Source organism: Rissa tridactyla, chromosome 12 (assembly GCF_028500815.1).
Source record: "Rissa tridactyla isolate bRisTri1 chromosome 12, bRisTri1.patW.cur.20221130, whole genome shotgun sequence".
Classification (NCBI taxonomy): domain Eukaryota; kingdom Metazoa; phylum Chordata; class Aves; order Charadriiformes; family Laridae; genus Rissa; species Rissa tridactyla.
Genome location: NC_071477.1, coordinates 4,541,945 through 4,611,125, shown reverse-complemented (window position 1 = coordinate 4,611,125; position 69,181 = coordinate 4,541,945). Strand labels below are relative to the sequence as shown.

The window sequence follows — 69,181 nt, the reverse complement described above, 5'->3', positions numbered from 1 at the left end:
TATCTCCAGCGATGACATCTTTGTTTGCTAGTAGCCGGGCAGGACTCAGATCGCTTCCCCTGGCCCCTGATGTGGGGTTTTGCTGTAGAACAGTTTCTCCATCACCAGGGGAGGTTTGCGGTCCTGCCAGCCGCGTGTGGGGGGTTGCTCTTGGAAGGGCACAGCCCTGAAAGCGCTGCGGAGATGTGTGTCTGCACAGAAGGGATTTCTCCTTCTCTGCTCCAAGCCAGGGTTACATCCTTCCCCACTGCCACCCCAAGGACTCGAGAGACTTTACCCAAAGGTACACATCCTCCAGCAACGTCTCAGGGGCTGGACAGTGAAATCAATAACAAAAATGATGCTCGGCTCCGGTACGGAGCTTTACATCTTCAAAGCCCTTTACTGGCATAAACTCATTAACGGCGAGGAATCGAATTCCTAGTCGCACAGGTCCCAAGGATGCAGATCTTGGGGGCAATGGAGCGGAACGTATTGTAATAAGAAATAGCTGCTGTCGGTGGCCCTGCGCGCAGGAGGGCCCCGAGGAGCCGGCGAGAGCAGATGGAGAAGGGAGGGCTGCGATGGAAACAGTGCCCAGGGCAGGCTGGCAGCATCCTGGCAGCAGAGCTGCTCCCCCTCCTTGCGGCAGCAGGTCAGGGTTTGCTCCCGCGCTCCCCACGGCCCCCCTGGGTCCCCCAGTGCAGCAGAGAAGAGTCCAGCATCCCCTCCACAGCTCTGGTTCCCTTTAGGAGAATCCCACCCCCGCCAAGATCTGCATCGCCGCTGGAGCATCCCCATCTGCTCCGGCCCCGGCTGCCCACCATGGGAGATTTGTTTAACACAGGCCAGAGCCTCCCATGGGTCTCTCACCCTGTTCCCCACCTTCCCAGGGTGGGACCCTCCTGGAATGCCCACTCTCCCAGGACTGGCCACTCGGCACATCCCGCCCGGACAAGGGATGCTCAGGGATGGACTCCAGCCAGGGTGTCCCCCCGGGACTCGGGGTGTGCTCCCACCCATGGCCCTGGCCTTGTGCCCACGGTTGGGTGGGGAACCACTGCTCCTATTTCTGGTTTTCTCCCTGGGAGGTGCACCAGGAGGGAGGACAGGAACACCCTGACCTGGTCCCCAAGGTCCCCGAGGTCCTGTCTCTGGGATGGGTTGAACACACCCGCGCCCAGGGGATGGCTCTGCTGGGAACGGGGAGGGGAGGGATGTCCCGCACCTCTCCCATTCCCCATCCCTCCTCCCTGCAGTTGGTACCCTCCCTGTCCCCATCCCTGTCCCTGTCACAGTCCCAGTCCCTGGCTGGAGCCACCGCTGCCCCCACCAAGCCCCTGCAGCAGCGAGGCCCCAGGAGGCTCCTTGGCGTGCAGGGGCATGGAGGGATGCGGGGGCATGGAGGGATGCGGGGGCCGTGCTCATCCGGGGTTACCTTGGAAACGGCGCCTGAGCCACGCGTCCCTGTCACCACCGAGGGACCGAGCCACTGCTGTGGTGAGGCCAAACCCTGCTCACTGGGTCGAGGTGACAGCAGGGGTGCCAGGAAGCATGTCCCCCCCAATCCTGCTCAACGGCCCATGCTGGGCAGGGGGAGAAGTGGCTGCAAAGGGGGCTGTATCCTCTCCCTGGGCAGGGGGGAGAAAAGCCCCAGCGAGGGTGGCCGGCAGCTCTCCTCTGCAGCCGGATCCCTCCCTGCAGGACAGGTGCATCCCGCAAAGATGCTGCTTTAAATAAATAACGAGCTGCCAGCATCTCCCGGCTCTGCTGGCAGCGCCACGCTGGGAGCCCTCCCCGACAGCCCCCATCTTCTGAAACAAACTGGGAATGGGGACAGCAGCTGCTGGGAGCTTGGCCCCGGGGTGGGGGGGAGCCAGAGGAAAGGGGCTGGGGGAGTCCTGGGGGTCCCTGTCAGGGTCAGCACTGGCCGACGGTGTCTGCCAACCCCCTTTTCAAAGCCTCCTGTGATGGAGCATCACAACCTCGCACTGAAAATGTGATTTAAATGCTGAAGGTCAGCTGGGGGAGAAGCCGTCTGTGGATGCAGGCAGGGTGTGGGGATGCGGGCAGGGTGTGGGGATGCAGGCAGGACACAGGCAGGGTGTGGGGATGCGGGCAGGGTGAAGGGATGCAGGCAGGACACAGGCAGGGTGTGGGGATGCAGGCAAGGTGTGGGGATGCAGGCAGGACACAGGCAGGGTGTGGGGATGCGGGCAGGGTGAAGGGATGCAGGCAGGACACAGGCAGGGTGAAGGGATGCAGGCAGGGTGAAGGGATGTGGGCAGGACGCGGGCAGGGCATGGGGATGTGACCCAGCCATTTTCCCTGATGGAAGATGCTTCGTTGCAAACCGTTTTGCATGGCAGAGCGCTCCAGAAGCCAGCGCAGGCTGGGGGAGGCAGGCGGGAGCGCAGCAGCCAGAGCCTGCAGGCAGGGTTCAGGCAGAGGCCAGGCAACCCAAGCGAGGGAGGAGAGGAGCCGGCCAGCGAGCCAAGGAGCCTCAAAGAGCAGCCACAGGCTTCAATTAGCCAAGGAGCCATGGCAGGATCCTGCCTTAAATAGAGCCCCCGCGCCCGGCCGGCGGGCAGGCAGGGAACCAAGCCCATGGGTAGCGTGAGCTGGCACCCCATGGCTGCCTGCACCCGGCACCCAGCACCCAGCATCGCTTGCCTGGCCACAGTTGAGGTGTCAAGGGGACGCTGGGGATGGAGGGGCTGGGGGATGCGGGTGGGCCGGGGGGGGGCTGGTGTGGCCAGGGTGGCGGCTACCGGAGGGGCAGTGAGGCCGGACTCGGCTCCAAAAGCAGCTGAGAGGAAGGAAGAAGCAGCTAAAATAAGCAGGTGGGTGGACAGGGAGGAAATAATAGTGAGGCTGATAAGAAATGGGCTGGGAAAGGGGGAAAAGAAGCAAAATGTCCCCAGGAAATAGGGACCGGCCCCCAGGAAGCAGAGGGAGGTCGTGGGGGGCAGCGGCACAGAGAGGGCATCCCAAGCAAGGAGGGATTGGGAGGAATCAGGGTGAACCGGGGGTTCTGTGCTCCCGGGGGGCAGGGGGGCAGGCAGGGAAGGGCAGGATGCTCTGCCCGGCAGCGTGGGAAACACTGACCAGGAGCGGGGTCAGTCCTGGCCCCCCCCTCACTTTAGGCAGGGGGACAGTGGGAGGTGGGTGCAGGCAGAGGCACTGTGAGCATCCTCGGAGGGCGGGTGGAAGGCCCTGGGTGAGCCCCCCAGGAACGAAATCCTGGGAAGAGGCGGGCAGCACAGAGCTCCGGGGGGTTTATGTGCGGGCAGCTGCCCGCTCTGCTTTGGGAATGGCTTTGCTCGGTTGTGGAGGGGGGACAAGGACCGAAACCAACTGCCCAGCACTCAAGGAGCAGTTTGGGCTGGACCCGAGGGAGATGGGGCAGGGGGTGACGGGATGCGAAATGCTCTCTCAGGCAGGGCCCTTCCCTGCCCTCCCCTGCCTGCCGGCTGCCAGCATCCCGTGGTCTCCGGCAGCATCCCACCTCCCCTCTGTATAATGCAGCAAGGGGGAATGGGTGCCAGGGAGGGTGTGAGGACGTGGGGCTGGGGTCAGGGCAAACCCAGGAGCTTGTGCAGAGGCATCACGGTGCTGGAGGGGGGGTGTCCAGGGGGTCCGGAGCCCTGCCATGGGGAGCAGGAGGAGGCAGCTTGGCCGGAGCGCAGGATGCGCAGGGCCGGCTGTGGCTGCTGCCCTGGGAGTTTCCACATTAACCGCACACTGTTTGCATCTGAGCATTTTCCCCTCGCCAGGGCTGCCGCTGCCGGGGGTTATTTCCTGCCCTTTACGCTCTCCCCCCACCGCCCCGGCCTGCCCGAGCCCGGCTGCTTCCTCTCGTCCGCCCCGGGGGCTTTCCATGCTGCCAGAAAATAAATCTCATGCTATTTTTAACAGAGGGGAAAACGCCAAGGTCTCCTCCAGCCTGGGCTGCCGCGGCGCTGAGTGCGGACGGGCACCCCCGGGGAGATGAAGGAGGGAGAGGAATGTGCGGGGAAGGATGTGGGCAGGCAGGGCAGGCAGGGCAGGCAGGGCAGCCCGAGCCCCGCTTTCATCTCCCTGCCTTCGGGCAGGATTTTGGGGAAGGCGGAGAGGAGGGCGCTGGGAGGGGGGAGGCGGCTGGGTGCTGGGGGGACCCTCTTCCCCACCGCCATGGCCCTTTGCAGCAGACAGCAACGGGCCACCTTTGTCCCTCCCGCCACCGTCCCCCAGCCCAGCGCCCTTTATTAATGTCCCCCATCACCTCCCCCCCATGCAGGCAGGCAGGGAGGAGGCAATGCGGGTGGGTCGCCCCACATCTGCCCCCACTGCCCCAGCGCTGGAAGAGGATGGGGTGACCCGGAGATAACACCCACGACCCTCCTGGAACAGGGACCCACGCGGGGGGGTGGCCACGGTGCCCACCCTGCACCAGGGCAGTGCCAGTGCCCCGGGGAGCTGGGGCCGGTGTTGGAGGGTGCCCTGGGGACAGGGGCTGGGACAGTTGCTGTTTTTAACCCCTCTAAGTGCCTTAGGGAGGCTGCGAGCAGGATCAGCTGGCTAATGCCCGGCGGGGGCAGAGAGGGGCCGGGGAGCGGATGGAGCCGACAATAACCAGGGGGCACAGAGAGGCCCCCCTCGACCTCGCCGCTCCCTGAGGGTGGCTGTCCCCGCTCGAGACTGGGATGCCACCGTCCCCTGCCAGCCATCCCCGCTCTCACCCCATAAGTATCTTTCTGGCTGTAGCACCGTGAGCCGGGCAACTCACAATTTCCCGTGACTCCAGGAGCTGGGGATTTATTCTTTGCGAGGCTCCCGCTAAATTCTTTTCTCCCGCAGGACCCCCGCCTGCCCCCACACCCCCCAGCCCTCCTGTCTGAGCAGGAGGAGGTCCCTGCTCTCCTTCTCCTGCCGGGCCGAGATGTTGCACAAAGCCCACGGCCAGCGGAAATGCGGGAAGAAAAGCAGGGAGAGAAAGAGGAGCCGTTTCCAAGCGCCGGCTGGGAGGAGAGCAGAAAACAGGAGGTGGAGGTGAAAATGTCAAACCCAGCTCCTGCTCTCCCTCCCGGGGCTGGCTGTGCCAGGGACATGGCACTCTCTGGTGGCTTTTGGTCCTCGCCCCTCGACACCGAGACCACCTTTGCCTCTGGTCACCAGCGTGGTGGTGATGCCGGTGGCCGCCTCCTTGCCACTGCTGGTGGCTTTGGTTTGGTACGTACCATGGCATGGCCATTGCTGCCGGCATCCAGGGCTCAGCCTGTGCCGGAGCTTTCTTGGAAAACCTGAGCTCCGTGTTCCCGGCCCCGGTGCCTCCGGCCACCGTTGATGCCGCTTTCCTGCGGCGCAGGGAGGAGCAGCGCGGTGCAGCCGGGGCAGCCGGTGGGAAGTGCGGTTCGACACCCATCGGTTCTCTGTGCCAGGAGGAACAGGGACATGTCCTGCCAGTGTCCACCCCATCCCGTGGGCATCCCCCGGGGCAGCTGGTAGATGCCTGGGGGTCAAAGCCCCATGTGGCTCCCTGCTGGGGCTGCTCGGGGATCTCCTGCCTGAGCAAAGGGAAGGGGGAATTGTTTTGCTCCAGCCCTGCCTGAGCTCCCAGGAGAGGGACGGGAGTTTGCAGGGTGCAACGCAGGGCAGAAACCCCCCGGGGCTGGCCGGGATGGGGGGAGCCCGGCCGTGTGCCAGCATCACCCCAGGCTGGGGGTTTCCAGCACCGGGAGCGGGGCAGCCCCCCTGCCGTGGGACACCCGCAAATCTCCAGGCTGGACTTCACCCACGCCTGCCCCCGGCTGGACCCAATCCTGCCCGTGGGGGAAAACCCTGCTCTGTGCCCTGGGACAGCCCAGAGCATCCCTGGGGACTTGCCCTGGGAAAGGGGATAACCGGGGTTTGGGAACCATCCCTGCCTCTAGTTCTGCCTGGCCTCTTTGGGATCACTGGGAGTGGGGCTGATCCTGCCGCAGGGGCCTGATCCTGCCGCAGGGACGGTGCTGAGGGGCTCTGCCCGCGGCCAGATGGCTCCGAGGAGCCCTAAGCTGCCCATAATGCCCCTAATTGTCCCCCAGCGCGGGAGCAGGCAGCCCAGCCCAGCTGGTGCCTGTGTCCCCCCGCAGCAATGGCTTTGGGACCTCTGGCTATTTTTAATCCCAGGAAGCTATTTTTGAGGAGAGAGGCTATTTTCCCTGCCCGCGGCTAATCCTGTCTTGCTTTTCATCCTTACCCAGCTATTTACTGGGGCTGGGCGATGGGCTGCTCCCTGCTTGGGGTGGTCTGCATCCAGGAGGATTCGGAGCAGGAGGAATTGGGTGGGAAGCGCTGGCTGGGATGGGGTGGTCCCTGCACCCTCTGCTCCGCTCTGCCGGGTCCCCGCGCCTGGCCTGGCACTGGGGAATGGCACCGCAGTGCTACGGAGTGGAACGCACCCCATTTGGGGACAAAAGCTGACTGTCATCCTGTCCCCCCCAGCCCACCCCGCGGGAGCTGGGAAGGCCATCAAAGGATGGGGATGCCAGAGGTGACGGGGCCGCATGTCCCCTGGGTGTTGCGGGGACCGCGGGGTCCTGGGAGCGCCAGCGAACTGGGACTGAACTGGGAGCAGGTGTTGGGCACGTCCCGGAGGAGATGGAAGGGTGGGGGTGCAGGGGGCTGGGATCAGGGTGCAGGGGGCCAGGGGGGCCACAGCCCGGGGGGGGAGCGGGGGGCACATCTGGAGGCGGAGGGGTGGCAGGAAGCATCGTGCTGGCTCGCCCCCCCCCCGTGCTTGGCCGCCTTGGGGTCCCGGGGGGGGGCCTCGCCGCTGCCAGATGTTGTGCAGCTGTCTCCGGCACTTCCTCTCCCCCCGTGTCCTCCGGGAAGCTCTCCCCTGCGCTTCCTCGGAGGGGAGAGCGGGGGGAGACACCCCCCCGGCCCCCCGCTCCTCCAGCCCCGGCTTCCTGAGCTGGGGGGTCTGTCTCCTCCCATGTTCGGCTCTTTTGCTGCTGGCTCATCCCCCCCTATCTCCTCTCCCACCTCTCCCCGGCCCCTTGCTCCCTTTCTTCTCCTGCCAGCTGCCCCCCAGCTCCCGGCCTTGGGGGTGGGGGGTCTCGCCCCTCTGAGCCTTCCCATCCCTGGCCGCATCCTGCGCTCCAGCCCTCTGCCATGGCGCCGAGCTCGCCCTGCTCCCTGGGGCAGAGAAGGGCAGGGAGGCGGATGCGGTGGGCATCATTTATTGCTTTTCTTCCCTTTTCTCTCCAAGCATTTTGCATTTTCCCACAGCACAGGGGCTGGGATGGCCGGATCCTGTCCAGTACCCAACCAGCCCTGGCACAAGGGCAGAAAAGCCGGGAGAGCCGCAGCGAGCATGGCCATGGGCTGCCGGGGAGCGTGGGCTGCGGGAGCTGGGGGAGATGCTCGTTGCCGACGGCTCACACCGACTGTGGGATGCAGATAGGATTCGGGGATTAGAGCAGCTTAAGGAGCAGGGTTTTTCCAAGCAGCAGATGGTGCTGGATGGATCCCAGGGTGAGGTTAGAAGGGTGGGAAGCAGGTCCCCGAGCAGCCCTGGGCAGGGCAGGGGAAAATCACGCAGGAGCCAGGAGGAGGATGACTTTTGCCCAGCCCATTTCCAGACGGGAGCATGGGGTGGGGGGGCTGGAGGGCCAGATCCTTCCCCCAGCTCCCAAGTGTCCTGGGTGCCAGTGAGGATGTCCCACGCTGATGCCCAGAGCTGGTCAGAGCCGCAGTGGCAGCAGCGCAGCTCTTGCACCCTGTGCCCCCTGGGAAGCATCCCTTGTGCCCCAGCCGGGCTGCAGAGCTCAAGGTCCCAGGAGTGGGATGTGGATCCACCACCCATTTGCTCTTTCAGCTGCACATGTCCCTTGTCCCCCTGAGTGCACGTGTCCCCAGGAGCCTGCACACTCCCAGGCACGCACGTCATTCTGTGAGTGCATGGGAAGCCTGGGGATGAGAGTTTTCCCCCCATGTCCCCCCACGTTCCCCTGGGGGGGCTTGGCCATGGGGATGGGTCTCATGGGCAGCAGGGTGCTGTCGTGGGGCTGGAGCGGGGTGATCCCTCCTGCCCCACAGTGCTGGCAGCTCCCCGGGCTCTGCTGTGACTGCAGAGATGAGCAACTTCACCCCAAACCCTGCTGGGGGAATTCCCGGTGACGAGGGTGGAAACGAGTGGCGTAAGCTGGTTCAAGAGGCGACGAAGTGGGGACCGGACAGAAACCCCACAGCCGGGGAGGCAGCGCTGGTGGCTGGCGCGGTGTGCTCAGCCAGCCCCTGGAGCTGCTTCAGAGCTGAGAGCAGCCAAACAAGCCAGGGCAACGGAGCAGAAATTAAGGGACCCATTTCCAGGTGGAGGGGTGCAATGATGGGCTCTGAAACTGGCCCCAGAGGAAGAGGGAGGAGGCTGCTCAGCCACGGAGAGGAGTCTGTTCTGCCCTGGACAGGATGGGTCCCACGGTTCCTGAGGGCGTTAGGGGTGGGAGTGGGGTGGGGGTCTGGCTGTGGGTGGGGAAACCCAGCTACTGGCCAGGGAATCTCTGACACTTTCTGGGGAACGGGGCTTTCTGCTCAAGGCGGAGACCCCCAGGGGATGCCAGGATCCCAGCCCACCCCTGGCCACTCCGGCCCGTGTGTCTGCACCAAGCCATCCACGCTGGCGGGGAGATGGCAACTTGGGGGATGTGGGGCTGGTCCAGGCAATGAGGCGGATGTCTCTGGGCATCCCGCATCCCGCAGGGGATGCACCGGATCCTCCCCACAGGCCCCACGTGTGACGTCTGTCCTCCGGCCCCAGCAGTTGCGCCCACGTCCCCTTGGTTCAGCCCCGCTCGAGAGTCCCCGACCCTTCCCCAGCAGTGGTGGCGGCATCTCGGAAAGAGGAAGCGTCACCCCTGGCGTCCCCCCACCACAGCCCGGGGGTTATTTCGGGTTTGGAGAAAAGCGGAAGGCAGCACCGGGCGGGCGGCTGCTGTGGTGGCGGGCGGGCAATGCCCCGCAGCACGCAGGGGACTGCGGCGGATGGGGAAAGAGGAACATCAACACCGCCCCACACCCTCCGCTCCCGCCTGGGGGACAGGGAAAGAGGATCCACCTCATCTGAGGTGTAAAAGGGATTTTTTTTGGTGTGCACAAGGGGGTTGGGCAGCCCCCGGGGTGGTGCCTGGGGAGCGATGCTTGCAGAATCCACCCTGATGCTCCCAACTGCCACCTTCGTATCCTGAGTCCACAGCAGCAGAGGAGCGGGGGGGGGCTGGTGAACACTCCATTTTTTAATGCTGCTTTTTGCTCTTAAGAGTGTGTTTTGCCACCAGTGCCCAGGCAAACGCCATCCTGTGCAGTCACCCGGCGTGGGGCACACTGAGCGGGTGATGCCTCTCCAAGGGAGGGATCGGTCCATAACCACGACCGGGGTCTGGCTCTGCCGGGGAGCCATGGATGGATGGATGGATAGATGGACAGGCAGATGGACACAGGGATGGATGGGTGGGTGGATGGATGGATGGATGGATGGATGGATGGATGGATGGATGGACAGGTAGATGGACACAGGGATGTGTGGGTGGGTGGATGGATGGATGGATGGATGGATGGATGGATGGATGGATGGACATAGGGAGGGAGGGAGGGAGGGAGGGAGGGATGGATGCATGGAGGGATGGATGGACGGACGGACATAGGGATGGATGGATGGACGGACAGACAGATGGACGGACACAGGGAGGGACAGATGGATGGAGAGACACATGGGTACACAAATGGGTGGGTGGATGGATGGATGGACAGACAGATGGATGGACAAACTGATGGATGGACAGATGGACAGCATGGTCATGCTGCACCCACACTCCACTGGAGGCCATCCAGCCGTGCCCCCTTCCCGCTGCACCCCAAGGCAATGCTGTGCCCCCCGTGTCAGCCCAGGCACTGGTGCTCTGGCAGGGCCGAGTGGTGGGACATCCTAGGGGGCTCGGTGGGGACAGGGGGCACTGCTGCAGGGGAATAGGCAAGGCCGAGGGCTGGCTGTGGGCCATCACCGATGCGTCTGGGCACAGAGATAGCCCCACCGGCCACCCCTTCTGCATGGGGGATGCTCCGTTAGCGCCTGGGAATTGCACTTGGCCAAGCAAAACGTGATAGGGCTCTATCAGCCAGCGCAGACTCGCTCCTGATGGGGCTGATAGCCACTGGCTTAACGAGCACGAGCCAGGACTGCTCTGCTGGGCCCTTTCCAGGCGCAGGGAGGAGTGACGGGAGAGCAGAGCCCAGCTGGCTTTGCAGCGGGCAGGGAAATCTAGGTCAGGGCTTGCTTTAAAAGGGGGCACAGAGCCCAGATCGCGTCGGCTTCCAAGCGAAGCCATGGAGCAGCGGCGCCTGCCGGAGCCCGGCACAAACATGGGGAACCGGCAGCCGGGAAATGTCTGTGCTCACCCGGAGCATCCCCGTCCTGGGACCTGCGGTGGCCAAGGACGCCCACGGGTGCCGCTTCCCGTCAGTATGGCCATTCACACAATTCCTCGTTTTGCTGGGAAACAGCTGTGATTTGCAGCTTGGGCTGGGAACCAAAGCGCTGCCCGGGCACATGCGCTTTCCAGCGATGCCCGGGCACAGGGAGATGCCACTCGCCTCCCAAACGAGACGTCCCCCCGCCCGTCGAAGCTGGCCCCTTCCCTCCCCTCCGCCTCCGCATGGCTGGAAGGGGATCAGCGAAGGGAACCGGCCCCAGGCCTGACATTTCAGCTCTTGCCAGCAAATGGCAAAAAAAAAAAAGCCCCAACCAAGCGAAAAGCCCAGCAGCAACAAAAGGGGAACTCGGGGGGAATGTGGAGGGCGTGAAGCTGCAGCTGTCGGGGTGAGCGAACGCTTCTGCAGACGATGCAGACATTCTGCCCCCAAATTACCGCCCAGCCCCAGTGGAGCTGCAGCAGCTTCAAAAAAAAAAAAGCAATGATCCTCCAAAAAAGAGGATTTTTTTTTCCCCTCCCCACATGCAGCATTGCTCTCTGCTTCCCATCACCCTTCAAGGGCTTGGGATGAGGAATAATTAAGTTGGCAGCATGATCCATTTAATTAAAAGCCAGTGCTTGAAGGTAGAGTGAAATTAGCTGCTGGAGTGGTGGATCTTTGGAGGGCGATTCTCTGTGTCCCCACAAGGCACAGTCTGATCCTTGGCTGTTTGGCGAGGCTGGACTTGCCAGTGGGGTTTCACGGCTGGCAGAGCTGGCAGAGGCCACCGCAGCTCCCTGCGAACCGCAGCCCTCCTGGCTCCTCCCGCTGCAGCCACCTCTCAGGGCCAGATTTTCAGGAAACTGGGCTCTGGTGAGCCTGGAAAAATCCAGATTTTTCATATGGGCTCAGCATTCGGCCACTCCCTGGGTTTCCACTGCTTCAAAATAAGACCTGTGCTGAGGCTTCAAACTTCGCAATAACCCCCCCCCCCCCCCGCCAAAACCCCTACAATGAAAAGCTGAGCTGTTAAAATGCTCCCCGTCCTTCCGAGGACAAGCAGACATGCAGGGCAAGTGGCACTGACGGGCCATGCCCCAGAAAAGGCATTTCCAGGAGCGCTGGGGCTGCCAACTGCAAACCCTCTGCTTGGGCGGGTTGTTGGAAAGGACTCCGAGAAATTCATGCCCGTTTCCCCACGTATTTTCCCTTCCCTTTTCACGCCTCATCCTGGGCAACGCAAAGAGACCGTGTGGAAAAGGCACCGAAAATGAGAATGGTTGGAAAGGAGACTCCAGCCGAGGGGGGCTTTCAGTGAGGCGGGTCGTCCAACGGGTGGAAGCGGAGCTGCCCAAGGCTTCCCCGCGCCCTGGGGCCCTTCTCAAAGCCGAAGCAGACATGGAGGCTGCGCCGCCGGGGCAGTTTGGGCTCCCGCTGCCCCTCCAGCCCCTGCAGAAGGACCGAGCGGGCTGGTGGCCGGGGGCCGAGGAAGAGGAAGGGAGAAACCCTCCTCTCCCGCCATCGCTTCCCTCTGCGGCGGCTGCAGGTGGCACCTCCTGGAAACCCGCGTTCGTGAGGCACATCTGGAGGTGGGACACGGCTCCCAGATGTGCCGGTGGAGGGAAGGGGGCTGTTTGGGGGCCCACCCGGGAGCCCCAAACCCTGCGGGGGCTGGTGGGTGGGGAGGGCAGGCAGCGGGGTTCATTACCGCGGCCAATTAGCAGGGTTAATTAACGAGCAGGGCGGGAGAAGGCGGCCGCAGGGTCCCCCGGGCCGGGTGACAGGCCCCGGGCGGCCCGTGCCGCTGCTGCCCCCTTTCCTCCGTCCGGCGGCACCGCACCGCCGCCACCGCCCAGCACCATGACGTCACCCCCGGCACCGTGACGTCACCCCGCCCTTTCCCGGCGGGGAAGGGAACGTGGCGCCGTCGCCGTGGCGACGCGGCGGGTGACGCGCTCTCCCCGCGACCCTCCCCGGAAGCGGGCGGGGCGGCGCGGCGCTGATTGCGTCACCGGGGGGGTGGTGGCGGCGGCGGCGGCGGCGGCGGCTTCTTCTCCTTCTTCTTCGGCGGCGGCTGGACGGGTCCGGGGTGCCGCCATGGAGAGTGCCAGCCAGGGTAGGGGCGGCGGAGGGAGGCAGCGCTTCAGCCCCCGGGGACGGGCTTTCGCCTCCGGTCGCCTTGTGGTGGGGGCGCCCGGGGACGGGACGGGCCCTGACGGGGGGAGACGGGCCCTGAAAAGGGCGGCCCGGAATGGGGGAGACGGGCCTTGACGGCCGCCGCCGTGAGGGGAGAGGCGGCCCCGAGGGAGACGGGGGGCCGCCGTCCGTAAGGGAAGAGGCGGCCCTTCGGGGGGGCTGCCGTGAGGGGGGAGCCGGCCCCCGGGGAGACGGGATGGGGGGCGGCTGCTATGAGGGGAAGGGCGGCCCCCGGGGAGTAGAGAGCTGGCCCGGCAGACGCCGAGCCTGTGGGCCTCTCTGGGCGCTGCTGGCTCCAGGGCCCCGCGGAGGACGCTGGCGACTCGTCCCAGGGTCCCCCTCCCCAGCCCCCGGGGCTTGTCCCCACCTCTCCAGGGCTTGTCCCGTCCCGTCCCCCACCCCGCCCCGCCGGCTGGCATGGGCCCTGCGGGTATTCAGCAGCTGGTGCTGGGCAGAGGAGCTATTTTTGACAAGCAGAGCAGTGCTTGTGTCGCTTATGAGAGATGCTCATGGAGGAAACCCCGCTGGAGGTTTCTCTTCCTCTCTCTGTGAAGCCCCCGTCTTCATCTTTCCCATCAGACTGCCCGGGTTTGCATAAATTGCTTCGCTTGCTGGCTGCTCATTCTGTCTGCCCTCTGCTCCTTGTCTGTGACAGATATCAACCTTAACTCTCCCAACAAAGGTCTGCTATCGGATGCCATGACAGATGTTCCTGTGGATAGCGCGGCTTCGGCCAGGACCGCTGCACCCGAGGGACTGACTCTCGCTGAAGAGGAGGAGTTGAGATCTGAGCTGGCTAAGGTAATGGGGCACTGGTGTTTGTCAGGGGACGCAGTTGTGCTCCACTGCGGAAGAACAAAGCTGCCGGAGGAGGACTTGGGGTTTTTTTTGTTGTTGTTTTTTTTTTTTTTAATTTTGCAGTGATGTTACCTTTGGATCTCTTGCCTAATTGTTAAAATGCACAAAGCTGGCAGATACTTCAAACACTGTGGCTGGTATGTTGCCTGCTCTTTCCCAGAACAACTTAATTTAGAGCTGTAAGGAAATAAGTGGCTTTTGATGCTGTGAGCTTAATCTAAGCTTTTAGCTTCATTTGAAGCAAGAAAACACTTTAAACAAATGGTAAGCAAAAGAAATTTGTTTTTCCTTAGGAAGCTGAAACAATGGAGCACTTCACATACTTTCTTTTTCTACCTTTTTCTCTTAAATATTTATTACACTTTATAGCCAACTATTTTTGATGCCTACATGCTTTTGAAGAGCTGAGGGTTTGTAATGTAATATCCTCAATTTTGGGCGCCTTTGGGGGTTTAAAGCTCAGTTTATAATTTCTATCTGAAATGTCGCTGAAAATAATTGCAGCTGTTCTTCTTAGTCCTTTCTTTTATTCTTTGACTTGCAAGTTCTAGCAAGGGAGGATTTTGCTACTCTGGGTGGTCAGGCACATCTTGGTGAGCTGTGGTTAAAGTAGAAATGAACCCTCTCTGCATGGAAATAACTTGAGAGTACTTTGGAAACGTTGTAAGAAAGATTTCTGAGGAAAAACTCTTTGCTTTAATGACATCAGAGTAAAAGAATCATGAGATAGAAAGCTTAGTTAATAAGGTTTGGCAACTGATTTCTATCTACCATTGAAATTACAAAGCTGGAAATGAGCTCTGTTAATCCTGGTGCCATTAAGTCGCCAGTACAGTGACTTGTATGGATATTTTCCCAATTGAAGTCTGAGCTATAGGCCTCCCATTCCAGCACCCTTCATGTTCAGTTGAATGGTTCTGCATGTACCTGATGTTCCTAACAATTCTTTAAATTCATGTTAATGAAGTCTTGCTAATTTTGAGGGAGGTAGAAAGTTGGCTTAGTTTTCAGAATCTCATTGAGCTGTGATTTAGGCCAAACCTCTACCTCTCTCTAAGGTTGAAGAAGAAATTGGTACTCTCAGGCAAGTTCTGGCTGCTAAAGAGAGGCACTGTGGAGAGCTGAAGAGGAAGCTAGGTTTGACTCCCTTGGATGGGTTGAAGCAAAACCTGTCTAAAAGCTGGCACGATGTCCAAGTCTCCACTGCGTAAGTGTTACTTGTGTTGCATGTTTCAGATTTAAATATGACTCTATATTAATTATTTCCCAGCAGCATATTCCAGGACTCTTCCAAGTGGCTGCAGGCTTTTGCTCTGATGGGTTTGTAGAGTAAAAGGCAGTCAAAACCATTCATTTTGTTGCTATCGTGTGTCAATGTCTTTATGTCGGCATAAACAGAAGTTTCATGTCTGTGATCTGGATAAATTGTAGCTGGATGCTCTTTCCCATGATGTTGGAGATCTAGATCACCACTTAACAGTTCAGTTTGTCCATTTCTACCTGTTCTTTGAGATGCAGGCAACTGCTACCTTGTTCTGAAGTCAGGCTCAAAGAGAAGTGCAAGACGTTTCAAAGCTCTGCTGCATAGTGCTAGTTTAGAAGCTATTTCCAGAGTCGTATAGGCTGAATTAAAAAGCCTGCACTTCCTAGGAAAAAATTCTGTAATGCTAGTGCGCATTACGCATAGTCATTTCTGTGTAAAGATCTGAAATTAGACTGACTGTTCCTGAATAGGCATTAAGGGCATGATCACTGCAGGGCTTGACAGTGCCAAAAGGAGACTCAAAGAGGTGAGTTTGACCCTGCAGTTGTGCCCAGATGTAAGGGACTCTCGGTGCCCATAGAGAGATCGTTCAGTCGAAAAAGTCTCATGTAACTTCACTGGGACTTGGAGTTACTGACAGTGTTACTGCAGAGCAGATTGTTGAGCTGTTCACTTCACTGTTTAGTCTTTTCCTTATCTTTCCCTCCTACACCCCTGCCTGATTTCTGTTATTCCTTTGTAACTGAAATCTGTGTCATTGTCTTCTAAGAAATGAATATTGAAGTTATATTCATTAACACTTTCTGTTTCTAGTTATGTGAAAACATCTGAGAAACTTGGAGAGTGGAATGACAAAGTGACACAGTCTGACTTGTGAGTGCCTCGGGCTCCTCAGCAACACCTCCTTGCTCCTTGCTGCGTTCCCCGATTTGTGCTGCTACTTGTTCTCACAGGCATCAGGGGTTGACTGGGAGCTGGAGGCATGGTGAAGCAGGACTGTTATTAGCAGCATGCCTGGCTTCCAGCTATAAGCATTCCTCAGTTGCAGAGGAGATGAGTAAAAGTTCCTGCTATCATCTCTCTTGTAGTCTTGCTATTGCAGAATAGAAATTCCAATCAGTTACCAGACCACATCTTAAAAAAATTATGCAAAAAATTAACCACAGTTTCCCTTTAGCTGGTTATTGGTAGGTTAATCAGTTATCGGGTGTCTTATTAGTGAAACTCGTATCTTTACTGTGAAACTATTTCTCTTCTTGTGAGCAGATGTGGTAGGAATCAGTTTGATTATTGCCTTTCTGTACAGCCACAGGGGAGGTGCCTGAAGGCATTTACTTGTAGCTGAAAATAGGGGCTGTGCAAATGCAAATATATATATTAGCTTTTGGAAGTTGCCATGTAGCGGCTCTTCTGCATTGATGTATGTGACCCTTTTTGATTATATCAATGCTAAAAGCCATGAATTTTAGTCTTTGCAGTATATATGAGCAGGTGAGAAATGCAGACAAAGAACATCTATCTGCTTTTGTTTCTAGAATACATTCTTTGATGATATTAGACCTCCATTCATATTAGAGACACGAATCACTTTGATTCCTGCTGCATAGCTGAACGTAAGGGAGACATTGAATGTTTTCTGCACTGAAGATTCTTTCCCTTCTATGCCTTGTATTGAAGGAGATGATTATTTAGCTAAGAGGAGAATGTGGGCTGGAAATGTCTCGTCAGTAGGCAAGATGGCACTGATCTAATTGGGGAGAGTTATACTTCTGGGTGGTGTGGACTGCCTGTGAAACGTCACCTCCTCTGAGCGCTTCGGTGTGTTGTCTGAGCTGGCAGCAGATGCTTTCTGTGATTCTTGTATTTGTTCTGTACCTGCAGTGTTAATTCTCATAACCCCTAAGGTACTGTTTTCTATGTAGCAAAACATGATTTCTAAAGATTAGAAAATGAAACTAAGTTTAATGGTTTATCCAGGTCATGCTATATTGGTAAAATATAGCTTTGGGTGTGGCAGTCAGATTTATTTTTTTTTTTGGCCTTGAGTTCATTTCACTACTCTGTGTTCTTAGTATATAGCCACCACACAGCATGTAGGAAGGTAACAGAAGATGCAAAGTCTGTGAATTCTTGACACCTAAACTGCAGGCTTTGTTTCTTTGTGCTCAGGGTTTGAATGTGCTTAAATGAGGAAGAACCCAGGGCTTTAGGTGTCTTCCCCCGCTCAAACAACAGCTCTCTTCCTTCTGGCTGTAACAGAGAAGGGTGGAAGCTATTGTCAGAGAAATAAAACCTATGGTATTGTAACGAGATGCTAATAATGTGGGAAGTGTCAAAAGAAGCATCTGTAGTAAGTCTCGGCACTGTATCTAACCTCCATTGTGTTTGTAGATATCTTTCAGCCAGCAGCACACTGGAGGACTGGAATGAAAAATTAACTCAATCAGAAGCGTGAGTGTCTTAACCTTCAGCGTTAGCAAATGCTTTCATGAGAGTCTGCTGTCACTAACGATCTGTGCCCCTTCTCACAGTTCCTCTGCTTTGACTAGGCCTATTTAAACATTTCTTTTTTCTAGCTATCACTTTTTTAGCCCAATAAACGCCTTTTCTGGGAGAGGGAGCTTTTCCTTATGTCAGTACTTGAATGCTGTCATTTTAGTCCACGTGATAGTCTGCCTGCTCTCAGAGGAGAACTGGCTGAAGCCACTGGGTAGCTGAGATCTTTGCACCACATGTTATATCTTCAGCTGACAAGCTGTGGAATAACCAGACTGACCTCTTCTTACCCTCAACATGCTCTGTAGGAAGCAGGAGCTTTGGTTTTTGCTGTGGTACCTCATGAGAGCAAATAGAGCTGTAGTGTCCAAAGCAATTGTTCTGGCACTTTGGGGCCCAAATGGACTTGAATGGGTTAAACCTCACAGCTGTTATACTCCAGTTGTTGGCTGTGAAGGTCCCTCAGCCACGTTTTTATTAAATGCCTAGCATTAAATTCTCATCTGGACTAAATTATGGAAGCATATTATGGAAGTTAGCCTTTGTCCTTCTCACTACGTCTTTCCCACAGTATATCGGGGAATCCTTTGCAGTGATGCAGTGGGAGCAGGCAGGTAGTGTTGTTTCCTGAACTGATTTAAACTATGGTGAGGTAGGAGTATGAAATCCAGTCCTTTGAGCTGGCTTGTTATTGGCAGCGTGTCTGTGAACAGAAGGTTTTCTTCGTGAGGTGGGTGAAAGATGAGCAGAGATAAAAAGTAGGAGTATCAGAAGAAACTTTCAAGTGTGCAGGTCTACTTTCAATGTTCTGTGTATGTTTTCTAGATTAAGAAGGTGTAAACTGTCACTGTTTCACTTGCTAAGTAGAATGACCTTGGTTTTTGTGCTTGGTGACAGTGTGACTGACTCCAGCAGTGTTTAATCAGAGTTCCTCCCTGGGTGTGCCTGCTAGAATAGAAAACGTCTCGTTATGTCTGTTTCCTTGTACATAGTAAGTGCCAGAAATGTGGCGGAAGCGTGCTTTTGTAGAGCACTTAAAGCCTGAATAGCTGTGGCACGCTAGTTTTCCTGCTTGCTTTGGCACTAGACAGAGTGACAATTCTTGCTAGCAAGGTAGATGCTGATTAAAATGGGGAAGTGAGGGGGATTGAAAGGTATGATCCCAGCAACGTTTCAGAAAACAAACAGAAAACAGAAACTCCGTCTAAAGCTCAGTAAATGTGAAGAGTCAAGTTCAAGAAATCCAAGGATGAGGTTTTATTCATATATTTTGGGGGTTTTATGCAAACGCATCCTCTTTCCTGTTTCAGAGTTTCTCTGCATTGTAACTAATGAGCATCCTGACTGAACTGGGAATGGGCTGAACTCCTGACCTTATTGTGCTTTGGTGTGCTGCTGAATTTCCTGGTAGTTGCCAATCCTGGCCACAGACTTGCCCTCTGCAAGCAGTACATAGACAGGACAGAAATCATCCCAATCTGTTCCCAGCTTGTTTCATTGTAACCAGGATGCAAGATGGCTTCGATGGTTTGTGTACTTAACCAGACCACACAAATGGCAATTGCTGGATAAGAGCAAGTGAGGGGAAGCTGGTATTAATGGATAAAGGAGGATTTGAGGGTGCAGGTCTGGCTTCTCCCCGTCAGGGTTTATAGGAGAGGGGTGCATCCTCTGGTTTGAGTACCAGAGGATGAACGCCATAGGGCATAGGTCACTTCTGCAGCTTCTGCTGCTGCCAGCTGCCTGTTAGTAGAGCAAGGTATTAATCAGAGCTCATATTTATTTATTTACTCCCAGATTTGGATTGTTCTATTGTGCTTTGTACTGCTGCTAAGGGAAAAAAGTGAGTGATTGTGAATTTAAAGCCATGGTAAACCTGGCTGTGTCTCTTGCAAGGAGAATAGTTGCGCTTCTAGGTCAGGGCTGGGCGTAGTTAAGTTGCATTAAAGTCTTGTATAACCTGATCCCTGGTTGTCACAGATGCAGCTCCACATGTGTGTCTGACAGCAGTTCTGGGTTAAAGAGCTTCTCATCTTGGCTGCACTCTCCTGGCTCTGCCTCCTGCGTTGCAGTGGTGGAGGTGTGTACGTGTGTGCGGGAGCTGTGGATGCAGGATTAGACTGCTGGCGATCTGATCTGGCTGCTGCTGTCTTTTCTTCTTCCAAGTTTATATTTCAGCCGCATCGTTTCCTTGGTCTAGATCACTGTGTCAGCACAAACAGTTGTGCTGGCATTGCGAAGGAGCACATTTAGTCAGAAGGAGCAGCGCGTGAATGCTAGATCTTCAGTTTTCTTACGAATACAGCTGGCAAGTGTGGAAAAAGCAGTTGGAAAATCTCTGGCCTTTATCTGCTGAAGTTTGCAGTGTGTGCATGAAGTGATGGTGTCCTTTGAGTCTGTAAACCATTCCTCTCACTGCTTCTCTGGTGCTCAGTGCTGATTTCTGAGAGTTGAATGCCAAGCAGATGTAGAAGTTAGCACAACATACTTCAGTGAGCATGAGGTCTTTGATGTTTCTGTTAGGCAGCTGTAAATCAAACCCCATGATAGGACTCAGTCAGCTGGGGAGGAGCCTGACTGCTGAAGGGGTTTGAGATCCTCCTCTTCCAAAGCAACTTTGGCCCTAGGGTTCCACAGCTATTGCGATAGGAAGGCACATGTAAGAGCAAGCGGTGTTGGTGCTGACCAGTTCACTCCTGACTTGTCCTTAAATGACTGCTTCTTGCAAAAGATTGTGCTGTGGAGAAACAGTGTTGAGACCTCGCTGTTGGGCCACACTCAGGTTATTCTGGGGTCACTGAATTCAAGAGAAATTGGTCTGAAAAATGTGTTTGTTATAGGAATTTTCTTTCAGGAGCAGGAAGAGGGAAGGTAAAGCTGATGCAGTTTTGCCCTCTTCTGCATAAGTCTTGTATACATTCTTGATTCAGAAATACTTGATACTTGGCTGTGGTCTTAAACAAAAAAAAAAAACCACAACAACCAAAAAACCAACATGTTGTAATTGGTATTGCTTGAATCCAGTTCAGGTGCTGCGGTGCTGTCTCCTGCACTTCTGTCTGGAGAGAATGAGATATAAATAAGTCAGCTGTCATCGTGGTGCTTCTAGGCTTGGGAGCTCAGGCATGAGAAAGGAGGTTAGGCTGTTTATAATGCCCTTCTAAATATCCTAGTCAGGCAAAAAAATAATCTCAAGCTGAAATATTTGGAATAAGAAAACTTCCCTTAAATTGTTGGACTTGTTTTCCAGCCTAAGTCTTTTCTTTTTTTAATAATTTGAAGAATGCCATAAATCTAGATGTTAATCACCAACTGTGGAATAGCTTAGAGAGGATCAGTTAATGAAAGTGGCTCAAAGAATCTTTGTTCCTGAGACTAGTCTCATGTGAAGGAAACAACGGTTCTCAAGTGTCTGTCTTCTCCAGCTCTGGTACAAACTGAAATGTAATCAGCTGACAAATACGAGCTGTCAGACTTCTTATGTATTGTGGTTAATGGTAACTGATAGGAAACTTCTCTACCAATTTATTTCTAAACAGCAAGTTGTAGAGATAATGCAGATTCCTCTATTTCTTTCCTATCCGGTGATGTTACTCTTGCCTCTTTCCTCTGTAACCTAACACTACAACAAATGCTATAACTTCTTCAAGGCTACAAGGCTATTGTAGAATAGGTTCATAGACTTATTTTTTTTCAAGGAGACCAAAAGATAGTTGTAGAGCAAATAGGATCCGATGCTATGGTGTTTCCACATGGGAATTTGGGGCTGGTCATTCTTTTTCTTCCCCCCACCCCCCCATGTTTGTCAGATTTAAGAACATATGGTCAAAATGGTGAAGTGAGTGTATAGAAAGGTTTATCCTACACTTGCTGCCACCTTAAAACTTCCAGTCTTTGAATATGTGCAAGACTGGAAGGGCCTCTTTCAGTGGAGTCAGTGCAGCTCACTAACCTAGCTTCTTTCCTTTAATATGGAAGGGGAGGGTGTGCTTCTTGCTTTCAGGTGCTACCCATTAGTTCAATTTATGATGTTCTTTTTCTATTTAGTTATAAGAAGACCCAAGAAACCCTTTCCCAGGCAGGACAGAAGACTTCAGCAGCCCTTTCCAATGTAGGTTCTGTTATCAGCAGGAAACTTGGTGACATGAGGTAAGATTTCTGTTTTGCGCTCTGGTGCTTTGATCTTGTTTTCAAACAGTAATGAGACTTTAGACAATAACTAGGCTTTTTTCCATTTTTCTGCTTAGTTGGAAGTACATTGCTATTGATGGTCTACCTTCTCCTGTTTAGCCTTGTACATCGCAGTTTAGGACAGATTGAACACTTATTAAAGACTTCATGGGATAAAATCTGTTCTAAGGCATTTAAGTTTGATTTGGGTTAGGAGAACTGACAGAACGTTTTTAGCAGCCTTCCCCTTTTAACTATCCAACAGTTTCACTGCAGCTTTTACATCATACGTAAGAAACTAGTATTAAAGCTTACCTTTTCCATTCATTATTGGATTGTGGAAGTGTGTTTTCTCAGCGTTACTGTTTAGGATTAGAAAGGGGTCATCACTCCTGTGCTCTGTTATGCTTTAAAATGGGGCAAAGTCTGGATAATGCATTTCATGCAGTTTCCAGTCCTGTGTGTCAAATTTCCTTGGAGAAGGGCGGTATGCCTTCCAGGCACAGTTATGTCATGTTGATTGGAAGATACTAATTGATTCAGAAGATCGTGACAACATAAAAAAGTTCTTGTGGTTGGTGGTTATCTCGATTGCTTAAGCAGATGACCGCTGAAGGGGTTGCAAATTTAAACCTCTCTGAATTGGAAAGTAGAGGGCTGGTTCCCTCGGTTGCAGACTGAGGTTCTTGCTTTGAGTTTCTCAGCTGTGCAAAGTTCAAGGTTAGAATTGGTGATTTACCTCATCTTCAGAAATTTAAGCTAAAGATTGCTTCCCCATTATTGGCAACGTTCAAGTTTTCCATGCAGAATACCGTGTCCATGTTTGTTTGTTTTTTTTCTTGGGAATGAGAATGAGAGCTATTTCTGAATTTGCAGCCTGTCTAGGCTACTGGGGAAGTATTCTTAGAGTTTGTGTTTAACATGTTGTACCAGATCTTGGATTGAATGGGTAGCTGTCATTCTTTGTAGGGAATTTCCTATTCCACTGTGGCTGGGACTATCCAAGTGGTAAGAACTTGTTGGCCTCTGATCACATAGTACTGATTTATTCTAGTGCTGTCCTCAGAGTTATTTACTGTGTTCCTGGAGGGTAATTTTTGGTGAGTGTTTTCAGTAGCTCACTTCTCTGAATTTGGCAGAGGACTAGCTGGCTTCCTACCCTTTGCAGTATTCAAGTTTTAACTTTTCTTTCCTGGAAACTGCCTAGTCCGCTGGAAGAAGAGATTTGCATGTAATCACAGTACATTACAGATATTGGCACAAGATGTGGTGGTAACATGTTATGCTAAACTGAAAAGTGAAGTAAATTTGGGGCCAAACTTCTGTAGTCTGGTCAGGCTGTTGTGGCAAAGGATGGGAACTGTGCTTTTGGGACCAAACGGGTAACTTGTGAACCAGTGTTGCCACTGGAAGAAGCCGTTTTGGCAGGCTTTGTCCTGCCTGTTGTCTTTTGGTTGGGAGAATGCTGTTCACCATGCAGCTGCAGAAATGTTTGTGCCATCCCAGGAGCAGGTAATGGAAAGAAAGGATGCATGGCTGAAAGAGTGTGCTCGTTACTCCTGGTGACAGAGCTGCTCTGACATAGTCGTAGTGAAAACTGGCTGTGGATGCTGGCCTGGATGACTACAAACAAGTCAGACCTTTGCAGCAGTGGTATTGCTCAGCATTCATCACCAATTTAAACATCTGCATTCTGTTTTATAGCTAATACCTTGGGTGATGTATTATGAAATAGAGGCAGCTTCTGTCTTATCACTCGGGAATCCCTGCCAAAGTTATTTCAGCAGGATTTGCTTTCTTTATGTGGCCCTGTGGGGGAACACAGTAATGATTTTTTGTTAAGACTTTCAGTTTTTCTGTCTGCATATAAACAGACTTCTGTCTCCTGTACTGCATTCAAGTCTTGATATTTACGATTCTGAATAAGGTTTAACTCTGAGCATAAGTTTCTGCAGGAGTTGTCCCACTTCCTACCCTTGCCAGGTGAAACTGTGACTGGTGTTCTGATATGTGAGCAGAGCTGAGGAGGAGTGAAGTCTGTTGTATTGTTGTGATCACGTCTCTGAACAAGTGGGGGTGATCTTTTTTTCCCAGAGAATCCATACAGACCTCATAGCCTACACTGCAACCTCTGTTACTGTACTTTCTTTTTTCCTCTTACACTACAAATTCACTTGTAAAGCAGGTTTATTTTCCATCACTGGAAGTGTTGAGATAACAGAAGGGATTTCCTTGTTTAGTCAGCCTTCACCGGTTGATAAATGCAAGGAAGGCACGATGAATGGGGCAAACACCTCCAATACATGGAGGGCGTAGTCATAATTCCATTAAAAATGCTTGGACCAAAGTGCTATGAAATACAAGTAATGTGTCCCTGGGTTAAGTCTTTAGGGTTGCTGTTTTCTGGTCAAAATAACTTTAAATGTTATAGCTGTGAATTGTAAGGAGACGTTGTGAAGATAATGCGGTAACTGCACGCCAGTTGCATTAATGCTGCTGCTGTATTAGCTTGCCTTGAGGGGAGAAAATGTAGCTTAATTAGTGGGTGGGACTCTTCCAAATTCTGGCCAGTTCAGCTTTTTCTGTTGTCTCCACTTACAGTTAAAAAGTAAATTGGCTTTTAGACGTTCTGTTCCTGCGTTTTACTGACCCTAGTAAACTGCTAAATTGGAAGTGTTTTCTTTTTGTTGATAACAGCTTGCTTTGTCATTTTATGTCCCACAATACACTTCACGTTGCCTGAAGTTTGCTGCTGTACATAATACTACAAGCAAATTCATTGTGAAATGTTAGCCTGAGCCCCAAAGGTGCCTGCAAATTCCTGAATTTACATAAACTTTAAATCCTTGTGAAAGGAGGAAAAGGGTTACTGCTGTGTCGGGGCCAAGATACTGAACAAATGATCCAGTGCTTGTGGTATTGCATACAGAGTAGCATGATGCATGGATGGATGTTATCTGTGTTCTCCTTTAAGCAAGAGTAAGTAGAAAGTTAACTTATTTTGCATGCAAAGACAGCATTTCAAGGAGTCTACCTACCCTGCCAAAGAGCTGACTTGGATGCATGGGGAAATAAAACCATAAAGCCTAACGTCTTCGCTCTGGCTGTAAAGAACAGCCCGTGTACCCCTTTCCAAGGTACTTAAGATCCAACTTGCCATGACTGCTTCCTGCTGCAGAGACAAAAATTATATTTAAGTGGAATAAAACACTGCTTCTGGTAAAAGAAGCTCCTTTAGAGCCTCCTAGTAATCTTACTACTAGAAGTAGGAAATCTCGGTCTGTTATTTCAGACTACCGAGATGCTACTGCATTGCAAAATCACTTGTGGAAATCTGGTAACCTGTGGGCGGGTAGTTTGCCTTGAAACCTAAAAACGGGCAAGAAGGTTGTGGGGTAAACATGATACCTCTTATCCAGATGCTTTTATCTTTATTATGCGGAGATGTGTTTGTTCTCTGAGCTGTAACTTTTGAGATCTGCAGGCTTGGCAAGATAGTGTGCAGGTATCTGTTGCAGGTTCCTGTTACAGAAATTCTCAACCAGAGTCCTAGCAATGCTGTCCTTGTGTGAGAGCTCATGGGGGGGGAAATGGGGAAAGGAGGTATCTTTACCAAATTATTTAGCGCTTGATAAAACCCTCAGGTTAGGAAAACGTGCCCTTAAAAAATAAAAAAATCACATGAAAGTAATGGATAGGGGTAGGTAAAATGTTCGGGGGGGGGTTGCTGTTGTTGCACACCCACTCCTTTCCCTCCCGAGCACCCTGGCTCTTAAGTTGCTGTAGGTGCTGTTATTGTTCTCTGAAAAATGTCTCAGCTTGGCTTGAGTTAATGAAAAGCATTTGGTTTCTGCTTGCTTCCACAATTTATTTTGAGAGGCTTCCTCCTGGGTAGTTGACTTGGCTGCCCTATGATCCTATGACCGTGTCCTTGCTTAGCTGCCCTGCATTTAGTGTTGAGATCTGAACAAGTGTCTGATTGTTGCTTCCCTTTCTCCCTGCTGCCTGCGGCTCCTCCCAGGGCTCACCCCTTCTCGCATTCCTTTAGGTAAGATATTCTTCAAGGCTGCTAAAAGAGCAGATGTTTCTATGCCAGGCCCTTGCAGATGTTAAAGGGGAAGCTGATTATTTAAGCCTTGCCTACACTTTTGACACAGATTGAGAAACCTGTCACAAACCAATGCCCTATAATTGACTTTTGTATCACAGTTGCAGTTTGCAGTTAAATATTTGTGCTTACTGTCCTATGTCTAGAAAAACTAAGTTCTGGGCTGCAGCTGTTAAATAAGGGAAGAAAGGGCTGGCTCTTGCCGCTTTGGTTGTCCACAGCAGGCTGTGTGTGTACAGTGAGTGCTTAAGAACCAGGGGTACGCTGCTTTTGCACAGTGTCTGTCTAAAATTGTCATTTAACTCTTTCCTCCTTATTCTGAATGCTTCCGAGTAGCAGTTACTCCATTCGCCACTCGATAAGTATGCCAGCGATGAGGTAATGTAGCAAATACCCGTGTCTCCCGAGTGGGGTTGGTGGGAGAGTACAGCTGACTGTTGTTACTGGGTTTTTGGTTGACTTGTACAACTGGTTTCCTTCTTAAGCAGGCCCCACTTGGTGTATGGGGTAACCACGTCCTGCAGTTTGAGTAATTCAGGGTGGTTTTTTTTACCCAATCTCTTTTTATGGTTATTAGTCCAAGAACAACACAGGTGTTAAATGCAGTGTTGCAACTGTACCAAAGTCTAATTAAAATTTGCAGCTTGCAGGGATTACAGGGCAGGGATTACAGTCTTCCTCTCGCAACGCACTGCACAGCCATTGCTAATACCAAGATGAATCCTAACTTGAACCCTCAGTCTCCAGCGTGGAAGCTCAGTGCCCTTCTCACGTGCCCTTGTGCTGCATTAGGTGGTGATCTCCGTGCAGGAGAAACGACTGGCAGGGCTGGATGAGGCCCACAGAAGCCCTCTCTCTCTTCATCCTCGTTCCAGATTAACAGAGGTTATTTTATAGGCACAGATATAAAGTGACTCTTTTGAACGAAAATAACTTAGATGAGGCTAGTCATCTCCCAGTGCTCCCACAGCTTAGCCTGGGGAGAGCAGCTCTGTGTGAGTAATTGCCCAGTCCCAGCGCTCAGTGCTGAGCACTCCCCTGGAATCATTTGCAAGTAAAGGAGCTTGTTATGTTGTCAAACAATGGACCTGGATTTCTTGCTAGAAATAAGAAATACTCTGAGTAATTTATTACACTGTGGTTTTTATGAACATTTCGTGATGCAAATGATCACTCCTGTAGTAATAAAGCTGCCCATAGGTACAGGCACACAGCCCTTGCCCGTCTTGCCCATGGGATGTAATATGGAAAACTGAAGCCTTTTGTTTTAAATCCTTTTCAGCTTTTCCTTTCCATTATTTAAGACAGCATGCTTTTAGTTGGAAGCCTGGTAAAACTTAAGAGCTAGTTTCTTCTCTACTTATTGTGCATTGATTCCCTAGTGAACTAGGACTTGTTTCCCTTAACATTTTAGCTTAAGCAATTGAGTGGATTGCGTGTGGTATAAATGTTTTCCTTCAGAGTTTGTACGTGGCATTCTTGTCTGATATGCCTGAGAGATTTGTGCCAAAGGCTGTGAGGAGCTGGAAGTGTTCTGGGTGCCGCTGTCACTGCATGGGAGAGGCCAGAGAGCCCAGTCACACTGTACGATTTGATTTAATTAAGAACTAACTTGTCTTGATTTATTCTTTGTTTTTTTTTTTTCCCCCTCTCCTTTCTTCAAGGAATTCTGCGACCTTCAAGTCATTCGAAGATAGAGTTGGGACCATAAAGGTAACAGCCTGCTTTGTCTTGTAAACACGTAGGGTGAAGCCTCATGCAGAAACTTTAATTTCTGCAATGTTTTCCTTGTAGACTAGAATTTGCGCAAACGGCCTCTCAGATATGTGAAGTCTTTGCTACAGTAGGTGACCTTGACAAGGGGGAGTCAACTTGTTATTCTCCGTCCTGGTTTCTTGTTATCCTAACTCCCTCTTCTCTCCTTTCAGTCCAGAGTGGTGGGCAGCAGGGAAAACAGCACCGATGGCCTCCACTCCCCCTCGGGAGCCGGAGACAACCCTCCACAAGACAACGCTCCTTTTTAGACCTGCGATGTGGCTTTGCACGGCTGTGCACAACTGTAAGAGCCAGCCCCCTCCCTCCCAAATCTTCACAACAGCAACAACATGCGAATCCTAGAAGGGGCTGAGAGCCAGTCTGGAGAGATCCATCATTCATTCATAGACACTGCTGCTGGATCTAAGTCAAATAAAGAGAATGCAAAGTTTTGTACACAAAAATAATATTTTACACTAAAGTTTGTAGGTTAAATGTATCACTGCTGTCCTCTTGGGAGAGCATGTAAGATGGAGTTTCCTTAAAGTAGCTCAGAAATGCCAGTGGTATAGATAAAAACAGTTTTCCCTTGTCTGACCTAGCTTGGAACAGATACGTTGCCCTGAGCAGTGTGAGGAGCGCAGTTATTGGAGAAGCCAAGTGCATGGGCATCTTAGCTTCAGCTTCTGGCTACGGTCTCTGTTCGGGGCATGCCGTGCAGCTTCTCCGTGAGCTCCCAGGCTTCTCCTGTTACTGTTTTCTCTGGCTCCCATTGGAGTAGGCTGGTAAATGGGGTAAACAGTTGAGTTTTTTCTGGGCTCCCAAAAGGGAAACTTCACTTAGCAGCTGCCTCGTTGTTACACTAATGCTCTAGCTTTAACAAAACTAAAAATCTTTATTTTTAAATGCAATGAACTTTAAAGAAATAAAGCTTAAAAACAACAACAAAAAAAAAGCTTTGGCATCATATTAGGGAAACGCTCCCTTGGACTCTGAAACTGAATTGCAAGCCTTACATCACCTTACGCTTTACTCGTTTATGATTTTTTTTTTTTTTCTATAGAGAAGACTGCAAGGGTTATAAAGCTGGATGTTGAGCACTGGAGTTTTGCATCATGCAGTAGTAGCAGCATGCTTATAAGCCAGTTGTTGTGTTAAATTCAGTGGTGCACTCCATTTCCTGAGTGTATGAAACTTGCTTCTCCCTTCTCAGCTTACGCCTTCGTTCTTGGAGGAAGAATTTCTGAAGGCTGCTAGCAACAGGGCCAGATTAAAAAGGCCAAAGCTGTCTCTAGCACTACGGACACCGTGTTGGAGGGTCTCTGTTCTGCTCTCTCTGGGCTCCTCCATCTGGTACATCTGACTGTGACTGGATGGGTTTTTCACTTGAAAGCCCTGGCTCTAACCTTGGTTTACAAAACTGGCAGAGAGTCAATGGAGCTCAACCGCTTCCCCCAGAGGCTGGATGTTTTGCTCTTTTGATGTCCAATTTCATTGCTCAGGAGCTGAAAAAGTGCGAGTTCTCTTCTAGAGGCCTGATCTTATTCTAGGTGAGGTGCCTCCACATAGAAATACCTGGAGTGAGCAATTCTGTGCCTTAGAGGCGAAGTGGGACTTACTCAGGTCTTTAGACTTGCTTATGTACATATCTGGGTAGTTTTAGTGGTTTACCACCCTGGAGGCGCTGAACCGTCTCTGACCCTTCTTTAGAGAAGCAAGTTTTGACACTTAGCTGCTGATTAATCTGTTTCCCCCACCCCTGCTCCCCTCCCTCTGCAGACCTGGGGACACAGGATGAAATATTAGAAGGCAGATGTACTGGCAGTAGGTGGAGTGTAGAGTGTCATTTACTGGAGCTCCTTGTTTGACTGAAACTGGCCTCCCTGCGAGGAACAGAGCCAGTGAAACGGGGACTGCTGGAGCTTGGGTAGTGAACTGTTTCTCTATACAGATAAATAGTGAGGAAACTTGTCAATAAAGCATTCCTTTGGGAGAAAATGGGGTGAATGTTCTTGTCTTGTTCCATCTAACAGTACTGAAGTCCGCTTGTAGGTGCGTGTTATGAACTTGTCAGGCAAATACCAACTGCCTGCAGCGGAGTGAGGCGAGAAGCAACTGAAATATTCTGTTCTATCCCTCTGGCTTGTTTGTCCGCTGGCTCTCTGGATGCTTTCTCAGGAAGGGATGTACTAAATATTTACGTTATGATGTTTCCTTTTCAAGATGCCGAATGCCAGCTGGTTCCTGAGACGTACCTGCGCTCAACCAAGGGCTGGAGAGCCATGAGCCCACGCTTTTTCTCCAAGTACCATCACGTTGATCCCTTCACCACCGGTGCCGCAGGTGGAACCAGACACGTCTCCAGCTCCCTCACGCCGTTTTCCTGAGCTCGGAGCGTGGGACCGGGGTCACAGTGCGAACCTTGGCAGTGGGCGCTGAGGCTGGAGAAACTTCTAGTGTGGAAAAGCAGCAGCTGTGGCGCTGGCTAGGATTTATGGCGTGATACCTCAGGGAATCGGCTTCTTGGAAGCTCTGGCAGTCGCTACTGATTTAAACGGTGCAGGGGGAGCAGTGAATGTATGACTGGAGTTGGGAGCTGCTCTCTTAAATTCAGAAGGGCAGCAGAGAGCAGGCAAATAGGTTGTGAGAGAGGCCAGCAGAGCTCTGTAGCCGCTCAGTGTGCTGTGCCTGGCGGGGTTTGAAGCATCTGCTTGGTGGTGAGGTTTTGGCTTTGGTTTTGTGGGGTTTGGGGGTTGGTTTGTTTGTTTTGAGAGTTTTTCTTTTGCTACTTCCGTAGTTAAAACTACACCTCCGCAGCTGTGTCTGGGAGCAAAGCGGGTGGTGTGATACCCCCCCAGTCCTGGAGGAGACACGCTGCAGGGAGCGCCCGGGCTGCGGAGCTGGGGCCCTGAGCTCCCCTGTGACAGCCCCAGGCATGGGGGGGCATACTTTGCCACCCCCCCAGTCCCTTCCAGCACAGGATCTCTGGTGTTTTGAAGGAAGGTTAATTAAGCCTTCCTTTCCTGGTTACGAGCTTGACAGTGTTTTTGTCATTTCCCCATTTCTGAGTGTGCTCCTGGCAGCTCTTGCGGGTGCAAACCCCTGGTTTCCTTCAGGGCTGGGCTCCCAACTGCAGCATCCCGTGCAAAGGACGGGGGATGCAGCTTCCTTCCCTGCAAAAACCCGGGACGAGGAGCACATGAAGCCCCGGCAGCCTTGTGAGTGCCCCCCTGCTCTGTGGTAACAGGGGGAGAAGGCTTTGACAGTGATACTCCTCTTCTGTTCATCCCCTGCCAACAGCCTCAGGGCGACAGAGCAGCTCGGAGGGGCTCAGGGCAGCCGCTGTCCCGGGGCGTCCCTCCTGCCGCCTTGGAGCCTGCAGAAGGTTTGTCCTGGAGCTTTTTCAGAGTCACTTCTCTCTCCTCCCTCTTTTTCCTGTTTCTTCCCTTAAATGAAACATCCTGGTATTAAATCTACGCTAACGAGGCCAGTGTGAGAGACTCATCAGCGCTGGGATCTTTGCAGGCAGTGACAGAGCCAGCAACCAAACCAGTGTCTGCTCTTTCCTGCTCCTCTGGTTTTACCGCATGATTTTCCTTTTCTTTCGATATCGCTGGGGACTTGCTGGGCCTCCCCTGACTGCTCCCGTGTTTCGAGGAGGGGTCCATGCTGAGTGGATGTTACCGATTGGGGAAGCGGTAGCTGACGAGAAGTTTTTCCCATGGTGGAGCCTCTGGTGCTGCCGCCTCCCTGGGGCGATGCTCGTCTCTCCCTGCACCTCCCGCTGCTGCAGTTCGTCTCTGCCAGCTCCATTTTGTGAAGCATGGGGCCAGGTGACACAAATGGCCTGTTTCTAAGCCAGGTGCACATGCAGTGGTGTCTCTACCAGCCCCAGATGCTGCGCTGGATGGGTTGAGGGGGTAATTTGGGTCTGTTATGGTGAGCATCCAGCAAACAGGAGGGAGCTGAGATTCACTGGGGAAGGGAGAGCAGCTGGCGCTGCCGAGGAAGCCCGAAGCCACGTTTTGGGGTGTGGTGACACACGAAAGAGACTCAGCAGTTGTCATCATCCCCACTGCCACCACAAACACCTAGGGACAGGCTCACTCTCTTGTCTTGAAATGAAGACAATTCCTGGGAGATGTGGGAAGTTTGCCTCCTGCCCATGAGGAAGAAGATGAGAGCTCTCATCCCAGTAAAGCACTGGCCCCTTGCTCCTACATCACTGGGAGCTTCCACAACCCCAAAGCACGAGGTCAGATGTGGTGGCTGAGCAGCACAGCATCCCGTGCCCTTGCTCTCGTTTTCTGTGGCATAATCACCTGGTTTGGAGAGTTCTGGAAAGTCCAGTGCAGGGCACTGGGGTACCTGAGCCATCCCAGGGAAATCTGCATTCAAAGGAGAGGATGAGCACCCATGCCTGAAGATGGGGTGGCTTAGGGAGAGGAGCTCGAGGTGCAGGGGCTTTATCAGGAGTGTTGAAGGTGAGGAGAAGCCAGATTGCTCCACCCCACCAAGTGGGAACAAGCAGATAAACAGCAGAATCGAGAAGTAATTAATTGCAAAAAGCTAGAAGGAGCCACTTTTCCCTGCTGGCACCACTCCCTGACCACCAGCCAAAACTGCAGCAAGTGTTTTTTTAAGGAATTTGACATTTATGCTCGTGCGAGGGGTTGCACAAGTGCTCCGGGAGCCTGCGCTTGGTCCCCTTGGGAAACCAGCCCCGGGGCTGTGTTCCTGGCCGAGCGGGCAGCGTCCAGAGCCAAGTGCTAGCCCAGGGTTCCCAGCCTGGGGCCGCTCGCTGCTGCCCGGTGAGTGTGAGCAGCCGGGGCTGGCCCTGTGTGGGCACTGGGGTGGGCTCAGCAGCTCTTCTTGGGCGCAGACTCTGTGCAAGGTGTTGGGTTGGTGCTGGGCAGCCCCGTGCGTTGCCGGTGTTTCGGAGGGGGAGAGATGCCGGGTGGCCTCTGGAGCATCAGTGCCGGAGCTGGGGATGGGACATCAGCACCACTGAAGGAAGATGGGCCCGGAGCAAGGAGAGGACGCAGGCGTGTGATTAATGGCGATGACTCCATTGGCAAATGGGATTCATCATCCTTCATTTCTTTAAAACATGAGTCAGAGGCAGCAGACGGGAAAGGCTGTTAGGGCCATGCTGGGAGGTCACAGGCCAGCGGGGGGGATGGTGGGACAGGCCACGGTGCTGGGCAGCATTCCCGCACCAGCACTGGGGTCACCCATGCTGGGACACACTGGATGGGGCAAAACCACCGGTGGGAAACAGCAGCATTCCCCAGGGAGCGGCCAGGAGCACCGAGAAACGTGAGCATCTGGGAAAAGCACTCAGCCTCTTAATCTTAAAAATACCTGTTTTCCTCTAATTGTAAGTGCTCATTTGTTCATTAAAAGCAACTGGCTCAGCACGGGCAGCCCGTGCGGGGATGCGCAGGCGGCAGGCTGGGTGCAGTGCCCCGAGAAAAAGCGCCGATGCTGAAGTTGCTGCACAAACCCAATTTAAAACTGAGGGTCGATGCTCGTCAGCGCTGGGGGCTCAGTGCTCCAGCCCCCACCTGGAAAAGCAGCGAAGTCCCAAGTCTGCAGCCCAAAGGTGACATGCTGGTCCTGTCCCCTGCCCTGCTGCAGCCCCCTGCCCCACCAGAGCCTCCTTCCCCGCTGCAGCCCCATGTTCAGCCCCAGCCCCATTGCAGCTCCCAGCCCCATGCTCAGCCCCCAGGCCCTGTTCAACCCCCTGCTCAGCCCCCGAACCCGTTGCAGCCCCCCTCTCCCCATGCTTGGCCCCCTGCTCGGCTCAAACCCCCTGCTCAGCCCCATGCCCAGCTCCAGCCCCATTGCAGCCCCCCCGCTCCATGCTCAGCCCTCAGACCCAACTCCACGCTGGGCCCCCGGCCCCGTTGCAGCCCCCCTCCTGCTCCATGCTCAGCCCTTTGCTCAGCCTCAGCTCCGTTACAGCCTCCCCCCATGCTCAGCCCTCAGCCCCATTGCAGCCCCCATATTTTGTTGTCCTATTAGTCTCCCTGTCTAGTCTTAGGGTCAGGTCTGGCAGGCTACTAGTGCTTACATCGCTCCCTGGTGGTCTAGTGGTTAGGATTCGGCGCTCTCACCGCCGCGGCCCGGGTTCGATTCCCGGTCAGGGAAGTTGTTTTGTTTTTTTTTTTCCTTTTACCACGTTTTGCCCACTTTCCGCCCTTTCCCCTACCTTTTACCAACGCCACCGCCGTCCTGAGCCCCCCACGGCCCCGCACCCCGCGCTGCGCCGTGCGGGGGTGTCGGCGGTGCCGGCGCGCAGGCGCGGTGCGCCGGCCCCTCCCCCGCCCGCCGTCGGCCTGGCCGGGTCCCGCTCGCTGTGTGGCGGCGGCTGAGGTAACGCCGTCGGGACCGGGGCGGCCGCCGCACGCCGGGAGGAGCCGCCCGCACCCCGGGGCCGGGGCTGCCCGGCCCCCGCCCGCCCGCCGGGCCGCAGGTGAGGGGCGGGAGGGGCCGGTGGCGGCGGCGCCGGGCCGGGCCGCGGCGGGTGGAGGCCAAGATGGAGCTGGTGCTGCCGGCGGGGGGGGGCCGGGGGAGGGGGGCGGTCTGAGGCGAGGGCAGAGGGGACCGGCGAGGCGGCAGTGCCTCTTGCCCGCTCCCGGTGGCATCGGCTGGCGAGGGGGGAAGGCCGAGCATCCCTGCCCGGCGGGGCGGCCTGTGTGTGTCCCCCTCACACACACACCCGGGATCCCCCGCCCCGGGAGGGTGGAAATCCCGCGTCCCCCCCGCTCCCGCCCCCACCTCCAACCCGCGTCCGCCCGTGGGGCTGCGGAGGCCGCGGCCCGGTGAGGATTTGAGGGGAGAAAAAAAAAAAACCCAAACAAAAGGGCCTGGGAAGGTGAATTCTAAATGAAAGTCATGGGCGGTGTGTGCGGCCGTGAGTCACCGCCGTCGGGGGGGACCCTCGCTTCCCCTGCGCTCACAGCGTTCTGCTGGTTTTTTGTGTTTTTTTTTTTTAACAAAAATATGATTTGTAGCTGCTGAGATGATGATGATGCGCTTAATGAATGACGTATCAGCAAGGGGAAGTAAATCCAGCCTTTCTAATGAGAAACTTGCCAAGGCAGCATAATTCTATTTATTCGTGCGGCGTCTTCTGGTCCTCAAATTAAGCATTCCAGTCAGGTCATCCTGGTGGTACGGAAGGCGACTGGAGGCAGCGGATCCACGGATAACACTCGGCTCTTGCTTTTATGCTTTATCGGTATCTTGCTGTCACACACGCAGTGACACAAAGCCGTTGACTTTGTTACCGGAGTACATTGCACTGATGGAGCCGTTTCTCCCTCGGAGAGCAAGGTGAAAGCCATCCGGGCCTGACTGTCGCCATACGACACAGGAAAGGAAAGCCAAGCCTTTCTATCTTTATTTTTTTAGGTTTGTTTTTACTGGGGCGTTAATTTTCGTGTGCTGCGAGACGTTGCTGTAGAGCTGTGTGTGCTTAATGTTCTCTCTCCTGCGGTAAAGCTTAAAAAAACGGCATCAATTTGGTACATCATCTTACACCCGTATGAAGTAATACAGTTCTCCTAGCTGATGTCTGCCTAATGTCGTCGTGGTAGCTTATCTTAAGGAAAGGAAAATGTTATATGTGTGTTTAAATACCGTATTAGTTTGCTGCTATTAAAGCAAAAACTTGTAGGCCGCATTCGCCCAGTGGCTGGCCATTTCGTCGGGAAAATTAAGCTATCAAAAGTATGCAAATCTGAAAGGATTTCCTTTTGAAATGCGTCAGGATTGTACCTATTTAAATTCTTGAATTCCACCTTTAAGTGGAATTTATTATTTTGACTGCAGTTTCACTAGAGGCGTTTTCAAGTTCAAAGGCATCTGTTGGTTTCAGGCTGCTTAAGATCAGTGTTTGCATTTTTGTTTGTTTTTGATAGAAAATGATAGAGTCCTAATCTGACTAAGGGATCCCGAGAAATAGATGCCAAATTCATTTGCATTAATGAATTAGCTCTAACAATTCAACTGTTGCTGTGCTCTGGGAGGGAGAAAAGAGGGGAAGCAGAAGCTGGAGTCAAAGAGAAATTGACTTTAATATATAGAGTGTAGGATGAAGAGATGTTTATTTTTATTGAGCAGCTTCCTGTGGTTTTCTCATGGTGCTCTAAGGACTTTGGAGAAACTTGTCATGACACTGGCCACGCAGAATCTGCTTTGTGGATAACCCCGAGTTTGGAGATGAGAATTCCAGTCAAGCAGCTTTTTATAAGCAGAAATAAATGCTTATTTCCCTCCCTCCTTTATTTCGTCTCAGTGCTAGTCCACGGCATTTAAATAAAAGGGGAGACGCTGCAACGTGGTCATTTTCCTCCTAGATTTTTGATGTCTTATCTTGATAAATTGCAGGCTGTAGGTTCAAAGTGCTGGAGAAGCCAAAGTAGAGATTTCCCAACTTCACAGGGTGCGTGCTATATTTAACCATCTTTTATCAGTGAGTGTCTGAAAAAAGTAACGTCTTTGTAGCATGTTTTATCTCTTATATCCATGTTGATTATTCCCAAGAAGTTATAAACACCCTTCCAGCCTTTCCTGAATGCCAGGCAATCCGCCCCCCGGTCAGCTGCTGGTTGGTGTGCCTTGTTCTACGGGTGGGTTGCAGCACATCGGTGTGGTTTGTGGCTGAGGTGGCACTGTCACCCACCTGACGTTGGTTCTGGAGTTACCCAAGGTGCCTGGAGCCTGCCAGAGTTTTGCACCAGGGGATCAGAGCAGGGATCGAAATCCAGCTGTGATACAGACGAGCTTTTCTTATCGTGCCCTGTGAAGGCATCCGTCAAGGCAGTGGTGGTGTTTGGATCTCCATACTTTGGAAAAAAATTGAGCGGTACCAGAATGTGACTTAAGAACCTAACAGTAGGAACGATGGTTTTGAGACTTCTGGCTGAATTTGCAGGTTAGGCCGTTAGGGAGGCAGTAGTTGTCAGCAATGGTGCTCTTAATCATCATATTTCTTCTCTTTGTGAGCTTCAAGAAGGATTTTTGTCTGTGTTTAGGCATTTTGATAGCAAATAGTAGTGGAAGCCTAACCGGATTACTTAAGAAATCATGTTTTAAGGTAAATGTCAAAAGTTGCTGATATGACTCCTTTTTTTTTTTTTTTTATTTTTATGATTTCAGTTACCAGAATATCGTCTCTGTGGAAGTGGGCGCAATTTAAAATGGGAGGTGGTTCTGCAAATCCTATCTGCCTGTTAAATGACTAACAGTACTGCAACTGGCCTGTGATAATTGCCGTATTTCCCTCTTTTGATCAGTTTGCCAGTGTTTTCTCTTTTTTAAGTGTCATTAGTGTTAATAACCAGATAAAATATTTTTTCTGTATGTTTGGGAAGGGAAGGGGTTGGCAGAACTTTTCTGCAAAGCTTGTACGTAGGACTGCTCACCAGTATCCTCCGCGGAACGTGCAAAATGGCATCTGCCAGCGTTTTCACTGCTCTCCCGTGAAACATGCAAGCATGGGGATTAATTTAAGGTAATTTTAATATACTAACTCATTTCCTTCGCAGTTTGATCTCGAGCCGTGCAAGTCGTCTTTGTTCTGAACCGGAGCAGCGCCAGGGAGGGGTTGTCTCTGCCGAGGAAGACGTGGCTTCTTCTGTCCCTCTCCACTAGTCAGAGGTGGTTCGGAGGAGCCGGGTGTGCGGTTGGCGAGTCCCTTGGTTTCCGTGAGGTGACCCCCAACTCGTAAGCAGATGGCACGGAGGGCTGCAGTGGGCCGGTCCACGGGCTCAGGAAATAGTTGTGTGGCCACCTGTGCCGTTAGACAGATGGGTCGTGGCGAAGGACAGAGGGATGAGGAACGTAGCTAACGCTGAGGACCAAAGCGCTGCACTGTTGGTTGGTTGGTTGTCTTTTTTTTTAGCATGAAAAAAGTTGTTCTCCTTGTGCTCCAGTAATCAAAGTAATTGGGATTAAGCAATATTGGTTTAGAAGTGTCCATGTAAATACTTTTTGCATATTTAACTGCCTACACACCTATCCTGGCCACCGAAGCTCTTTCACGTGTTCAGGATCATTTGGTGAGTGGCTGGACGTTTGCAGAAGACAAGGCTTGGAGGGTAAAAAGGCCGGTGAGGAGTGATCCTGGAGCCCCTGGTCAGCGAACGCTGTCAGCAGATCGCCAACTCTTATAATATCTAAAGAGTTTTTTGTGAATTCTTACCATTTTTTGATGGGGTTTTTGTATTCTTATGGTTTTATTACCGTGTCAGCTACTAGGTGTTGATGCCAGTTTGTTAACCAGTGACCGCTTTTAATCTTGAAACACAGGAGTCAGTCTGAATGGTGCTATGTCTTAAGATTTACTTAGAAGTTCAGTTAAAGGATTTTCTCAATCAATAAAAACATAGGAAGCACAGTTGTTAGAAAGTACGTGTTTTAGCATCGGAGGCACTTTGTTTCCTATTTCAGGCAGCGTAAACTGATACAAAAGAACCACGTTCAAGGACAAACATTCCTCAAAACATTGTTTAAATATTTTTTTTGATGAAGTGATAGTAGCTACCAGAAAAACCGTAACAATATTTTTTGTGTGCATAGAATAGCTAATTAATAATAGTTGTTGGTGTTAGCTTGTGGGGCTTTTAGTGCATTGTTGATGTGGAGGTTTTTCTTGTGAGAAAGTGAATAAGATTGCGTTAGCAGACATTCAAATTTCTTACGTCCTGGCAGCTTCTCCCAATTGCACATACCTTGTACCTGCATTGCACTAAAATGTGTGGTTTTAAAGTCCTTTTCTGCCTTCTTCAGTAATGCTGAAAGTGCCACCATGTTGTAGGGCCAACTGTGAAATTTCGGTGCGTTTTCCTTTGAGGTGCAGGTTTTTCGTCCCTCTGCGCGTGCGTTGGTGGAATTTGGGAGGCGCGTGGTGCGCAGCGGCGCGGGGGCTCCCGTGCGAGCAGAACGAGCCTTCTAGGCCCAGGTTAACTTCAGTTAGCAACTGCTGCCTCCTCTTTCATAACATGCTCAAATACTTTGTAATGAGAATAGAGTTTTTCGATGAAAGATTGTTGCGTTTTTCTTTTTTTTTTTCTTTCTAACATACTCCAGTACCCTGATGTAAACGTTGTTGGGTAAATGGCTGAGCAAACGAAAGCCCCCAGTGGCATTTGGTTACCTCTCATCAAAGCACTGCTAATGAGCCTTTATTTTTCATGACGTGGTATAAGTATGCTTTCATTAACTGATGTTTTGGTGATGGTCTGATGGGCTTCTGACAGATGAATGATGCCAGTAAATAGTTCTTTAGATCTGATCTCAACGACGGGCAGCATCTCGTACCAGTGGAGAGACGGTGATCGAAGAGCACGAACCAGAGATCCAGCTGCCCCCCCGCGCTTCCCCCACCTGCTTCTGGGATTCCTCTTCCCTCCGAGAATATATCTTTAGATACCTGTCCATAACCACTTTTCACTGCTTGCCCTGGGAGCACTGACCTGTGCCATCCTGCCTTTGCTTTTGGCAGAGGGGACGTCACCGTCCGCACCTGGTTTCATCTGTGTCCTACCAAGGTCGCGTTAGGTGGCAGAGGTAGGGATTCTGGAACATTTGTGGCTTTTACAGGACAATCTGTAGACAAAGCGAATATATAGCATCTATATGTTAATAATATTTTGCAGTGCAGATAGGAAAAGTCTAACGTTTACTGATGTCATTGCGGTAGCCAATTATGCAGTTACAAAAAGTAGAAACTTGCACAGGTTTTCTCTTTGCCTTTCCTCTCTTATGTCTTTAAATTTTTGGCTGTATTTTGAAGGAAAATATTCTTTTCCCTCCCATCTGTCATGACATATTTTTATATCTTAACAGGATTTTCTGTTACGGCGATGATAATATCTTAGCAATTTTATTTATGCTCAGAGACAGTTTGTAATTTCGTGTCACAGTAGCAGTGCGTGGTGTGTAGTGCGGGCCTTTGCCTAGATTGGGTCGGTCATTAAAGAGTTTTCCCTATGAACCTGCTTCTAATGGGAGGAGGATTTAGGGACACTTACTGGAAAAACATAACTAGGTTTAAAGGTGCTTGTAGAGAATCTGGGACTCGGGAGCCGAACTCCAGATGTTTTCCTGGGCAGTTACTAGTGGCAGCGTCTGCAATGACCTGGAATGTGCCGGGTGCAGGAAATTCATTCTACCAAGTCTAGGTTGCATCAAGTGAAATATTTATCAGGTTGCATCTAGTGGGACTTGATGGTATGCAATGAAGGGATTTTTTTGTTTTGTTTTAAATATGTTAAGAAATGTCTTAATTTTTCTTCTCTGCAGCCATGACGTCAGTGTGAAAGTTGGTGTTCCTGCTTCTGATGTTTAGAAGTACGAGAAGGGGGATCAGTGGGCAAAATGGGACGTGTTAAGGTCTTGCTCAGATGCTGGAGCACGGCAGTGTGTCTTTGGGGGACACGGGACGCTGTGATAACAGCAGGTACAAGGGGAATAAAATTAATGAGTGTTGATGTGCTTTGACAAAGGGCGTGCGGGACCCTGGTGAAATCGCCTGGTGTCTGGACAGGGAACTGAAGCAGTGCTTTCTTTTTTAAGTCCCACCCTAATTCAGGTCCATCAGGGACTGGAGTTACCCTGACGCACTTCCAGGTCAGACTGATAACCGCTTTGATGCGAAACAGTCGGACTGATCCCATACACCTCAACTGGCTTGATCTACCTGAGGTTTCGGGCAGGGGACCTCGCGGTACTGCGGGCTCTGGAAGAGGGTGAGATGGTTCCATGTGGATGGTGGGACCTTGGTGGGAGCTGGTGCCTCTTCCTTTTCCTTCTTGCCTGCACGGTTTGGCTTTTGCCACTCCTCGATCCTCTGCTCTTCCCAGCTGCCCCTTGGCATCTCCTTGCCTGCTACTCCTCGGGGAAGAGGGAAGGGACCACCAAAGTTCGGTGCCTCCATTGAAATCTGAGGTGACCTGTTTCTTGGAAGCAATAACCAGACGTATTTCCCGCTCTAAATTGAGTTAAAGAACCAGATTCAGTTACTGTTCGGAGCAGTGAATTGATTTTAGTTTCGGGTTCATTCCGAGTTGCTGTTCTTTGTGAACTTCAGGAGTATTTTCTGTCTGATAACTAACTAACGAGCTCTGTCGCGCAGGGATGCTGCTTCTCCGCACGCGTACGATTCCGATGTGCATCTCGAGGAGTTATTCTGGTCTGAGTGGTGAAAAAAATAGGTGATGAGCTGTGTCTTCCCTTCAGAAAGTTTCTTTTCTCATCGTTGGGTGTTGGTTTGCTGTATCACTAGTCAGCCAGTTGTTCTTTTGAAAGCCCCAATGTTAATGCTGGGAAATAACATTCTTGTTTTGAGTAGACCATTTTTTTTCACATAGCAAAATAAATTAATGCAGAATTATTTTGCCTGGATGGTAATTAGTGAAAATATTAATCTTCCTTAATGACTGTCTCACTCTTTCTTTTCCTACAAAGTTCCCAATTTCCACACTTGCTCGCTTCAATCTTGTTGCACTTTTAAAGATTGCTTTGCTACATTTGCTACTGACAGCTAACTTAGGAAAACCAGGCAAGTGGAGTTAATCAAAAGGTGTTTGGAAGGTGCATAGTTATAATTTCCCAAGCACAGCTCTGTATTTCATTGAGTGGTTTGGATAACACGGACAATAATCAACATGACTTTATTTTTCATGACCGGTCCCGAAATGGGATATATGTTGGATGAAATATCTTGGATGAGGAAAACCCAGCACCTTCCGTAGTTGTCCTATAACGTGCAGTTCCTTACCCCAGTTTCCTGCTTCTTATCTTAAAACCATGTTTCTTCCGGTGTCTTGTTCTGTTGACGTCTTCTGCATAAAGCCCCGTTAGTCCCTCTTGCATGTTAAAAATTATCTTTCTATGATGACTTTCACTCCTTCTTCCTCACTGTTTTGAGGCTGTTTAAATGTGTAGTTGTATAAAATATGATGTAAAAATAACCCTAAATGTGGAAAGGTTCTATTTTGCAACAAATTCTGTTCCTCTTCAGGATCTTCAGGAAGACAGACTCTTGTTCTGGAGAATGTTTTTAAGAATAACACTGGTCTAACATTGCACTGACAGCACCACGGCGTGTATCCAGGCTGACTGAAGAGACATGTGTCATACTCCGGTGTTCGTTAAGGTCAGAGGGAGGAATAAAAGCATCACAGTCACCAAAACTGTAGGGTTTTCTGTCTTTCTTCTCAGCTATTACTTTAGGAGGAAAAAAGACTGAATGTGGTAATTCTTTACACTGGAAGTAAAAGGCATGTGCATTGGAAATGGCAGTGATTAAATTATGCATCAGTATAATAGTGGTGCTTTTGTTCTAAGTCCTCTGAAGTGGGATTCTGGTCTGAAAACTTAGTTTCTGAAATCTACATGCGCTTAGATGGTCTGTTTGCTAGCCCAATTATAATGTTAGACAACTCCGTTACAGTTAAAGTCTAGAACATGGCTTTTCCTTAAGTGCCAGGTTTGCAAACTAAGTCTAGGGTCTGAGATTCAAGCTGTGTCTTTTCTTGCTAATCACTAGGGAGTTAGTGGGAAAATCAGTAGGACAAATATCGCTCTCAGTTGCCTTATTATTTCTAAATTATGGGCTTTTTTTATTTTTTTTAAGCAGCTATGAAATACTGTTGTCAGACTGAGTGGTGGAACTGAGGACGTACTTCATGGCGCAGTTTGCAGACTAAATGTATGCAGAGAGAGAGCGAGCAGTGGAAATAAATACCAGTACGTTTTCTGTAGGAGTCGTATAAAATAAATCTTTTTGTTGGAGAAACCACACTGTATAGTTAGAAAACAACAAAGAGTTTATCTCCTGTAAGAAAACGTCTGTTTAAATTAAAACCACTTTTAATCCAGCCCTGTGATTTGTTTGGGTATTTCTAGCCAAATGAGCTGGGTGGAGACAATGTAGAAGCTCTGAGGTCCTGAGCACAAGCCAGGCCGATTCAAACATATGGATTGTATGCTGGTTAATATATTCTTGGTGTTTTATAAGAATATAGTTACATTAGCAAAAGTAGTGACTTTTTTCAGTGCTATGAAAACTGATTTTGATCGCTAGGTAATAAATGTGCCATCTATCCCAAGCTGCTTTCTGCTGTGTCTTACCGTGGGTTTACCTCTGGACGTGGGCTCTGTTTTAGTTGACCTAAGAAAAAATAAAAATATTTGCAACGAAGGCATGCCCCTCCAGCATCGCCCAGCCTTCAACAGAAAAGGAATTTTGTTGTATTTTCCTGACAGAACAACAAGTTTGAGTGATAGAAGCTGTGCTGATCAGTTCAGATTTTTATCGTGAAAATCTTAAGTCTGAACGATTTTTGTGCTTCTAAATGTCCATGTGCTGGGGAGTTGAGGGGGGCAGGTATGAAACTCATCTCCTCATGCCTTTTAAACCGTTTTCTGTAACATCTGACACTACCCAGGGAGGAGGAATCTGGTATGAAGATGGCTGAAGAATGTCTTCCATGTCCAAAATGCTTCGTTTGTTTGTATCGATTAGTTTAGTAGATCCGTATTTATGACTTGCCATTTCACCTGCAGTTTTCCCAGTTCTATTCCACCGCTCTGTGTTTGCGCAGGGATGCTTCTGATCCGTGGAATTGCGGGGTGCGCTGTGAGTTCTTGCGATGGCTGGGGGAGCATCGTCCTTAGTTTGGATGAGCCTGGCTGTGGAAAAAACGATTTGTGGTTTCTCCGCCGGTTGGCGAGTTGTGTTTGGGGCAAAAGTTTCCCTGGGGGCTTGGAGATGGTTTGGATTTACCCGGCTTGGGTTTGTGCTCACCCCGGCACAGCGTTTGAGTGTGAAGGGTTTTTATCCTACAGCTTGTGCCCTGTTTGGAATCAGGGGACCGTTTATTTCTGGGGATGTCTTTTTTTGGTTTTTTTTGAGGCTCAACAGGATTGGTGCAGTTCATGTCAGTATTACAGCTTGTTCATGCAGAGTCTGGTGATCCTAGGGCGGAAAAGAGCATGCAATTTAAAAAAAGTTATTGATGTGGTTATAATTTTAATCTGCAGTTTCTGGAAAGCTGTGGTTTTTAGGGTCTTAATGAAAGTCATCAAAATTTTATTTTTGAACCTTAAACATCTTTTACAACACCGATTGCTCTGTCCTGCCACGTTTTTCCCAGCTGCAGGAGCGAGTTCCTGTGGTGTTTGTGGTGCCTGGCCACCAGGGAATGGTGACAGTCGGTGCCTTTCTGCCACACGGACCTGTCACCCGCCGGGGCTGCAGCTCCGCTGACCTGGATCCCCGAGCTGCTCAACCTGAGGCTGTACCGGCACATCGCCCTGTTGCCAGGTCCCCATCAGAAAGCTGTGCCAGCCTGAATAAACCAGGTTGTTACTAAAAATCGTCTTTATTGGTGTCTGGGTGTTCTTAGTAGGCTCGCCCACTGGGACAGCACTTGGTCACCACCAGAACGTCTCCTCCTTGCTTTTCTGGCCGAAGCTTGCGGTGCTGGATGCAGCAGCCATGCAATTTAGAAAGGAAAGTGAGTGGTGGTTTGGTTTTGGTGCTTTTTTTTTTTTTTTTTTTTAAATTTTTAACGTTTCTGATTCGTATTCAGTCTCATCTGAAAAGAAGGCAAGTCTGTTGTGCGATTTTTGCCTTTGTTTCTCTATGGTTTCATAAACAAGTCTTTGAATGTATGTTAGAAGCCGGTGTTCTGTTTTTTACAGGAGAAAATGAAAATGTGCTTTTCTCTGGCAGTTTCTGTAAGGAAGTGAAATAACGAAGTAGTGAAGTCTCCTCCCCGGTCCCCACAAAAACGGGGGAAATACAGTTGAGCAATTAGGAGAAGAAGGAAATTTTAGATATGCTTGATTTTTAAACTTTGCCAAAGGGTAAAATCTTTGGAACTAAAGTCTTCACAACTTAACTGTGTGTTCCTTGAATATTTATGCATCTTCTTAGGCTGGGAGGACCTGATCAGATACATGAGGTAAAAGTAAATCGGGGGGGAAAAAAGTTTATTTTCTGCCTGTATTATTAAAGAAATAAGCTTAATTTTTACAGTAGTCTTGTAGATAACTGAAGACTAATTACCCTGTGAAACAAAGAAAGGCTCTGACGTTACAGAGACAATTACAATGGATTCCTGGGGGTCGCATAAAGGCATTTTAGCTTTTGTTTTCCTGAGCTGGGTGCCTTGGTGGGTGGTTCTTTCAGGAAACTTGATTTTACAAATTCTGCTGTTCAGTTCTGCTTGTTTTGCTTTTCTATTCCTAACTTTTTGAGAGGAAGATTTGTGTGCTTGGTGGGGGAAGAGATAACTATTAAAGAGCAGAATGGCAGGGATTAATAACCCAAAAACAGAGGTGAAGTTTCTCAAAGGGACGTGATCATTTTAGATCAGGTTGAAGATACGTGAATCACCTTCTGCTGCTGGTGCAACCTGGTCTTAATTTTTGCTTTTTTACCCATTAAAATAAACTATTCTTTTCCAAGTCATTAACAAAAACTGTTCATGATTGAAACTGCCAAGAGTGTGTATTTGACGACAAAGCAATTCCAGTAATAAATTAGTTGTGAAATAACTTTGATCTACATTTTGCAATTTGTAAAACCGTACTTTTACATTATTTAAATGTTGAGGGGGGGAAACCCTTATTTACCTTTTTGTGTCTTTCCACAACTGATAGTGAAAGAAGATGGGGACTTTTTCCATCTCCTGCTACTGCAGATGAGCACAGAGGGCAACCTTCCCCTGCCCGGCCCTTCCAGGTTAATTTCTCATAAATCCCTTTTTCTCTCCCTCTGCCGACCAACTTGTTGTTTGAAAGATGTGTTGATGGCTGGGAAGATCACCGCCTCGTTTCTTTGGCCTCTCAGGCTGCTTATGTGGCATTTTCGGATGTACTCTGTAACCTCACTTTGTTCCTCCTTTTTGACTAGGTGAAAACTGCCCATGCTGTAAAAAAGGTTCTGCTTAGACCAGCATTGTCACCTTAACCTGTTGCCAAAGTTGGTTTGGTTCCTGTACATTTATTGTAGAGTTACAGCTTTAGGCAGTAGAAATCTCATCCCAACCTACCGAAAGCGGGGAAGCCTTTGGAGCAGGCTGGCCGGAGGTCGGCGATCACATTTTGACAATTGACCCGATTTGTTGAACCTTTTGTCACACGAGACAACAGACCTTTTTTTCTCGTATTGCTGTTTAAAAGCTTTTAGTTGTCTCACCAACAGGTGTGACATAATAGTATAAATCCCATTTTTTTGTGAGTAAACCCATCTGTTTGTTCCAAGACTTTTTCTATATTTTAAAGGTTTGAAGCTTTCACTATATTGGTATAGTCATTAGCAAGATGTTTGTTTTTTTTTTTTAAATTGATATCATTTATTCAACCCACCTAGCACAAATGGAGCTGTACCTCTGCATCGATGCTTTTGAAGAAGTTTAAGGTATTTCTTCTCTAGAAGAAATAAGTGGCATGGGTCTCACCCCACCCACACTAGTAGGTTTTCCGATTTGTTCCAGTGAATTTGCATGCTGTGAGTAGTGACAGCCATTCAACCACTGCATAGATTTACATAGAGAAAGAATTAAGAGTAATAATGAGGCAAGCAAGCAGAACTACTGGTTTTTCATACGTTTTCAAATAGCTGAGTAAGCAGATGTAGAGGGTTTTTTTTATAGCTGTGTACAGTTTGTGACACTTGCACTCTGCTGTATAAACTACTGTAATGCCATAAACAATAATGTAATTTTGCTGAAGGATTAAATAGGAGCAATGAAATCCTAAGTAGGGAATCCACTAAAAACCCAGGGTTTTAAAGAATAATTCTTCTGGTTGAGGAGAGAGGATAAAAAATGAGAATCTAATACTTTACATTTTTTCTCCCTAATATGGAAAACCTTCTATAGTAGGTTCGAATCTTACTCTTCTATAGGGTACAAGGTCACAAGTCTTTATAACAGGTTGGTCAATCAGACTTAAATGGCTAAATTTTAATCTGCTAAGCTCATTAGAGAAACAACACTTGTATCACTGTCGTTAAGTTTGTCACAGGTTTCAGTGTAACATCTCTTCAGTCCGTGATGATGGATGTTACATGAATTTAGATTTGAATTTAGCAGAGAAGTTGTCTTGTCCTAGATTTCAGTTATTTAAAAGCTCTGTTTCTGCGTTTTGTTTTTAGGTTGGGTTTTTTCTGGCTTGGTTGTGGTTTTTTTTGGTTTTGGTTGGTTGGTTTGTTTTTTTGTTTTTTTAAACTCATATTTAAGAGAATTTAATGAAGATTTTAGTGTCACTGTCTTTCACTGTTGGAGGCCTATCTTCTGTTCCAAAGGCAAATGAATTTGGCCATAGTAAAATTCTTTTTTGTGGAAGCAAGGTGCATACGTTTGAAACTAATTCCCTGGGTACTAGGTTAGCTTTACATTGGGATTTACATGTTAAAACAGAATGTTTTTACGGATAGAAGATTTTTGACAGGACCTTTAGTGAAATGCTACAAACTGAAGTGCAAAATTTAGTTAAAAGGCTATTGTGCCTTTAAAAATCACCATAACGCTCATTCTTGGATGCTTTAATGAAATAGTAAATATTAATGCTTCAATTAATAGGTTAAAAATTACTATTTAAAGACAGCTAGAGGAAAGTTCATGAAGAGGAGTTTAAAAATAGTAGTAGTCTTCTGAGTACATTTATTAGCCAGTTTGCTTTACCTTCGGCCTTTTCACATCATTTTTCCAGTACTCACTCATTTTGCAAGTGATGTGAGCAAGAAAGCATGTGAAAATAAAGACTTGGGAGTTTCTATTTTGTCTGTCGATTTTATTTATTTATTTATTTTTAATTTGCCTTAATTGCAGCATTAATTCTTTAAATACTTGATAACTATGATGTAGCTCACATCCATGATGGAGACGGACTATGAGGCAAGGCATCCCAAGGATACTTTTCTCTTTTTTTTTTAACAACATACAGAGCAGGATGGTGACAATGCTGTTAATAGAACTGTTAAATAAAAATTATTTTCCTGCATCTGTCAGAGGAGGTTAGGGTAGACAAAAGAAACAGATACGCTTTTCGTCAGAAGTAATAGATCTGAGAATGTGTCTGATTTCTATAAGGAAAAGGTAGTTTATATCTCTTGGTTAGAGGAAGAGAAGGTGTTGAGCACTATTTATCGTCACAGTACATGGGGAAAATGTAATATTAGGTAAATAGGATTTGATGTTGCAGGACAAATGAGGCTAGAAGAGCTGGTTTTGGTGCGAGCGAAATGGTTGAAAGAACAGGAGGCAAACTTCCTAAGCATCTCTCTTCATTTGTATTATAAAACTTATCACAGTGTCAGTGTGTTGCTGAATTTACTTTGCATTCGTGTAGCTTTGCTTGCTTTTGTTATCTTCATCATTCTTTAATCTTTTCTTCTGATTTTCATACTCATATATATATATGTGTGTGTGTGTGTACTCTGCCTCTTAAACAATTACTTATTCCCTTCCCCAGACCTTTTTTCTTTGAATTTTTATGTTTTTTTGGAAACTGGGTAACATCCATTCGTCTTGATTTTTAAACGCTCCCGTTCCTTTTCCGGCATCTGTCCTTTCATTTTCTCTCCTTTTGTTTGTATTGTGAATATCACTTAATAAGGAGGGGAGATATTTACAAGTAATTACAAGCAGGGTATTATGTGGAGCTGTGGGTCAGTGGATCTGGCCTGCTGAATAATGAGATTGGATGGGTAGATCAAAACGTTCCCGAGTCACTAAATTAGAATTGCCGGTTGCTGCAGAAAGGCGAGCGGCGGCTGGCGGCTGCGCTGGCAGGGAGGATGCGGTGAGGAAGGGGTGATGCTGGCACGGGTTTCTCACGTACTTCGATTTTTTTATTAGTAGTAGTTCCCTTTGGAATTTATTTTGGTCGTGTGCAGTTATTTCCAGCTGTAAATCAGGCTTTCTGCTCGTAATGAAACTCTGTATTGGCATAGCTGAGAGACTGAAGGAAATATTGCTACTTGAATCCATATTAAGATAAAAATAGTTTTCTACATATTCTTAGTTCTGTATGGCTAGGTATTGTGTATATGTACTATAAAAAATAAAGACTTTTCTTCTGATGGAGTTTTGACAAGACCTGGGCTGGAATCTTGTATTTGAACTATTTGAAGCTTCTATTCCGCACATTGTATTTTCATTTACTTCACTGTATGCCAAGTACAGCCACTCTATGCCCAGAGGGGTGGTGGAAGCCCCATCCCTGGGAGCTTTTAAGGCCAGGCTGGACGGGGCTCTGAGCAACCTGGTCTAGTGGGAGGTGTCCCTGCCCATGGCAGGGGGGTTGGAACTAGATGATCTTTAAGGTCCCTTCCAACCCTGACAGTTCTATGATTCTAAGTGCTGACTTGAGCAGGATAGCTCACTTGGCAGGTATGTTCAAATCTCCAAAGTACATTTGGACTTTGCTTTCTTTTCCTGTTTCATTCACAGATTTCCATCTGTGAACATCCATAAGTTGACTGTACTGTAGCTGGTTTTCAGTTTGACTGTCAACATTTCTGAAGCTTAGGGTTGCTGTCTGAAACAGAATTAGCGGTAAATTTAAAGATAAACCTTTATCTTCATCTAGGTATGGAGGCAGAGCTTATTTAGGGAAAAAAAGTTACTGTGCATCTGCTAGCTAGAGATTGAAGGAGAAGATTTACAGTGACACGGGTGAAACTAGTGGACTCGTCCATCCGGGTAAGTCCGTCCTTGTCCCCAGTGTCTGAAGAGCCTGGGCCATGATTCTGCCTGCTGGCCCCATTACCATCTGCAGCTTTCTAAAGATCGCTTTAAAAATGTTCTGTTGTTGATTACTTCATAATGAAGGAAGCGGTGGGCAGAGAACCTTTTATAGATTGACAAAACAGGACATTTTGCATCTGAGAGGTGGACCACCCTTTAATATAGCACACACTCTGAGTGGGAAAGTTTAAATTCTGCCTGTAGCTTGTGCACTCTCTGCCTTTCATTTTTCAGGAAAAGTCCTTTGCAATATCCATCAAATGAACTAAACAGATCCATCCACAGTAAGCTGATTATTTACTGGTCGGTTGCTTCATTCTTACTCATTTATGGATGTGCTGCTCAGATCAAGCAGCTTCCTACAGATTGCATAAAACAAATTCTGTGGTCCGCAATGCCAACAGCTTGCTGGGTGTATTCCCAACATCTCTGTTTGCCACACCAAAACCTTCACGTTCGTCAAAGGCGTGTTTTTTAATTGAATGGGGAGTTTATTTCTCCAGCGCATTCAGGGCTTGTTCTTTGGAAGCTGTTGAAAGGTTTTAGATGATGACTAAGCGATGACTTGCCGGGTGAAAGCTGCTCTGAAGTCCCACTCATGAAGTTTATTGTTCAGTAATCTAATGCATAAGGGACTTGGTGATTAATGGCATGGACTGGATGTATCCTGTACCTGCTTAATCGGAAAGATATTTTAATCTGTTGCAGTGACTTCCCTCCCACCCCCACCCCAAACTTTTCCATAGCATCATTTAGCATTTCCTAGGCCCCTCTTGTCCATTTATTCTCGTATTTTTTTGTGATCTGCGGCAACCTGTCTGATTTTGCCTTGACTGCTGAAAGAAGGGGGTTGTGTTGCTGGGTCACGTCACATTCTCTTCTCCCCTTGTATGCCGAAATGAGACTTGTGTCTTCTTCGGGCAATCTGCTTCAGGACGAGGGAACGTGAATAGGATAAAACCGTGGTTTTCTTGGTGGAAATTTGTCCTGGCAAAACGAGCTGGTGTTGCTCTACAGTTTAAGTGCATGAACCAATTTTGATGCTGGGTAGAGTGGCCTTAGAAGCGGCACAGCGGCATCCAGCTGCTCCGCGCGCTTGCACATCTCCTGCATCTTGGTGGCAGCGCTGTTAGTAACTTGCGAAGAAAGGTGCCGTGCACACAATACTGTTTTTTCTATTGAAATAAAAAAAAAAAATGTTTATTTGTCCTGAAGGCATCTGGTGTCAGAACGCCTCCCTGGGCTGTTGCGGAGTCTCTCTGCGGTGGTTGTCCTTGCCCGGTGCCGGAGCACGGTGGCTCGCTGGCAGAACGGGCTGTGTGCCCGCTGCTCCTCTGACGGAGCTGGCCCCCAGCTCCCCCAGCTAAGCTGCTTTAGCAGTCTCTCTCTGACAACATTACAGATTACCAAGACTCGAAAAACACGCTTCTCTTTTTCTAAGTACGGATATTTCACAAATGCCTAAGTTGGAAAAGTCCAAAGTCTTAAACAGATAATGGTTATTAGAGTTTCGGTGCGACTGGTATCTTTAGATAAGTGTGTGTCTTTCACATGGGAAGAGGTTTGGGAACAGAGGCTGGAGCTACAGAAAAAAGCACAGAGCCCTTGAATCTAAACTTTAAAATATTTGTAACTTACTTTGACAGCTAATCAATTCGAAAGTTAAGTATTTACATTGTGGAGACTTACTGTAGTATAAAATATTTTGGACACCAAAAATCTGCTTTACTGTGGACTTTCACATCAAGGCGGTGTTTGAGTGAAAGCATAATGAAAATATGTAAATGCAGGCTTTAAAATGTGTTCTCTGATGCCACCTGACCGTGTCATGGGAAGGTGTGTGCCCATGAAATGCATCCCGGCTGCAGCATGCCTCCGCGTTCCTGCTCCCTTCAGTACTTACCTGCTTGAAGGGAAAATTCTATATAAGTATAGAAGTCACATTTCTGTTATTTCGCTTACATCTTGCCTTTAGCATACTACGAAGGATTGCTATAATACGATAATGTGATGGTAACTTTGCGATGAGCCCTCAACATACGAGTTAGTGAACAATTGGTTTGCTTTTGTTTTGTCTTTAGGAGATTCAGTTTTAGAAGAGTGTGGAGGCTGTTACCGCTTACCTTAGAATACCCGAACTAAATACCAGGTAAGTACTGTATTTTTTTGGTTTCTTGTAGCTAAAAAAATTCTACTCATGCAGAATATGCAATAAATGCAAAATAATGCTGAGGAAGCAAAGTTCAAAGTTTTTTACAGAAACCTCTAACACCTCACAAAGCCAAAAATTAAAACACCTCATATATTTCTTGATAACAGAGTCTTGTATATATTTATCTCCTCTCCCCTTTAAAAATGATTTTTTTTCACCCTAGAAACATACCAGATTGTGAGAATGACTCTAAATGAATGTGAGACAGATGGACAGGATGTGGAGGCCAGTGGTGCTATTTCGCTTTTGTGATAAATCAATATTTACTGAAGTGTTCTCTGGCTTGCTGTTTTTATTTAGACTTCTACTAGTAAATACTTAATTTAGTTTAAGATTAACACCTGTAGCCAGTCTGCACTGGAAATCTTTGAAAAACTAGTGATCTTAAATTTAACTGATGTTTTATTTTACCACATCATCAGTAACTAGAAATGATTTTCAGAATACAAATCTTTCCTAAAATACTTCCTGAAGGTGGATAATAAAGCATCAACTAGACGTAATTTTTGTAAGAGCTGGCAAAATGTCATCTCCAAGCTAGGCTCTTTAGTCTTCTGCTAAAATGCTCTTAAAACTGTCATTGCAGAGGGTTTGACAGCGTCACGGGTAGTTTGGATTGAGGACCTTTGCAGGGTTGGTGCCTCGGCGGTGCCGGGCCGTGCTGGGGCAGCAGCCCACCTCCTCCTCCTCTCTGGCTGTCAGCTGGGCTTTCCCGGTCCTCTTTGTTACCTGCCCCTCGCGGGGATTTCTCTCTTCTCTTGTTACTGCCGATGTATGGAAAGACTCAGAAACCGGTTTTGTTCTTCTGGTTTCAACCGAACTCGTTGCAATTTGGATAGAGAGTATCCCTTAAGGTTAATGACCCTCCATTGCCCTATGTCTAGTGGGTAAGTAGCATTTACCGTGTTGGGAGGCGGTGGATTTTGTCCCTTACAGCAAGATTTCACTTTCTGGAATGACTGTTGACAGCCAGATTCCCTACATTGAAGATAAAGACTTCACTAAAATTGCTGTGAATGGCACGTGTTTAAAGGTGTGTGCATTGGCGCGTGCGTTCATAGCGTAGTTTCATTTTTTCTTTCTTAGTTAACTTAAACTTAGGAATATACAGGTATTAAGAAAATGAAAATTCTGTTGAATATTGTACCCTGTCCTGCAGTAGTAGTATTTTTAAAGTTAATGCTGTTTGCTTTCCTCTGCCCCTTCTGATTTTTATCAGTGGAGCTGAGCAGCCACAACTCCTTTAAAAGCCTCTTTCCTCCAGTGGGGAAAATCGCCCGAGCTGCTGTGCCTTCGTGACTTACGTGGAAAAGTACACAAAATTAATTGGATATGGGACAAGTGATATTTTAGGCCACTTGGTACTTGACAGTTTCCACAGGTTTGTTAATGAATAAATATTTAATGCTTCAGCCTTGAAGTGAAATGAAAAGTACCGCTGTTAGCCTGCGTTCGGCTGCTGACGACGCTGAGATGTTGTTGCTGCTGTCTGTTGAATTCGCCCTCCATCACCTCACTGGTGTGAGGCGGTTCTTTCTAGCAGGGATCCGACTCCTGCAATCCAGTGTTGTTACAATCCTCTGCTCCCTGCGGTGTCAGTAACCTCCGTCCTGCCACCCAGCTGAGCATTTTTGTTGGAAAAGCTGATCCCCCCCGACTGCCCCCTTCCAGTTAAATTCTTTGCAGCATCTTGCGGCGGGGTCAGATTAAGTTTTAGTCCTCCCTCTCTGCTTCTGCTGTCATCCTTTCTGGTGCTGGCATTTGTTGGGATGTCCTGTGAGTATTTAATTGCCAAAACTGGCAGAGAACTATTCATTTTTTTCTTGGCTATAATAATGGTTTGCCATTTTAATGAATTAAATACAACTTATGAACGGGTCAGCAGCCGTGGCAGAAACTAAGATATCACCAATTTCATGAAACTTGATAGGATTCTTTTGGGAAGCTAGAAAGAAAATTAGTCTTTCTAAGGTTCAATTTACCGTTGATGTATTTAAAATACTAAGGCTGGCTTCCATATCACCTATCAGGTTTAATCTAAGTCTTTTCAGCAAGGTGGTACCAATTATACTTACCTGGTCATGCTGAAAACGGTTGTATTTTCTGGTAAAGCTGAGTAACGTGGGACATTCTGGCACACAGATGGTTAAAAACTGTGCTGTTTAATCCAGGGGATTACCTTTCTTCAGAGCCTTCTGAGAGAAACCTCTTCAGGGCATCCTGCTCAGTTAGAATACGGAGCAGATGGCTTGTTGCCGCTGAATACGACGCTTGAAAAATACAGAGCAGCTTTCAGCATTGTGAATTGGAGTCACTTGTAAAAACAGTAGGATAGATAATATCCTGGTTTATGCAGTACTCTGAACTTAAATAACTTGCACCTTTATTGTCTGTTCTGTATTTGAAAAGCCAAAGGTTGCGTTCCTAGTAATAGGACTCTTCTGTTCCCTTAAATAACAAACTTCCCAGATGAATTCCCATTACCACCTTGTCTTCCGCTCTTCTGCCAGGGCCAGCGTCTCCATTTCATACCAGTTTTGAAAAATAAATGCAGACACCCCATTACACCGAGCTGCAGAGCCCCTGAACTGTTCAGGTCGAAGCAATTGAGGGTTGCGGCAGTGTGGGATTTTATTCCTATGCCTGTCTCTGTTCTTGACAGGCAGCCTGCAGACTGATAAACGTCTCCTGGATCAAATTGAATTCATTTTTATTAAACAAATTGGCCCTAATTTAAGCAGAACATGGTGTATACCTGTGATCTGCAGCATCTGTGCACCCAGGGCACGTTGGATTGATTTTAAAGGAAGCTTGTTAATGCTTAAATAGAGCTACAGACTTTAAACACCACAAACGTTCATAATGCCCTCGCAGCTCCAGTTTGAAGCAATACCTTTGGAAGAGCTAAATTAACGTGTACGATCTCAACCAGGATGCTTTTTTTTATGCCCCCCCACCCCCCCCCACCCCAACTTCAGATTAATCCCGCAGGTCCCTGGCAAAGAGCGATAGTGATGGAGACGCTCCCCTTGGCTGGATGCTGCTAAGTGGTCGCCGGCGCGATGGAGCTGCGGGAGGGAGTTTCTTTCCTTGGGGGGCTGCGAGGACGCGGCGGTGGTCAGAGAGCAGGAGAAGCTGCGCTGGGAGCCAGGGCAGCGGTCGGAGCGGGACCGTGCGATTAGCTAGATTACCAGATCGACGTCAGGATCATCAGTCTTTGACCTCAGCGCCGGGAACGCTTGGGTGGAGGGGGCTGGGAGGCTGCGGGTAGGAAAAGGCCATCGCAGAAGGTTGTGCCTCGTCTATCCCTGGATATGGGATTTCTGTCCTGAAATATTTTTTTTTCCTTTCGCGGAATCACATTGTGGCCAAGTAAATGAATCAATTCTATTGTGTGTTGCAAGACACAATACTTTTCCTCTCATACAGAAACCTTTTGGTAGCTGAACAGTGTCCTTTAAAAGAAAATAAAAGATTTTTCTCTCCCTACCCACACATTCACCTTCCAGATTTGGGGTGCGTTTTGTATTCTTAGCCAAAGCATTGGGGCTTATATCATTTAGTAGTAATAGTAGTAGTAATAATTTATAGCTTCCTTATTGGGTAGCCTTTAATTAAACTTACCCGAGCTGCCAAAGAGGGAAATTAGATGAGGGTTTGCTAATTTAGCTGGTGTATTCCAGTCAAAGAAACTGGTCATAGTGCCCAGTGTCAAATGAATCTAAAGCTGGAGAGGCCAAACGTGGAAGCGTAGTTAACGGTAGGCTCCGAGATGGACAAGAAAGCTGTAATGTCTCTATCCGCATCCTTCCATGCAGTCACACGCGTTCAGGCGTGACGATACCCGTGTGTTGGCAGAAACAGAACTGTGGTTTTTGTGAAGCGTATCAACGCTATGAGGTCATGCCAAGGACCGCGCAGCGCAAGATGCAGCGCCTGAGAGTATTTCTTTCAGGTAGCCCTTTAAAAGCTGACGTTATTAACTTTATTACATAAGATAAAGGGTTAAATTAGAAAGTCTGGTGCTTTAAATATCTTTTTCGAAGGCTACATAATCTGGTGTAGGCTAGCTGTAACGACATAATCCAAAAATAGCCAATAGTCTTCTCTCCGATGCTCATCCTTGCTGCAGTTCTGCAGCTCAAGAATGGCAAACGCTAATCTGCTCAGGATGTTAGAGGGCATAACTGTATCTGTCCGTGGCGTGGCACAGCGGAGACCTCCAGGGTCTTTCCCGTTCGAATTTGGAGCGGGAGGTTCATTCACGTTCAAGTGGCATGATTTTAACTAGGCTACGTGTTAAATGTTTGAGCCACGTCTTTAAATGATGAGAGGGGAGAGCTCCTCCTCTCTCAAGTGGGCAGGCATCCCCTCTTCTGTCCTGGGATGCACGGGCGTAGTCACACTGGATTTGTCTAAAGGATTCTACTGGACCTGGGGGCAGTGATAAGGTGGGAGGGTGAAGGTTTGGGAGCTGCACCGAGGTTTGGTTGTGTTTTGTTTGTTTGTTTGTTTGTTTTTTTTTAAATATAATAGAATGTCTGCAATTGAAAATGCAAGTGAAATAACTTATCCGTTTGCAAGTGTGGTGCAAAAAGGCAGCCTCAGGGTAACAGCAACCGATCTGTTGTCAAGTTGTTTTCATAGGTGTTACCACAAATAAATTATCTCAATATTAAGACCGAGAAAGAAGATGAAGTAGCTTTGGGGATGTGTACATAGTACATATCTGTAGCTCTACTTCAGCTGTTGATTTGGGGTTTTTGGAAAAAGAATTGCGTATATACAGTAGTGATTTTAGGGTGTTCTGGGGTGCCTGAGGGCGTGCTGAAAATGCAATAGTTGTTTTCACTGATAATTCATTGAGTTGTGTAACTTTTTAACTTCCACATACGTTAAGGACTTTTTCTTTTCAAAGCACATTTAAACCTTATAAAAGATGAATTTTCACGTGGGAACTCTGGTTTCAAGGCTGATTTTATGAATAAGGTCAACGTTCTTCTTTGTTTAAGTATTTCTTAATCTCTTTTTTTTGGCAGGGGCTGGTTCTCTCCTCAGGTTAGTTCGAGATGGCAGACCAGAGGCAACGTTCGCTCTCTACCTCTGGAGAATCTTTATACCATGTGTTAGGGTTGGACAAGAATGCCACTTCGGATGATATCAAAAAGTCGTACAGGTAAAGGGTCAAGTTTTATAGCTGTTGTCCTTTAGCATTAATAACATTGATTAAGTGTGCAACAGGTGTCATATTTATGTACAGGCTCCAGCTGTTTTATCTAGCCTTTTGCAAGAAAAAAATGTAAGAAAACCAGGTGAAAACATGGTTAATTCTTGCAAAAATTGGTGTGAAAACATGTCTAGGCTTTGTATGTAAGTGCCGGGTGCTGTTAAATTTTTACATCTTATCTCTAGTAGGGCAACGTTTTAAGACAGTGTGAGCAGAATTAAATTCTTCACGTTATGTAGCCTTGTGTCTGGCTTACGGAGACCACGGATGTGCAGTATTGCCCATCATTGTCCCTCACTTCCATTCTGGCACAGTGAGGTATAAATTAAAGATGCAAATAAGGATGAGAACTGAGTATCAACAATGACTTTTTTCGAAAAATCCATTTGAAATTTCTTCATGTATGCGGAGTTACTATTTTTTAAAAGAGGATTTTTTACTTCATTTCATTTCTTAGAGTTAGATGTGTGAAATGACTTCACATTGACCAAATAAAACCAACCAAACAAACAAGTCCTGTAACATCCTCCCTTCCTACATTCCCCCAAAATTTGCTTGTATGGAGTTGCTTCTTTGCGTTAAGCACGACGTAGTCTCGTGTCTGTTTGACAGGTGGCAATGTGTTCAGCGTTACACTAGGGGTCAGTAGAAATCTTTACTTGAGGATACTCGCTTTGGAAGTTGTTTTCTTTTAGTCTTTAACTTTTTCCCTTTCAAAGTTACATTTTAAGACTGATGACAACTACACGGTGAAGGCTATAAATAAAGTGGGTCCACAGATTCTCAAAAATTAACTGTGTCTTCCTGAAAACTTTTAAGTGGAGGTTGGAATCCGTAATCTTCCAGCCTTGGCAACTAGAAAATAATTTTACCTTCTTGGGGGAAAAACTGCAACAGTTTTTCCTTTGGAGGAAGGACCCAACTAGATCCTAGGGTGAAACGTAGCTGCTTCATACTTACTTTCATCTAATCTTCTTTCCTCTGCTGCTCCTTTGCAAAAAGAGGACTGCCCACTTCTTGTTTTCGTTCCCTTTGCTGGCCTGTGGGCTGTGGGGTTTGTGTACGTGTGGGAAATGGGAAAGGAAAAATATATTTGTTGCAGGCTGATAGCAGCTAAGCCCTTTCCAGGTTTGTATATCTTCCTCCTAATTATAAAAACTTGTGATTGTTTCAGTCCTCACTGAGGCTCTGGTATCAGTGGCAGCCGTGGGCGTTATTTACCCGAGCAGTGTCATTTACGGTCTGAGTGTTTCAAATGCACGCTCAATTTATTGTTTGAGTGCTGCCATATATTTCCAATTGTGACCAAACGTGTGCTTGCACAGGACTTTATTTTGTTTGTCTAAATATTTCCTTGCTGCAAAGTTGTCATGTAGACGTCTGCAGGCTTCTAGGGTATTTCTCAAATATGGGACTTTGCGGCAATTTTCTGTAGGACAAGTACCTTTTTCTTGGTGGAAGAGAACAGTTAGCGTACAATTCTCTATCATATTTCTACTTGGGAGCACAAATGGCAAACCAGCATTTTTTTCTGTTTATAAGGAGGTGTTTGGCCTGTTATTTCTACTGATTACTGTAAATCGCCTGGGCCATGTCAGAATTAGCAAATTTATCAGTGCTCAATCTGATTTTTTTTGTGCTATGTTCAGAGACCTCCGGGGACTGTAAACTATCATCATTTGATGGTAAGAGATGTAGCGTGCTTAGGGGAGGGAGGGACGTTGTGATTTTTCTGATATCTCGAAACTCTGAAGCTTTTTCTGTTCTAGAAAGCCTTGAACTGAAAAGAGCTTTGTTCCTGCACAGGAATTGGTGAATTAACCACAAGTGATTGCCTGTTCTATTTTTGTGTTCAGAAATGCTGCAGATCAGCTGTGGCAGCTTGCATTTATTTATTCTTTGGTACTACATCTTAGGCTTGTGGTGTGTCTTTTTTCTGTTAGCTTGGTCTTTGCTTTAGCAGGAGCAAAACTTACCGGTGGAAATGGCTGGAGCCGAGGGGTGATAAGAGAGTACTACTTTTCTTCAATGTCTCTCTTTTTTTTTTCCATTGGATTTTTGAGGGCCAAATCCATCAGTTTGAAGTCAGTCGTGTGAAATAAGCTGTAGTCCTGTGACAGGGCTGTAGCCTTTTGTTATCATCTAAGGAAGAATCATCAGGCAAGTTGAATCACAGATGAAGGAAACCACGTGGAACTTGAAAGTCTCCCTTGGATGACAGGCTACAGCATTAAAAAAAAAAAAAAATCAAAAAACAGGAACCCAAATCTCCATTTTTAATCTATAACGATATCTTTTTTTTCTTTCTGCAGGAAACTTGCATTGAAATATCATCCTGATAAAAACCCTGATAATCCAGAGGCAGCAGAAAAATTTAAAGAGATCAATAATGCACACGCAATATTGACCGATGCCACAAAGCGAAACATTTATGATAAGTATGGTTCTCTGGGTCTGTATGTAGCGGAACAGTTTGGTGAAGAAAATGTGAACACGTACTTCGTGCTATCCAGCTGGTGGGCAAAGGTAAGTAAAAACGCAGAGAGAATTTGTTCTGGATTAGCGTTTAAAACTCTTGAAAAGCTCCACTTGATAATTGTGCTTGGGTTTACTTTTGGAAATTGCTGAATCTCTGACAACTGGTAGTTTAACCTTCTCTTACTGTTTTGCGGTCTCTAGTTCAGAAGTATTTTTCTATTATCTCGGTGATACAGGCCTAATAAGAAAGACATTACTAAGAGAAGCTTGGACCCTTCTAGCAGCGATGAGGATTTGGGGTGTGTTCCCTTTGGTAATATCTGCTAAATGATTTTACAAAGGGAGTTCTGTCTGCGAACTTGAACTCGCAGAGGAGATCCTGTTTAGAAGTATGCTTACAAACTTGATGAGCGAATGTCACTTCTTCAGCTCTTCTCTGATTTGAGAGACTCCAGGTTATTTATTCCCTTGCCCATCCTTGATTTTTTTGGGCAGCAGAAAGAGTATCACCGGTATAGCAAAATTACACCACGAGCTCGTGTTTCCTCACAAATACTTCCCACCAGCTTTTTGCATGCAGTAGATGTAACGGTCATTGTACAGACTTCTTCTGGGAGTCTTCTGCCAATACCAAGGAGTTACTGTATTTTACTGGACTCAAATAATTTTTAAGCATAACTTGCTTCTGTCATTTTAAGTAATACATTTTAAAATCACCACATTTACTCAAAAGTGTAAAAAAAGCCTATATGTTGCATATTATGCATTTCTCGTACTGAAATTGTCCAGGCTTTTGCATTTTGGAGTTCGTGTGTTTGCAGTCTGCTTGTGCGGAAAGTAGTAAGTAAAGGGCAGCGTGACTACGAAACTGAAGTACGAAATCATAACTGCAGCAGCTTACTGATTTAGCGACATGACGTTGTTCACAGTGCTTTATGGCTGATTAAAACCTTCCTAGTCTTGGCATTTTGTTTCATGGGTTAATTTTTCTACCTTTTGCCAGCATCGCTTCCATCTCTTGATTCCCCTGCAGTAAGAGAACAGGAATACCACCGTGCTGGTTTGTTGTTTTTAAAAGAATTTTTTTCAAACATTTACACGGTGACCTATGGGAAAATTTTAATTTTGCTTGTTTTCACTGCGGTAAGCACCCGGCAGACTTGGCTAGCTTTGGGTTGCCTTCCTCGCCTATTGGTAGCATCCACCCTCAGCACCCAAACTGCAGTGTGGTGGTGAGCGCTGCAGCCCTGCCGACAGCCTTGGGGCGGGGGGAAGTCCCTGCTGCGGGTGCATCGCAACCTCTACGCCTTCTAGCTAGTGAAAGTCTTTTCCAGGGTTATTTATGCAAGCTGCAACCTGTCCTAAACTGTTGTACCTCTGGAGTTTAACACAGACACGCTTCTTAGACCTCTGTCTTTTTCCAGATGTAGCAGAATTGTCCACTTAAACCTAAACTGTAGGAATTCTTCAAGTAAACTGGGTTAGCAGTATTCGCCTTGGTGTAAAATGTTGATAGCCATAGCCAGTTTTGCACATATTTGTAAATATTTCTCGGTGATGAGGTAGAAAACTGTAGCTAGTAAGTTCTGTCTCTACGCGGCTGTATTTATGGTCTCTGGTTTCTATATCTGAGTCTCTCAAACTCAGTGGTCGCGGCTGGTAGGCACGGGTAATGAATATTTCTTTGTCTTCTGTCCTCTGCAGGCCTTGTTTGTGTTCTGCGGGCTCATCACAGGCTGCTATTGCTGTTGCTGTCTGTGCTGCTGCTGTAATTGCTGCTGTGGGAAGTGTAAACCCAAACCTCCTGAAGGTGACGAGCAGGAATACTACGTCTCTCCAGAGGACTTGGAGGCACAGTTGCAGTCAGATGAAAGGGGTAAGTAAAAACGCTCTGAGGTTTCTAGGACGAGCGTCAGCCTCGCAGCGAGCGGTTGGTGTGCTGGGCAAGGAGCAGCGATTGCTTTGGAGAGATCAGCACAGGTCCGTGACTGTAGATGATGATGGTGAGGGAATACTTGTGGCACAAGAGTCATGTGGGTGACGCTAACGCCGGGGACGTAGTTGCTGAAAACTCACAGAGGGTCTTCATTGAACTTAGTGGTGTCAGCTTCAGAGCAGCAGGTGACCATCATCTAGCTTCCTTCCCATGGCGCTGGAGTAACACACCAGCCAGGCATGGGCGATCCTACAAAGGGGCTCTTTTACCCCAAAAGATGGGGTGTATCAAGGCAGTTTTGTTAACTGCCTCAGGCATAAAGGACATGGGACCGCAACCCTAGTAGCTGTATCTAATACTGTTTATGAAGATATACTGCTACTTCTGTAGAATTAAACCCTTCGTTTAAAAAATTGTAGAGCCTTGCGTACGCTCTGATCGTGTTTTTAATGGGCATTGCTGAATGGTGGGTGAGGATCAGCTGCTCTTACACGGAGAAAGAAATATAATAAATGTTGAACACGTAGACTTGTGTTGAATGGTGTTGCGTGCAGACTGAAAAACAGTAAATTAACGTCACGCTCTTGGAGAGGTGTAAAATTGTGTTATCAAAGTGTTGTAGGGAGATGTAACTTATGCTTTGACTTAGTATGCTGAGCCTTTTGTCTTCGCTTTCCAGAGGCCTCAGACGCACCTATTGTGATACAGCCAGCATCAGCCACAGAGACGACCCAGCTCACAGCTGACTCGCACCCCAGCTACCACACTGATGGATTTAATTAAGTTAAGGAAACACTATAATTAGAATGGATAAAAAAAAAAAAAATTACATGGCCAACTCAACACTAGAATCATGAACATTAGAAGTAGAGAATGGGGAGGGGGAATAATTCTGCTACAGTAAGAAGGCAGCTTTCCAACCTGCCGAAAGTATTTTGTAATCCCTTCAGCCTTTTGTCACCTTTCAGTGTCGTATCTTGATGATACGTGAAGTGCTGTAGCATGCAGTATTTAAAGCAGTTTAGCTACGGTCTTATTTGTTTCCTTTCTTATTTTTTTTCTTTGGTTTTTTTTTGTTTTTTTTATAGCATGTATGGAGTTATGTTACATGTCTGTGGTGTAATGTATTGAGTTGTCACAATATAAGTGTGATGGAGACATTCTGCATTTTAAGCAGTGGTACTGGCCTAAAAATGAGATTTAAAAAGAAAAAGAATCACAGAAGCCACTATTCTTCCATACAGCTGAGCTGTTGGAGACCTTTAAAAGTTCACGATTTTCATTCGAGTGCAACAAACCAATTCTTCTATTCCTCCTTCCATTCCTGCGTTGTTATCTAAGCAAGTTTACAAAGCCAAGAGCCAAAAAATGCCAGTCCTGCAGAGCTGGAATTCTCTATAACACTGGTTTTCAGCTTAAATAAATCTACCTTGAAAAATAAGAAGGGAGAGTTTCCAATCTTTGAACCGGTGAATTGGTGAACGGCTCTTTACGTGTAAGGCGATCCTCAGTGACAATGTAACCGCAAACTGTAGTTTGTCACAAAACCAACTGTGAATGGGGGTGTTTGGGGGTGGCGGTGGGATTTTTACTTCAAGCACAATTCTGTTTTGGTTTGAGTTCACTCATTTTCCTGAAATGCTAAAGACCAAATAGCGCAGCTTTTCGAATGCATGAGAATCTTAAAGTGAAACTGGTTAATTGGTTTTCACTGAGCAAATGAGTAAAATGCAGACGGGAGGCAACAGCATAATCTTAAAAAAAAAAAAATAAAATTAAAAAAAACCTGGTTTTTAAAAATTTGTTCTAATAATTTGAGATTTTAATAGACAAATGGGGTATTATGTGTCTTTTTTTTTAAAGCTTTTATAATACAGTAGCTCTTTAATTTTCTCATGAACATCTTTGTGGAGTACTTAAATGGATTTTTAAGATCAAAATACCTTTCTTTGTGTTTATATTGTATAATTTGCACATTGTCTTGCATTTAGACTTGTTTACACCAGTGTTTTTCTTTTCCTCAGAACAACTATGGGGAAACCATTGAACGGTTTCCCGTACTGTTTTGAAACCAAATCATGTTTGAATACTGCTCTAGAAACCGTGGGTTTATTGCGATTTAACTGTTAAAAAGGCATTTTAGGCAGCTGCGGAATTGCTGGTATGTTTTTGTTGTTAATAATCTTGCTTTAGATGATAGGGAGTCAGGATCTAGAACAGCTACCAGAGAAACCTACACTCGGCACTTTCAGCGGTTAATTACGGCCTCTTTAACTTTGATCTTTATGGGTTTATATCACAATGCCTCTGCTCTCCGTTGTATCCCCCACCTCCCCTTTTCATTTTTCACCTATTTCTGGCGAGAGGCTATTTCCAGCCTTCCACCCGGCGTTCGCTCTGAAGCCCTGTCACGCTGCTCTCTTGCAAGATCCCGGTGTTACTTTTGACGGGGGTAAAGCGCCCTCGGTCTGTAAGAAAATCATCGGAAAATGAAGAGGGACTCTCCTGCCCGAGAATCGTTCTGAAAATGTTTTCGCGCTGTCTTTGCATGAGCTGAAAGTGATGGAGCCCATAAAAACCCGACGTTGAGACCGTGTTAGACACGCTGGGTAGAAGAAAATGTTCTTAACACGGTCTCAATGCTACGTGAGGGATGTTCGCAAAATCCATCTTCCCTGGAGCTGTTGGCGCAAGCACACGTTTGTTGCCTGCATGTGAGCTTGTTGCAAATAAGCATGCTTGTGATACCGCGTCAGGTCCCAAAAATTCCAAAAGAAACGTTATTTTTAATTAACTGGCTAGATTTCAGTAGCACACTTGTTTAAGTCATTTCTTCCTCATCGATAGGCCTTTTAGACCTTGCAACTTGGTGGTTTACTGGAAGATACTTTTAACATTTTCTGTCTGGAAAGCTCTCTCGGGTGACCCTGAGGACAGTTGTGTGTGTTTTGGCTTGAGGTCCTTGTTTAATTAAAGTCATTTTTTTGGCCCCTTGGAATATAAGCAATTTTTAGGCTTAAAAAAATAACGTCACGTTGACTGTCCTTGTAGATTTTGCCTGATCTTGATGTTGAATTGCACTCTGGAATATGCTTGAATATCTGCAGGCTTTGTCCCCTAAACACTCACTGGTTAAAATTGCCCTTATCGGTGCAAATTATGTTCTTGCTTAAAAACAAACAAACAAACAAAATTGTTAGGGTGTTTTTTGGCTTTGTAAATGAGCGCAGTTGATGGGAGTGACTCGGTAGAGTAAGAAAAAGGCTGTTCCCCTCATGCTGTGGTTTGTCACGCTCCGTGTCCCCATGTCCATCGAGATGGGTACCACAAAGCCGGTTGTTTCGGTTGTTGCCCCCCTGGGGAGCAGCTGTGACCCCTGATGCTGGGGGCTGGTTCTGAGTGTTAATTTGGAATAATACCCCATTTCTTAACCCCTCTGGGCTACTTCCACTGCACTGGAAAGGCTGGCGGGGGGTTGTGGCTCCGGGGAGGTGTGTAAACGCACCTGGAGTAGCTCCGCAGGCTCCTGACATCGGAACTGAAACGTGGGCGGCAAACGAGGATTAGAGGCGATACTGTTGTCCGTGTTTCGCGCTGCTTGGGAAAAGATGACATCCAGGATAAATTTGGTGGTTTAGATCTTGGCTCAGCAAGGCACGAGTTTGGGAGAGACTGCTTTCCTCTGGGCTGTGTCCGTGGGTGGCGTGCGAATAGTAAATTAGTCTGTATGCCGTTATACGCCAGAATGATGTGTCAGATGCTCCGAGGGAAACTACTCTGAGATCCCACTTACAGGGAACGATGGGAAAATGCATTTTTAGATGAATATTCATGGGTTTTGAAACTGTTTTAAGTTTACCCATGTTGCTCTATAATCTCTGAATTCAAGATTATTGTGTATTAATGTAGTTCTTCTTGAACTATACAAGAAAGCTATTTAAACATTGCTTCTTTAAAACAAAACCTGTGTAATCGGAAGATACGTAGGTTAATGCCCACCGCTCTTGTAGGTAAGGTACAGGAGCATCCCGGGCTCTAATGAGTTGCACTTCAAAATGGCCAAGTGGGGTCCGTGTGAATGCAAAGGCGTGTTGGAAATAACGGTTAAAAATCTGGCGCAGAAGGTCACTCGGCAGCTCGGAGCTGGGGCAGTTGGAGCTGCAGCGTCCCCAGGCGCTGCTGCCCCCTTACCTGGCTTAATGCAGAACGTTTCCTTCCAGAATTAAACCCGAGCGCTGATGATCTCTGTTCAGTGCGTTGCCAGGATTAAAACTTGAGCTTTGATTATTTTCTAGTTGTGTTGTTTTTTTTTTTAATAGTTGTATCTTTCTTTTTATTTTACTTTTTTTTTTTTTTTTTTTTTACACGTTGCCTGAGACCTCTTTTTCAGTAGTTCGGCCACCTCCATCTAGCTCGTCGAACCTCTTCAGCACCGATTTTCTTAGCGCTTGCAGCTCCTCCTGACGAGGAGTATCGGGGAGAATCTGATCCGGAGAGCTTTCCGCTGGCTGGTGTAAAGGACCACTGACTTTATTCCCGAGCTGTGTGGCGTGGAGAGCCGTTCGTAGCTCTGGGTGAGCAGGGAAAGCCACTGCCGAGAGCTCGGGCCCCGTCCCTCCGGGAAAAGGCGGTGGTGGGGGACCTGCGCTGCCCCATCCTCCCCGGGGATTCGGGCAAATCCCCAACGCGCTGTAGTACAACCCGACTGTACCGCGCTTCAACTTGAAGTGAATGAAAGGGGGCATTGCACCCGTTAAAATGCCAGTTTCATTTTGTTAGTGATGTTTGTAGGAAATTCTTAAATATTTATCTGTATATAAATTTGTTTATGTAAAACCTCAGTGGCGTCTGACGAGGGTGTAGATTTCCGCGGATTCCATGCAGTGATGTTTTAGAGCCACGTTAACCTTTTTAGTCTTATTTTTAGATTTGTAATGTTTTTAAACTGCTTTAGATATTAGTGCTCATAGTGTTCTTAAAACGTGATGCTGGTCGAGGTCCGGGTGAGCGCGGCCTGCGGGGACACGCGCTGGGGGGGAAGGCTTGGGCACGGCACAGAGAAACACCGAGTCCTGCAGCGGCGTACGGTTTTCAGATCCCTTCGTGTCAGCCTAAAAACACGACAGGTGTAACCAGGGCAGGAGCCCGACAGAAGAGACATTCCTGTCCCATCTATAAAGCGGTTGTGTGGTGTGGAGGGACGCCGGTGTGCTTTTGGGGGGGTGATATCGGAGCATTTGTACCCTACGCACTCCGTGGGAGAGGTATCCGCTTTTCTCAACTCGTCTGTGCCCTTCGGTGGTCTCGACATTTCCAGATCATTTAGGGAACGTGTTTGTGCTGCAGGTTTTCCCACCTGGATATGGGCGTCATGTTTAACGGGAGGTTGTTGCCAGGCGGTCGGGGGGGGCTTTTGCAGCCCCCGCCTCGTGTTAATAATTCTGGATGCTGTTTAAATACGCGTTAATCTTAGAGCACTGCAACGTAACCCCCCCAGTACAAGTGCTTATAGTGTAAGGTCGGTATAAACTTAACACGCTTAATCATTCGATGCCGCTTCTCTGTATCATAGTGGAAATCATCTAGTTCCTCGTGTGTCATTGCACCAACGGCTGCTTAAAATACCTTGAAAGAAACGGAGCTGATAGCTAACAAGGTGGCAGGAAAGTTTGTCGGTGTTCAAGTCCTGCAAGACCCGTGGGCTGCTCCGCGTCCTGCGCTGGGAGGCTGCCATGCCATCCGGGACCCGGCAAGTCTGAAATTCCCGTTTCCTTCCAAGAAGATGCTTTCTTTACAAGAAGAAGCTGTGTGAGGGAAGCTGTCTGTCTTTGACGTTTGCACAAGCCAAATGCCATACATAAATCTGGAAGACAAACCTTCGTGTGGGAATCAAATGCCAACGTTACATGCACAGTTAATTTTGTTGTCAAAAGGCTAGATGCTGGGAATTTCTGGTGGTTATATATATATGTATATGTATAGAGGAAGCTCTTATATAAAATGGCCATTCATTCCTGAGTGCCGTTGTCCTCTCTGCTCCCTCTCCCCCGCAGCCGGCCGCGTGGGTGTACTCTTGCACAGCCTGTGAGCGGTCGCTTGTCGTACCCTTCCAAAAATTTCCCGATCTACTTGAATTCTGTCGGCTGCCCCTCGGCCCCGGCACCTCCGGCCGGAGCTGGGCTTCCCCGGCTCCGGCGATCCTCCGGAGGGAGGCAGGGAAACCCAGCGGTGACCAGGAGAGCAGGGACCGTCTCTGGAATTACATGGATTTGTGCCGGCTGGTACGTGGGGTGTTTTTAAATGTGGGCGATGCGCTCAGCGCTAGAGGTGTGACAGAGCACATCGGTTTGGGGTTGTGTGGTCTTGTTTTTTTTTTTTTTTCCTTACACTAGTTTTCACCACGTTGTACTCTCCAAAGTGGGACTCGCAGAGCAAGGTCCAAACCCGCGCTGTAGGCTTTGGATTGCAACATCATGTGTGTGTATCTATGTATATATGCACATATGTATATATTTATACAACGGGTGTACGCATAGTACTTGCTGCTGTTTTTTCTTTGGTGGTAAAAACGTGAAATTTGGCTCAAAAGCACTGCTGCGAACCCTCAGCCAGACAAGTGGAAGGGGGGAGTTCTGTGTGGCCAGAATTGTGCTTTTTCCTTTCGGCTGCGGGGAAAAACCACACGAGATGTTGTAGGGTGAAATGACCAGTGAAGGAAGTGCTGGAGGGATCCTGTTGTCCGCAGACACGGGTGGCACCAGCCGTGCGGTGGGAAGGAGAAGCAATCCTTTGCTCCTGAGGCCGTCCCTCCTTGCTCCGGTGAGTTTCCCCTGGTGGAGAGACTCGCTTTACAGCCCTTGCGGGTTGCATTCTGAAGGACTTGAAGTTATTGCAAGTCGTAAAGCTGGATTTAGGCAGTGGTCAGTGTAAAGGCACAGCGACCGTGGCCAACGCACGCGTGAGTTCACCGAACTGCTTCTGGTGGTACCGGGTGGAGCCCGCAGCCGGCCCTTCCCAGTCCTGCCCTTCCAGGGGCTTTTCCTGCCAGACGAAACACCTGGGGGGTTCTGCAGAAATGGGGGGATACTGGGGGGGATTACTTTATCGCTTACACGTTTGAGATTCTGTTTGTGTCGGTCGCGGTAGATGAGCTCTGAGGTTTGCCAGGTTCCAAAGGCCGGGCTGCTGCCGCCCGATCCCAGCGCTGCCGTCCCTCCCTCCCTTCCTCCCTCCCTTCCCTCCTTCCCGCATCCCTTCCTTCCCCCGTCCCCACCTTCACCCGCTTATTCTGGGGCTGGGGGCGGGTGGTTTGGTTTGTGTTATCGCAGGCATCCGAGGCGATGCTTATATTCCATTTTGCATGTGAGCAAAGGCCCTGAACTAAGTAATTCACGGCGGGGTTTGGTCGCGTTGGCCTCTTTACGGAGCCTGGGGGAGCGGAGGAGACGCCGGCAGAGAACACGCTCTGCCTTTGCACTGGATTCGCCTCGGGCGGGGTGAGGTGGGGGGAGCCCATCTTTAAAAAAAATTTTTTTAAAATTGTGGGGGGAAAAAAAAAAAAAAGCAAACCAAAAAACCACAAACCCAACCACAGTGGAAGTATAAATGCATCTGAAAAGCAATTATAATATAGACATATATATATTTTGTTATGTTACTAAAGGACCATACTTTGAATTGTATGTAAGTAGACGTGGCTGTCTGAACTTTGTGGATTGTAACACTCGATACTACTGAGCTCCTGTACATACACGCAGTTACGGCAGAAGGAATTATTTTATGTTTTAGCATGGTAATTTGTGTACTGTATGTCTGAATATAAACTAAAATAAAGATTGCTAAGTTATCTGAAACCACTGTTGTAAAATAAATGTTTTCAATGCAGAAATGCGCGTCGGCTTTTTCATTCTTCTCCCCACCCTGGAACTCGTCGTGAGAAGGGGCCGAGGGCCCTGCTGCAGCGCGGCCCTGCGCGGAGTCGGGTGGGAGCTGGGAGAGGTCTCCTGTCCCCTCCTGTCCCCCGGACAGACACACAGTGCCAGTCACCCAGGGCTGGGATGGCTGAGCCGGGCGTGGGGACGGGACACCGAGGACCCTGTGGTTTGCAGAGGCTCCGGGTGTGACCCCCGGGACACTTTTCCTCCCTCCCCCGGGGGCTGCAGCAGAGCAAACCCTCCCGCCGCGGTGCCCAGTGCCCGGGACCCTTCCCCAAACCCACCTCGGTTCCATTGCCCCTCGCCGGCAGCGGCCCCCGCACAGCCCACTGTGGGAACGGCTGCTCCGAGTGCGGGG

The 69,181-nt window shown here is 48.4% G+C and overlaps 2 protein-coding genes and 1 non-coding gene across 17 annotated transcripts; all 3 read left to right on the top strand.

Annotated features, from left to right (window-relative positions):
* Positions 1-12,350: 12,350 nt before the first annotated feature.
* Positions 12,351-32,635, top strand: TPD52L2 (TPD52 like 2). Of its 12 annotated transcripts, none has more exons than XM_054218224.1 (9): positions 12,365-12,526; positions 13,262-13,407; positions 14,523-14,671; positions 15,542-15,601; positions 17,120-17,179; positions 21,272-21,373; positions 27,167-27,215; positions 27,431-27,561; positions 29,481-29,619. In XM_054218224.1, exons 1-8 carry the CDS (start codon positions 12,508-12,510, stop codon positions 27,524-27,526), a joined length of 681 nt encoding a protein of 226 aa, XP_054074199.1. In that variant the 5' UTR covers positions 12,365-12,507; the 3' UTR covers positions 27,527-27,561; positions 29,481-29,619. The 12 variants fall into 12 exon arrangements, with proteins under 12 accessions (XP_054074196.1, XP_054074197.1, XP_054074199.1 ...); XM_054218228.1 differs by lacking the exons at positions 17,120-17,179; positions 29,481-29,619 and adding exons at positions 25,416-25,442; positions 25,839-25,880 and having other exon boundaries at positions 27,431-28,212; XM_054218218.1 differs by lacking the exon at positions 27,167-27,215 and having other exon boundaries at positions 29,481-32,635.
* Positions 32,636-33,338: 703 nt separating this feature from the next.
* On the top strand, positions 33,339-33,410 carry TRNAE-CUC (transfer RNA glutamic acid (anticodon CUC)). Its single transcript has one exon. It is a non-coding gene; the product is annotated as a tRNA-Glu (tRNA).
* Positions 33,411-33,593: 183 nt separating this feature from the next.
* DNAJC5 (DnaJ heat shock protein family (Hsp40) member C5) lies at positions 33,594-68,742 on the top strand. 4 transcript variants are annotated; one of them, XM_054218419.1, is made up of 6 exons: positions 33,594-33,735; positions 51,118-51,185; positions 56,288-56,424; positions 58,788-59,001; positions 60,658-60,829; positions 61,569-68,742. In XM_054218419.1, exons 3-6 carry the CDS (start codon positions 56,318-56,320, stop codon positions 61,670-61,672), a joined length of 597 nt encoding a protein of 198 aa, XP_054074394.1. In that variant the 5' UTR covers positions 33,594-33,735; positions 51,118-51,185; positions 56,288-56,317; the 3' UTR covers positions 61,673-68,742. The 4 variants fall into 4 exon arrangements, with proteins under 4 accessions (XP_054074394.1, XP_054074396.1, XP_054074395.1 ...); XM_054218421.1 differs by lacking the exon at positions 33,594-33,735 and adding an exon at positions 36,440-36,780; XM_054218420.1 differs by lacking the exon at positions 33,594-33,735 and adding an exon at positions 43,940-44,242.
* The last annotated feature ends 439 nt before the right edge of the window (positions 68,743-69,181 follow it).

Excerpts from the sequence above, each read along its gene's own strand:
- DNAJC5 (XM_054218419.1), top strand. The coding sequence starts at position 56,318 with ATGGCAGACCAGAGGCAACGTTCGCTCTCTACCTCTGGAGAATCTTTA. Across the intron at positions 56,425-58,787 it reads GATATCAAAAAGTCGTACAG|GAAACTTGCATTGAAATATC; the intron begins GTAAAGGGTCAA and ends TTCTTTCTGCAG. Across the intron at positions 59,002-60,657 it reads TATCCAGCTGGTGGGCAAAG|GCCTTGTTTGTGTTCTGCGG; the intron begins GTAAGTAAAAAC and ends TGTCCTCTGCAG.
- TPD52L2 (XM_054218218.1), top strand. Across the intron at positions 14,672-15,541 it reads GATGTCCAAGTCTCCACTGC|TTATGTGAAAACATCTGAGA; the intron begins GTAAGTGTTACT and ends TTCTGTTTCTAG. Across the intron at positions 17,180-21,271 it reads AAATTAACTCAATCAGAAGC|TTATAAGAAGACCCAAGAAA; the intron begins GTGAGTGTCTTA and ends TTTTCTATTTAG.